We start from the raw sequence: 72,089 nt of genomic DNA on the forward strand, positions 1-72,089 counted from the left end.
AGTTGTTAAGAAGTAGTTACACATTGTAATATATAGATACATCACACTATACACGTGAGAGAATGAGTTGTAACAAATAAATCCTGATTCTCTAAGCCTAGATATTTTTCTCTGCAGCTTCTCTCTTTCTCTGTACTCTTCTCTTCATTCTGCCTCCTCTGTACATAGATCTGCTTCTTCTTCTTCCTTCTTTTCTTTCTTTTCTTTCTCTTCCACTATGTCTAAGCTCCATTAATGGAGTTATCATGGTATCGGAGCCTACAAGGATCTTAGGCTAGAAGACAAGTGTGTGAGTTCTTGTTCAAAAAAAACTGAGTGATCAGTTAGGTCGAAATTATCAATAAAGATGTACACAGCTGAAGTTACATCACTGAAAACTGGCGATATGAACTTGAACACAACACATGCAACTGCTGAACCAACCAGCTATGGATCTTCAATCATATATCAAAATCATTCGTTGTATCTCCATCCTAATGACACTCCAGATAGCTCTCTAATCTATCTTCAACTTACTGGCTCTGAGAACTATGCAATCTGGAGTAGATCCATGCGAATTGGTCTTCTAGGTAAAAGTAAGTTTGGCTTTGTTGATGGTAGATTCCCTAAATCTCAGTTTGCACCTGAGCTATTTGATGTCTGGGAAAAATGTAATGTTGTAGTGTTATCCTGGAAATGAATACTGTTACACATGGCCTATTAAGTAGTATTGTATATGCTGGTGATGCTCATAAGTCGTGGTGTGATCTGAAAGAGAGATTCGACAAAATTAATGGTGTACATGTGTTCCAACTGCATAAGGAAATTCATAGTCTCACTCAAGGAACTATGACAGTTACATATTACTATACTAACCTAAGAGGGCTGTGGAATGAGTTTGATTCTATCATGCCATGCCCAGAGTGTTCTTATGCTGAATCAAAAAAGTTCCAAGAGCACTTTGAATACCAGAGATTACTTGAGTTTCTTATGGGATTGAATGAGTCATATTCAGCTGCTAGAGGTCAAATATTGATGCAGACTCCAATTCCCAGCCTAAACAAAGCCTACTCTCTAATAGTAGATCATGAAAGTCAAAGAAACCTGACAAGTGCAGGACATGAAAATATTATTCCTAGAATTATTTAAAGCACTACTCTATTTACCAAAAAATGTGGAGGTCCTAATCAGGGTGGCAACTTGTCCATCAACCAGGAGGTGATGGTAACTCAGGAAGAGGACACTATGATAACCAATACAAGCCACAAAAAGCTCAGAAACCACTTCTTGTGTGTGAATTATGTGGTTACAGGGGACATACTAAGGAACAATGCTTCAAAGTGAAAGGCTATCCAATTGGATGGAAGTCAAAGAAGAAGAGGAAAAACACCTGCTCCAATTCCTATGCAAATCAGGCTGAGGTTACTCAGTTTACAGGTTCACAACCTATTGCCAACGCACCTGCACCTACAACTTTTTTCATACAGGATCAGTACCATCAGATCCTGCAGATGATGGCCAAAAGAGGTGAAAATGGAGGAGAACACTCAGCTAAAGCAGCTACTGCATATAGTGATTTGTCTACTTTAGTGTCTAAATATGTAGATAAAAGTTAGATAATTGATATTGGAGCCACAAATCATATGACTTCTAAGATTGAGCTACTAAATAATTGTCACACAGTACCACCATCTGAAAGGAGACAAGTATTTTTACCTACTGGAAATGTTGTGCCAATCTCACATGTTGGTAGTATACATATTCTTGGTAATCAACCTATTAGCAATGTTCTGTTTGTCCCTGACTTCAAGTGTAACCTCCTATCTGTGTCACAACTCACCAAAGAACTCAAGTTTATGGCAGCTTTATTTCCTGACTTCTGTATTTTCTAGGATCTCTTCATGGTCAGGTCAAGGGGATTGGTAAAGAGGATCAAGGTCTCTACATTCTGAAGGAAGGTGTTTTAAAGGTAGCTCTAAATAGTGCTGCAACTCAGTTCACAGATGTAGCTCCTGCTCTTTCTGCAAGGAGCAGTGTCAACTCAATTGGTAGTTTTGTCCCAACTTCTCTATGGCATATGAGATTAGGTCATGTACCTGTAGATATAATAAAAAAATCCTTCAGTATTGATGTTTTAGACAATGAGCACTCAACTTGTACTGTTTGTCCACTTGCTAAGCAAACTAACTTCCTTTTCCTGCAAGTTCTCATGTCTCAAATGCAGTATTTGAGTTGGTTCATTATGATATTTGGGGTCCCTACAGGGTATCTACTCATAATGGGAAGAGGTATTTTGTGACTGTGGTAGATGATTAATCTAGATTTACTTGGGTATTTCTTATAGCCTCCAAGTCAGATGCCATTGTGGTGTTAAGAGATTTTTTTCACATAGGTTCACAATTTATTCTCCACAACTGTTAAGACTCTAAGAACTGATAAAGGGAGTGAGTTTTTTAGTGCTACATTTCAGACTATGCTATCTACCCTTGGAATTGTCATGCCCCGAGAGGGTACCCTAGACGTGGCCGGCACTCGAAGGCTATTTCTGACCTCCGAGCGAACCACCTGGTCCAGTCACACATTCATTCAATCACATTCACTTATCAAAAAACTCAATTAATGAAATACTGATCATATATGGGGGCCGAAGGCCAAACATTTACAACCCAACAAAACAATATAATAAGACTCCTCAAAATAACAGTTCGACCTCCCACACTCCAGTCTATGAAGTCTCTATCAAATTCTAAGAGGTGTCAATGACAAGTCCATGGCTACCAATAATCAAAACAAGGAAACGACAACAAAATTATACAAGAAAGCTCAACATCCTCCGAAAACTAGGAGGACTCACCAACTAGCTAGGAGTGTATGCGGATCTTCAACAGAGCGCCGGTCGATGATCTCTAGTACCTGTCTCTGTATCATAAAACGATGCAGGTCAAATGACGTCAGTACATGGAATATACGAGTATGTAAAATGGTTGAATGCAACGAACATCAAGGAAGAATCAAATCAACTCGGGATCTCAACTCAAAAGAAATGACAACTTAATCAAGTGTCATAAGTCTAAACAAGAATATGATTTAGACGGGACCAATCACATACAATTCAACTCAATCTGACTCAGAGTACTATCAAGACCTGTTTGGGAGTTTCTCTTACCCGACAACCATCACTTATGAACCAGTGAAAGTACAACAAACCGACGTTGTTGCCGCATCCGTTCATACTTTGCCAAGGTATGAACGAATCAACCAATCATGGATCTAATCCAACCAGGTCCTATAATGTCAGGACAAACATCTTGGGGAAGCATCCGCCTTTAACGGTTCCATCCCCCTACGTTTGGTGACGCAGTTATTGGGTTCGAGTATGGACTATACTTTTGCCCAATTCGGTGCTCGATACTCCTCTCAAAACTCAATGCTCATAAAACTCTATCCAATCAACTCAATCAAATCATATCGACAAGTCTCATTACAATCTTGTCAACTCATCAACTCTATCACAATCAAATCTCTTCCAATCATACTATCCGATAAATCTCAATCATATCTTCAAAAGAAATTTAAATGCACATTTATAGCAACATATAGATATAATCAATCATTTCCTCCATCCATTTAAGAATAATCTTTGAGACTCATCACAACTTTAAGACTTCAAATTGACATTTTATAATCGGCAACATTTTTAAGAAAATAACATCCTTTATCAAAATCTACACAAAAAAAGGATCAATAAAACATATTTAACAACTCATCTTCAGCAACTCATACTCACATAAAGGCTCATTTTAGGGACTTCTTATCTCAACAACATCAACACATATAGAATCAAATAAATAGGGGACGAAACTCATTCAAATGTAAGTCATACCAAGAAACACCATTTTTTCATGAACATCTAACCTCAAGGCAAGAGTAGGGCACAAGAGTGGACTCATACCATGTTTTAGATAGCCTTACATACCTTAGTGAAGAGTTGAAGAAAACCTTGTGGTTGGGTCTTCAATGGAGAACTCAAACCTTGAAGCTCTTGGAACTCTTCTTGTTGGAGAGGGATTTGGAGAGAAAGAAGAAGAGAGAGAGAGAGAGGAACTCCTAGGGCTTTTTAGAGAGAGAGAGTGGCTGCAAAATATGATCCCAAAATAGTCTAGGGTGCTACATATATAATTTGGGACAATTCCCAAATTGCTCTTCCTCCAAAGTTCTGAAAAATAGGCCAAAACGCCCTTGGCGCGATAGTGGTGCGTCGCGCCCTTATAGCGCCAAGGCCAATTACGCCTAAAAACCTGCACAACTTTTAGTGGCATGTTTCGAGCGCGATAGTGGCGCGTCGCGCCCTTATAGCGCCAAGGCCAAAGTTTCTGGGTTCTGGAAATTTGGCTTGAAAACCCTGCACACCTCGTAGTGGCGCGCCGCGCCAGGGATTAAACTACTAAGGCTTGTTCCTGGCGCGATAGTGGTGCGTCGCACCACTGCGGCGCCAAGCCGAGATTTCCAGTAGTTGAACCCTAGGCCTGAAATTCCTGCTGTGCTAGTCCGTCTTAGGATCGTCATATCTTTTAACTCCGAACTCCAAAATTTACATTCTTGGTGGAGTTGGAAAGAAGACTCGACGACCTTTAATTTAATAGGTGATGGGCCACCCAGATTGTTGTCTTTCAAAAGATAGGGTCGTCAGAAGTCGAACCCTTATACGAACTCATCCTAAAACTTAGCCACAACGAACCTTTTTGGACTTGGCTTGGTCCTAGGGGTCCTTCGTGACCCCACATCACCTCCAACACTCCTCAATTACTCGGGGACTCATCTTAACTCAAGCACACACTTCTAACTAATTGGGTTCGACCCTGCACGTATACAAGAAGGGTCCGAATTCTAGGGAAAAATTTTGAGGGGTGTTACAGGAATCTCCCCCTTGGGATCATTCATCCTCGAATGACGAATAACCAAGAATGGACTCGGGGTACAAATCACAATCAGAATTCAGTCAATCAACCAATCAATTTCTCAAACAAATTACCAATCAAACTCATAATATGCAAACAAATTCAAGTCAAGGGAATGGACATTACCTTCAACATTCTCATCGGTAGGCACGAATAGATGTGGATGTTTAGATTTCATGGCTTCCTCCGCTTCCCATGTGGCTTCCTCAACAAGTTGGTTTCTCTACAGGACTTTGACTGAGGCGATCTCTTTATTTCTCAACTTGCGAATTTGGCAATCGAGAATTTGGACCGGAACCTCCTCATAGGATAAGTTATCCTTAACTTCAATACTATCAATGGGGAATACTAACGAAGGATCGCCTAAGCACTTCTTCAACATCAAAACGTGGAATACTGGATGAATAGAAGTTAACTCCGAGGGTAACTCCAACTCATAAGCAACACTCCAAATCCGTCTTAAAATCTAGTAAGGACCAATATATCGAGGACTAAGCTTCCCCTTCTTTCCAAACCTCATGACGCCCTTCATGGGTGACACTTTCAAGTACACCCAATCCTCCACCTCAAACTCTAAGTCCCTCCTCCTCACGTCGGTGTAAGATTTTTGGAGGCTTTGGGCTGTCTTTAGCCTCTCTCAAATGACTCGCACCTTCTCCATGGCTTGATGAACAAAATCGGGTCCAATCAACTCGCTCTCACCAACTTCAAACCACCCAATGGGCGATCTACACCTCCTCCCATACAAGGCTTCATAAGGAGCCATTTGAATGCTTGCATGATAGCTATTGTTATGTACAAACTCTATGAGAGGTAAGTGATCATCCCAATTTCCTTTGAAGTCAAGCACACATGCCCTCAACATATCTTCCAATATCTGAATGGTGCGCTCTGCCTGGCCATCTGTCTGGGGATGGAAGGTCGTACTCAAATTCACCTTCGAACCTAATCCCATCTGAAAGGATTTCCAAAATTGGGAAGTGAATTGAGCTCCTCTGTCTGAGATGATAGACAAAGGGACCCCATGCAATCTGACGATCTCCTGTATGTACAACTTTGCATAATCCTCTACGGTGTCAGTAGTCTTAACTGCTAAGAAGTGAGCTGATTTCGTCATTCTATCCACAATCACCCAATTCGAATTATGTTGTTTTAGTAACCTCGGTAGACCTGTAATAAAGTCCATGTTGATCACTTCCCACTTTCATTCTGGAATTTCTATATTTTGAGCTAAACCACATGGCCTTTAATGCTCAACCTTCACTTGTTGACAATTCGGGCACTTAGAAATGAATTCTGTAATATCTCTCTTCATCCCACTCCACCAATAGATTTCCCTCAAGTCATGGTACATTTTTGTGGAGCCCGGATAAATAGAGTATCTAGAACTATGTGCTTCGACCATAATCCTCTCTCGAATATCATCGACATCCGGCACACACAATCTATTTTGGTACCTCAACACACCATCTCCCTCTTTGGTAAAAACCATTACCTCTTGTTTGTGAACAACTCCCTTCAATTGGAGAAGGATGGGATCTTGGTCTTGCTTCTCCTTTACCTCTGCCACAAGTGAGGATGTAGACCCATCCTGAACAGTAACTCCGCCTTCATTGTTCTCTTCTAGATGAACTCCCAATCGGGCTAATCTGTGTACCTCCTTCGCCAATTCTCTCTTTCCTTCCTCCACGTGGGCAGTGTTACCCATGGACAACCTACTAAGGGCATCAGCAACAACATTAGCTTTACCTGGATGGTAGAGGATGCTCATATCATAGTCTTTGAGTAGCTCAAGCCATCTCATTTGCCTCAGGTTGAGTTCCTTCTGGCTAAAGACGTATTGCAAGCTCTTGTGATCGGTGAATACATCAATATGCACTCCATACAGGTAGTGGCGCCTGATTTTAAGCGCAAACACCACAACTTCCAGCTCAAGGTCATGAGTTAGGTAATTCCTCTCATGAACCTTAAGCTGTCTTGAAGCATAGGCTATCACCTTCCCCCTTTGCATCAACACACAACCCAAGCTAATTATGGATGCATCATAATAGATCACAAAACCCTCTGTACCATCGGGCAAGGTTAGAACAGGAGCAGTGGTTAGCTTGGTCTTCAATTTCTGGAAACTCTCCTCACAAGCATCGGACCATTGGAACTTAGCCTTCTTTTGAGTCAGCTTAGTCAATAGTGATGATATGGATGAGAATCCCTCTACAAACCTTCAATAATAGCCAACCAAACCCAACAAAATTCACATTTAGAGAACTTAAGATGATGGGCGTGCTCCCTCAAAGTTTGTAAGACGATTCTAAGATGATGGGCGTGCTCCCCTTCATTCTTGGAGTAGACCAAAATATCATCTATGAATACAATCACAAACATATCAAGATATGGTTTAACCACTCTGTTCATGAGATCCATAAAAGTTGTGGGGGCATTAGTTAACCCAAAGGACATGACCAAAAATTCAAAATGGTCGTAACGAGTCCGAAAAGCGGTCTTCAGAATATCACATTCCCTCACCTTTAACTGATGGTAGCCGGATCTCAGGTCTATTTTTGAGAAGCAAGTGGCACCCTGAAGTTGATCAAATAAGTCATCTATTCTGGGAAGAGGGTACTTATTCTTTATGGTGACCTTTTTCAGCTGCCTGTAGTCAATACATATTCTAAGGGACCCATCTTTCTTTCGAACAAATAGGACCGGAGCTCCCCATGGTAATACACTCGGCCTAATAAATCCCTTATCTAACAAGTTCTTCAACTGCTCCTTCAACTCCTTCAACTCAGTTGGGGCCATTCTATATGGAGGAATTGAGATAGGCTGGGTATCAGGAAGAATATCAATCCCAAAGTCAATCTCCCTATCAGGAGGGACTCCAGGCAGATCTTCAGGAAAGACATCCAGAAACTCGTTGACAATCGGAACTGACTCAAGGGATGGAGACTCAATATTGTCATCTTTCACTCGGACAAGGTGATAAATGCACCCTTTTGAGATTAGTTTTCTGGCCCTAAGGTATGAAATAAACTTATCCTTAGGCGCAACAGGACTACCCTTCCACTTCATGACAGCCTCATTCGGGAATTTGAATGTGACAATCTGAGTTCTACAATCAATAGAGGCATAACAGACATAGAGCCAGTCCATGCCAAGGATCACATCAAAATCAACCATGTCGAACTCAACCAAGTCAGCCAAGGTATCTCTGTGATGAATTGACATAGTGCAATCTCTATAGACTTTCTCAGCTATGACAGAATCACCGACAGGGGTAGTTACGTAGAAAGGCTCACGAAGACATTTAAGAATTTTATTGAATTTACTAGCCACGTAAGGAGTTACAAAAGATAGTGTGGCACCCGAATCCATCAAAACATAACAGTCAAGAGAAGAGACTCGAATCATACCCGTCACGATGTTTGGAGAGTTCTCCTGATCTTGGCGACTACCTATGGCATATAGGCGGTTTGTACCTCTACTCGTACCTGAAGTAGTGCCCCTCTGATTACCCCTAGCTGGCGGTACGGTGGTAGAGAACTGGGCTCTATTCCCCCATGCTGGACACTCCTTCTAAAAATGGTCTATTTGGCCGCATTTATAACAACTCATCCTTCCCGCTCTTCACTCTCCCAAGTGAAGCTTACCACACTTGACGCATGGTGGCTTCCCTTGCAAACCTTGACCCATGCTAGTTTAGGATTGAGAACCCTGGGGTCTGAGATTCTAGCGACTTTGTCCCTGTCGATCATACCTGTTCTGCGGCATCGGTGCACTGGCTGTAGAGGAGGCACAATTGGAAGGCCTCTTCTAGAAAAAGGACATGTTGCCCTTGTTGTGCCTCTGTTTATTCTCATGCCCCGCTGACCTTGCCTTCTTGCTCAGATGCTCCTCTCTGTCCTTTTCTTATCATCCTCCACCTGTTGGGCATACACCATCAATCTAGAAATATCCATGTCAGAGATCAACAATGCTGCCTTGCACTCCTTCTTCACATGTCTCCTCAATCCAGAAACGAACTTCCGCATCTTCGACCTCATATCTGGAATCATTTCTGAAGCATACCGGGATAACTGGATGAACTTCAGGCTGTACTCCTTAACAGTCATGCCTTCTTGTTTCAGATTTATAAACTCCTCCACTTTCGCTTCCCTCAATTCTCGGGGAAAGAAGTGGTCAAGAAAGGCTCCCTCAAATTCATCCCACCTAGTAGGTTCAGCATCCTCACCTCTACTTTTTTCCCATTGGTTATACTAAATGTTTGCCACATCTTTGAGTTGATAAGACACCAACTCAACCCCCTCAATTTCCGTAGCATGCATAGCTTTGAGAATTTTCCACATCTCATCAATAAAATTTTGGGGATCTTCATCAACCTTAGAACCCGTGAATGTCGGCGGATTCATTCTCAGAAAGTCTCTAATTCTAGTGGCAGCAGATGGCTCTTGGGAACTAGAGCTAAGAGTCGGCGAACTCTGGTTACCACTCCGGGCAGCCATTAATTGCGTGAGCATTGCAATTGCCCCTCAAAATTCTGCCTCTGATGTGGGTGCAGGTGGAGTAGCAGGCACTTGAGGTGCCTCCGCATATCTCGCGGGTTGGCCTCTAGCCCTTGCTGGGCGTACCTCTGGTTGAGGCATCTCGGTGTTATCAATATTTCTCTGGCTAACCGTACGTTTAGGAGGCATTATCTGTAACGTATAACGCACGAATTAGAAAGGAGTTTTATAGAGTTTAACTCTACTGCATGAATTCCAGAGTATGAAAGAAGTGAAACAATTTCCTAATGTCTTATAGCCTCCTGATTATAAGTGTGGTGCACAACACAACCATAAGCAAGACTCTACTAGACACGGCTTCATAGACTCCCTAGGATACTTGAACTCTAGGCTCTGATACCATGTTTGTTATGCCTTGGGAGGGTACCCTAGGCATGGTCGGCACTCGAAGGCCATTTCTGACCTCCGATCGAACCACCTGGTCTAGTCACACATTCATTCAATCACATTCACTTAGCGGAAAACTCAATTAATGAAATACTAATCATATATGGGGGCTGAAGGCCAAACATTTATAACCCAACAAAATAATATAATAAGACTCCTCAAAATAATAGTTCGACCTCCCACACTCCAGTCTATGAAGTCTCTATCAAAGTCTAAGAGGTGCCAATGACAAGTCCATGGCTACCAACAATCAAAACAAGGAAACGACAACAAAACTATACAAGAAAGCTCAACATCCTCCGGAAACTAGGAGGACTCACCAACTAGCTGGGAGTGTATGCGGATCTTCAACGGAGCGCCGGTCGATAATCTCTAGTACCTGTCTCTGCATCATGAAACGATGCATGCCAAATGGCGTCAGTACATGGAATGTACGAGTATGTAAAATGGCCGAATGCAACGAACATCAAGGAAGAATCAAATCAACTCGGGATCTCAACTCAAAAGAAATGACAACTCAATGAAGTGTCATAAGTCTAAACAAGAATATGATTTAGACGGGACCAATCACATACAATTCAACTCAATCTGACTTAGAGTACTAGCAAGACTTGTTTGGGAGTTTCTCTTACCCGACAACCATCACTTATGAGCCAGTGAAAGTACAACAAACCGACATTGTTGCCGCGTCTATTCATACTTTGCCAAGGTATGAACGAATCAACCAATCATAGATCCAATCCAACCAGGTCCTATAATGTCAGGACAAACATCTCGGGGAAGCATTCGACTTTAACGGTTCCATCCCTCCTACGTTTGGCGACGCAGTTATTGGGTTCGAGTATGGACTATACTTTTGCCCAATTCGGTGCTCGATACTCCTCTCAAGACTCAATGCTCATAAAACTCCATCGAATCAACTCAATCAAATCATATCGACAAGTTTCATTACAACCTTGTCAACTCATCAACTCTATCACAATCAAATCTCTTCCAATCATACTATCCGATAAATCTCAATCATATCTTCAAAAGAAATTTAAATGCACATTTATAGCAACATATAGATATAATCAATCATTTCCTCCATACATTTGAGAAGAATCTTTGAGACTCATCACAACTTTAACAACTCATCTTCAGCAACTCATACTCACATAAAGGCTCATTTTAGGGACTTCTTATCTCAACAACATCAACACATATAGAATCAAATAAATAGGGGACGAAACTCATTCAAATTTAAGTCATACCAAGAAACTCCATTTTTTCATGAACATCTAACCTCAAGGCAAGAGTAGGGCACATGGGTGGACTCATCCCATGTTTTAGATAGCCTTACATACCTTAGTGAAGACTTGAAGAAAACCTTGTGGTTGGGTCTTCAATGGAGAACTCAAACCGTGAAGCTCTTGGAACTCTTCTTGTTGGAGAGGGATTTGGAGAGAAAGAAGAAGAGAGAGAGAGATGAACTCCTAGGGATTTTTAAAGAGAGAGAGAGTGGCTACAAAATATGATCCCAAAATAGTCTAGGGTGATACATATATAATTTGGGACAATTCCCAAATTGCCCTTCCTCCAAAGTTCTGAAAAATAGGCCAAAATTCCCTTGGCACGATAGTGGCGCATCGCGCCCTTACAGCGCCAAGGCCAATTACGCCTAAAAACCTGCACAACTTTTAGTGGCGCGCTGCACCAAGGACCAAACTACTGAGGCATGTTTCGGGCGCGATAGTGGTGCGTCGCGCCCTTATAGCGCCAAGGCCAAAGTTTTTGGGTTTTAGAAATTTGGCTTGAAAACCCTGCACACCTCGTAGTGGCGCGCCGCGCCAGGGGCCAAACTACTGAGGCTTGTTCCTGGCGCGATAGTGGCGCGTCGCGCCACTGCGGCGCCAAGCCCAGATTTCCAGTAGTTGAACCCTAGACCTGAAATTCCTGCTGTGCTAGTCCGTCTTAGGATCATCATATCTTTCAACTCCGAACTCCAAAATTTACATTCTTGGTGGCATTGGAAAGAAGACTCGATGACCTTTAATTTAATAGGTCATGGGCCATCCAGATTGTCGTATTTCAAAAGATAGGGTCGTTAGAAGTCGAACCCTTATACGAACTCATCCTAAAACTTAGCCACAACGAACCTTTTTGGACTTGGCTTGGTCCTAGGGGTCCTCCGTGCCCCACATCACCTCCAACACTCCTCAATTACTTGGGGACTCATCTTAACTCAAGCACACACTTCTAACTAATTGGGTTCGACCCTGCACGTATACAAGAAGGGTCCGAATCCTAGGGAAAACTTTTGAGGGGTGTTACAGGAATCCTCCATCAGAGTACTTATGTATATATCCCTCAACAGAATGGTGTTACTGAGAGGAAGCATAGAAATATCTTAGAGATGGCCAGGGCACTCAAGTTTCAATCTTCTGTTCCCTTAAGATTCTGGGGTGAGTGTGTCACCACTGCAGTATATCTTCTCAACAGGATTCCCTCACAACTGCTATATTATAAGACTCCATTTGAGCTACTTCATTTACATCCTCCCTCCTTAGCTCACATTAAGGTCTTTGGATGCCTTTGCTATGCTACATGTCCAAAAATTCTTGACAAATTTTCTCCTAGAGCTATACCAGTTGTTCTTAGGGGCTACTCCTCTTCTTAGAAAGGCTACCTTTTGTATGATCTCCACTCTAAGTCCTTCTTTGTTAATATACATGTTGTGTTCAAAGAAGATATCTTTCCTTTCAAGGATGTGCAAGTCTCTTCTGATCCCATATTTTTAGTCCTCACACTTATAAACTCTTCTCCTACACCTCCTGCACACCTCAACTCAGTTCCCACTCAACCCCAAACTTTTTCTTCTCCTGCAGAACCTCTTGATCATCTCCAGTCTCAACTTCTATCTCCTTTTGTTGACTCCCCTGACATATCCTTACCTCTACCTGCTCCTGTCCCTTCCATGAAATCCTCTAGAGCTAGTAAACTTCCATCTTGGCTTCAAGGCTTTATTACCAATCCTAGAGGCAACTCTTGTTCTTTTTCTATTGCTAATCACATATCTTATGCTCATATCTCTCTATCTTACAACACTTGTCTTGCTGCATACTTAGCCATCACAGAACCAATTTCTTATAAAGTTGTCTTTCTTGATCCTCAGTGGGTTCAAGCCATGCAGTTGGAGATTGATGCATTGGAAGCTAATCATACCTGGTCCTTGGTTGATTTACCACCTGACAAGAGACCTATTGGCTGTAAGTGGGTCTACAAGGTCAAATATAAGTCCACAGGTGAGGTGGAAAGACTAAAAGCTAGGCTAGTTGTCAAAGGATTTAACCAACAAGAAGGCTTAGACTATAGTGAAACTTTCAGTCCAGTAGTAAAAATGGTTACTGTGAGAACTATTGTGGCTCTCGATGCCTCTAAAGGGTGGTTTATCCATCAAATGGATGTCCACAATGCCTTTCTCAATGGGGATTTATTGGAGGAGGTGTACATGTCTATTCCAGATGGCTTTGCTAGACAGGGGGAAACCAGTACTAAGGTCTGCAAACTTCATAAGTCTTTGTATGGACTCAAACAAGCCCCTAGGCAGTGGAACTTGAAGCTGACTGAGTCCTTATTGAAGTTGGGATTTCATCAAAGTCATCATGACTACTCATTGTTCACTAGGCAAGTTGACAGTGATATACTTATTGTTCTAGTCTATGTGGACAACTTGTTGGTTACTGGTAGCAACACAAGTATTGTAGATGATACAAAAAAGGATCTACAAAAGCAATTCAAAATGAAAGATCTAGGTGAGCTTAAGTTTTTTCAAGGTATTGAGTGTGCTAGATCCAGTCAAGGAATTCATATGTCTTAGAGGAAATATGCCTTGGAACTGATTGTTGAATGTGGTCTAGGAGGAGCCAAGCCTGCAGGAACACCATTGGAACATAATAAGAAGCTAACATCAGTGAAGTATGATGAGTACATTCCACATGAAAGTAGAATTGAGGATCAGATACTACAGCAACCTGAAAGGTACCAAAGACTTGTGGGAAGACTCCTGTACTTCACCATGACCTGACCTGATATAGCCTTTCCAGTCCAGGTACTGATTCAGTACATGCATAATCCTAAAGAATCACACATAGAGGCAGCACTCAGAGTTGTTAGATATCTCAAGGAAGCTCTAGGACTTGGGTTGTTGATGCCATCTAAATATACAAATACACTCACTACTTACTGTGACTTAGACTGGGGAGCTTGTCTAGAAACAAGAAGATCTGTCACTGAATACCTGGTGATGTTTGATGGAGCACTAATCTCTTGAAAATCAAAAAAACAAGAGACAGTGTCCAAAATCTTAGCAGAAGCTGAGTTTAGAAGCATGGCCAATTGTGCAGCTGAGATCACTTGGCTAGTTAGTTTGTTCAAAGAGCTGGGAGTGCACATTGAATTACCTGTTAGTATGATCTGTGACAGTAAGGTCGCAATCCAAATTGCTGCAAATCCTATCTTTCATGAAAGGACCAAACATATTGACATAGATTGTCATTTTGTAAGAGAAAGAATATGCCAAGGAATGCTGAAAACTGAGTTTATACATACAAAGGATCAGTTAGCTGATATACTTACAAAAAATCTAGGGAAAGCTCAACATCAACAACTGTTGAACAATCTTGGAGTTATGAATCTATTCAAACCATGAGCTTGAGGAGGAGTGTTAACTATAGCTTAGAGTTAGCAAGCTATCATGGTTAAGATTTAGTTAGAGGTTGGTAGAAGTTTGTTATAAGTTGTTAAGAAGTAGTTACACATTGTAATATATAGATACATCACACTATACATGTGAGAGAATGAGTTGTAACAAATAAATCTTGATTCTCTAAGCCTAGATATTTTTCTCTGCAGCTTCTCTCTTTCTCTGTACTCTTCTCTTCATTCTGCCTCCTCTGTACATAGCTCTGCTTCTTCTTCTTCCTTCTTTTCTTTCTTTTCTTTCTCTTCCACTATGTCTAAGCTCCATTAATGGAATTATCTGTAATTGACCTTCTCCATTACTTTGCCTTTTTGCTCATTAATTTATAAAATCCACCCATCGGCCATGCATACTTATTTATAAAAAAATATTTTCTTTTTTATAAAAAGAATAAGATATGCCTAGTAAAAAAATCTAACTAATTGCATCATTAAACTTCTTTTGGTTGATGATTTGGTTAATCCATCTTTTAGCCTTATTATGTTGATTTAAAACGTAACCCACTTAGAAGGACACTCATAATATCTATCCAGTTATCCATATCTAGGAAAGCAATTATTAAATTTTAAATTTGTAATTTAGCATTAAAACTCTTTAACTACCTATTATTCAAGTCTCTTTAGGATAGATTCAAATTCAATTATATTCATCTCATTAGATTAAGCATAAAAATCAAGTTCTTACCATTTTCTAACAGATGCTTATCTATTAAAATCCATTATCTTCCTATTAGAATACTTCAGATATTATATTTGGTGAAAAAAAATTATAAAAACAATCTATTTGCTCTATAGAAAAATTAAATAAATAAAACTTCTTTCTTATTAATTTGCTCTAAAAAAAAATCACCAATGCCTTTTTTTTTTTTTGCAGTATGAAAAATTGACAAGTTTTGTCAATTATGTGAAGATAATACCTGATGAAAAGTAGAGTTAAATCCAGAGATTTCTAGTTAAATCATATATTAGAAGCTTATTGCTTCAGTTGCCAAGGAAAAAGGTTGGGTATATATTAAAATAAAATTATTATAGTTTTATCTTTGAAAATTCTAGTTAGATTGTAATGTTTTTTGGTATTTAATTGCTATCATGTTTTTCGTACCTTGACTTTGTTGAAATGTATTATAATTTTTCTCATGAGTTTGGTTTATAGTTTTTTTTAATGTTTAAGAATAAGATCGAAGTCAAATAAACCAAAAAACATATTTTTAAAATTAATTAATGGCAGACCTTTAAAACCAATAGGGACAAATATTGTCTAATTACTAACGTTACTACTAAATCAATTTCACTAACAAGTTCGATAATATCTAACACAGAGTAGTAGAAAAAATACAAACAAAAAGCATCATTTTATGTGGATGATTGAATTTTACGTAAAACTTGATAAAAACTTCAAAAACTATTATTTCTGAACTCGTAATTTGATACAATGAATTCATGATTTTTAAAAATTTAAAAGGTTAAATTCATCAAGTTAAATATTGAATTCGCCGTTAATTATTAATACAACACACAAAATAAAAGAAAATCACAAGTCAATTATTGCAAGGGAAGTAATTAACGGATTCGATGTTTTCACTAATTGGATACAATCAGAGGAGAACAAAATCGAATCGAAAATCGCACTAAACCACAAATTGACTAAAATTGAGAAAAAAACTCTACTAATCATGATTTGGTTTGGTTTTTTAAAAAAATCGATTATACTTGGGTTGAGTTGGTTTTAACTTAATGAAATCAACGCGAAACCAAACCAACCCAACATTACATATATAAAATTTAAAATTTATTCTATACATAAAAATATTTACTTTGATATAATTTATAAATATTTCTTATGTTTTGTCATAGTTTTTATCTTTTAACATATTATTTTAAAGTTTGACTTAGAATTTTGAATGGTCCATTAATAAAGATTATACTTCATAGATATTAGTAACTCTAATAATAAGCTCAAATCAAAATCAAATCAATACTAATGCTAACAAAAAAAAACAGTTCAACACTAAGAATGACAAAAATGCTGAATATAACTAAAATACATAATCTAATTTTAATTTTCCTTTAATATTTAGTCATGTAATTGATACTTATTTTAGCATGATTTAATACTTAAAAATTATGATCATTTTCATTATGACTTATTTATTTGTAATATTATTTTATACGATTTTATTATTATTTTTTGTTGAATATTTCAATGTCATGACTCATATCATATTTTGTGTTATTTTCTTAAGAAACATCTTAGATAGTTGTATTTTGATAGGACTAAAGAAATATTTAAAACATGAATTAATTATATGTTTGTACGAATATGTTATCGGAAAAATCCGAAAACCTGAGAACTTCGAAAAAAATTCAAAGTTGAAAAACCCAAATTTTAATAATTTGATTTGATTTATGAATTTAAAAATCCGACACAAATAATTTGATATGATATTTTTGAAAAATCGAAATCAATTCGATGAACCGGTCCATGTACACCCCTAGATACATCAAATCTTTAGTCTCCCTTCCTATTATAGGAATAATTTTTAATGTTCTAAGAAAAATATAGTTAAAAATTATCCGTGGAGAGACTTCTATCTTGGGTAGATTCTTAATGGACCCTTAAAGATATTAAGTAATTTTAATCCTTTAATTTTGATAAAAATGAACACTCTTGGCTTCCATCGATAGAAAATTTAATAAATTGTTATATTATTGGAAAGACAGAGAAAAGGCTTATCAAATCCATATATTGCAATACCAAAACCTGTATGAACTTACCAAATAAAGCATTTTATCTTTATTTTAATAAAATAAGTACTTTAGAGCCTGTTTAGATTGACTTAAAAGTTGGTCAAATCTACTTTCAAGTTATTCTTAGCTTTTGAGAGTGTTTGATAAAATTAAAAATAACTTAAAATAAGTTTAAAATGACTTTAAAAAAGTTAAAATCAAAAGTAGGACTCCCTACTTTTTATTTTTTGATTTAAAAGTCATTTTAATTTGACTTTTTATTTTTTGACTTAAAAACTACTTTTTTTTAGTCAATCCAAATGTGCTCTTAATCTATGAAGTGAAAAAAAAATTAAAAATATTTGCCTTTATGCCTAACTTTCAATGATTTTCTCTGTCTTGATTCTTTCTGTTTTCCTTTTTGGGGTTTGTTATTTTTGGTTCAAGACCTTATTAACGAGTAGTTATTGATGTGCTAGAAATTCCTTAAATTAGACAAATCTTAGTTCATTTAAATCCAATTAATTTTGGATGTAATTGTTTTTCCTTATATGATGTATCTAATTTGTTTGGTAAAATTGAGACGTGCCCATCTTCTTCTTTTTTTCAGTTTTCATATTACATGCACGTGAAAATTAGATGTTATTATGATTTCATCTTTAGTTGTTTACTCCTCTAATATGTTTTGTAATTCATTTTCTTATACTTATTTTTAATTAATTTTTAAAAGTTATGATACACAGTATATATGTTGACAAATTCAATATTGATTTATGTGGAAAGAAAACTTGTCTCCATACATATTACTGAATTTCTTTCAGCGTTAAAAGAATATCCCTAAAAAAGCCTATATGAAATCAATTATGAATCTTTTTTTGTTTTATTTTGTGAAAATCGTATTTGACTTGATGCTCTTTAATTTAGTAATAGAATGAATTGATATGAAATTGAGTAGAGTATTGAAACATACAATGAAGAAATAATTAATTTGTTGTTTTTTAATTACGGATAAGGATCTAAAATGCCCCTCAACTATTTGAACTGGTACAAAACTATTCTTCATCCATCTTTCGATATCTAAATATTTTTGACGTCAACCTTTTGACTCAAAAATACTTTTATTTTTAACGGCTCACATTTATAACGTGGATGAAGGACAATATTGTACTAAATCTTATAGTTTAAGGAAATTTTAGACCTTTTTTCCGTTAAAATAATTTGAAATTACTTAATATATGGGCTCATACGATTGCCTGATTTTTCATTCCATAGTAAATTAAAAATAAAAAAAAAGAGTAGTCCTCTACTCTCTACAACCCCCCCCCCCCAACCCAACCCCACTTTCTCTCTTTAACACTTTTTTTTTCTTATTGGATTTTATCCACCATTTTAAGTTTTAATTTTTTTTCAACTTATGACAAAACAACAGAGAAAAAATGAGGAAAGTAACAACGTCATTCATATATAATTAGTTCAATAGAAGATGATTTAATTAAGTAACTATGTAAGTATACTGCTTTTTTTTGTGTGTGTACCCAAAATTCAAAATAAAAGAATGAAAATAACATTTTCTCATATTCACACCCCCACCCCCACCATGATAATAATACAAATTAAAATAATATGAATATGTAAATTCATTTCAAATTTGAGTCCCTCATATCCTAATTAAGAATAAAAAATTAAAAAAGAAAAACAAAATGTACAAGACAATTGAATAATCGATAGAAAAATTTATATTAATAAAAAAAAATCTTATTTTAGATACAATTAGATAGGGCGAGTATGAATTTTAGTTGGATCCCCAGTTATGGGTTGGGTTATAAAAAATTGGGGGTTGATTTTAAATAGGCCAATACGAAGATATAATGAAATTACTATTTTTTAATATTATTTTTTCAGGTGTATCGGGTTAGAATATGAATTATATGTGTATTTTATTATTTATTTAAGAAGGGTTTAAACTTAGACCAATCAAATTAATAAATAACATAATAGATTACTATTTAATGATTTTACTTTAGGAAAGTTGTTAAAAATAAAGACAAATATTAGTTAAAAGATTAATATTGAAGGTATTTTTAAACCAAAAACTTAATGTTAGAGTTATTTGAGAGACGAAAGGTTGATGGAGAATAGTTTTATATCCCATTCAAATAATTGAGGGATATTTTAGAGAGTGTTTACACTACCAACAACAACAACAACCCAGTGAAATCCCATAACGTGGGGTCTGGGAATGGTAAAGTGTACGCAGACCTTACTCCTACCAAGGTAGGAAGGCTGTTTTCGAGAGATTCTCGGCTCAATAAAAGCATAAAAAGAGGTCAGATAAGACTAAGAAGTTCAAAGCGATATGGGAAAGCAAATAACAAAAGTGACACAGATAAAATAGAGTAATCAAAGTACAGAAAATAATAGATAATAACAGAAGTCAGAGCACAAGAAATTATACTGCGTTAATGCGCCTACTAATACGGAAGAATAACAAGACTATGTACTAGCATTCTACCCCTAATATGGGTCCTCCAAACCTTCCTATCTAAGGTCATGTCCTCGATAAGCTGTAACTGCGTCATGTACTGTCTAATCACCTCTCCCCAATATTTCTTCGGCCTACCCCTACCTCTTCTGAAATCATTCATGGCCAACCTCTCACACCTACGCATTGGGGGATCTCTGTCTTTCCTCTTCACATGCCCAAACCATCTCAGTCACATTTTCCGCATCTTGTCTTCCACCGAGGCCACTCCTACCTTGTCTCGAATAGCCTCATTTCTAATTCTGTCGCTCCTGGTATGCCCACATATCCATCTCAACATTCTCATCTCAGCAACTTTCATCTTTTGAACGTGAGAGACCTTAACTGGACAACACTCCGCCCAATATAACATAGCCGGTCTAACCACCACTTTGTAGAACTTTTCTTTAAGTTGTGGTGGCACTTTCTTGTCACATAGCACACCAGCAACGAGCCTCCATTTCATCCACCCTACCCCAATACGATGTGTGACATCATTGTCAATCTCCCCGTTACCTTACATGATAGACTCAAGTGTTTACACTACCATTAAGATTATTTATATGAAAGTCCTTGAGGTTTCGTGGAGCTAAGGGAACTCATTGATATTTTTTACAGGGAAAAGACTTATAAATACTCCTAACCTATGAGAAATGGCTCACAAATACTCTTCTTCCTCCTTTTGGTCTAAAAATACCTTCAATCTATTTTTTTGTCTCAAGAATACCCCTATTATATTGAAAATGACACAGAAATACCCTCCCTCCACCTTTTGGTCTAAAAATACTCTCAACCTTTGTTTTGGTTCAAGAACTCCCCTCTTCCATCTTTTAGTCTAAAAATACCATTAACCCAAATTTAATTGAATTGAATTCTTTTAAAAATTAATTAATTATTTTACTTGTCCTAAAGATAATTTTTTATTTATTCAAATTCTTAATATTAGCTCATCCCAAAACAACAACAATAACAATCGAGTGAAATCCCACAACGTGGGGTCTGGAGAGGGTAAAGTGTACGCAGACCTTACTCCTACCAAGGTAGCCTACCAAGGTAGGACGGCTGTTTTTGAGAGACTCTCGGCTCAATAGAAGCATAACAAGAGGTCAGATAAGGTTAAGAAGTTCAAAACGATATGGGAAAGCAAATAACGAAAGCGACACAGATAAAATAGAGTAATCGAAGTACAGAAAGTAATAGATAATAATAGAAATCAGAGCACAAGAAATTACAGTGCGTTAATGCGCCTACTAATACGGAAGAATAACGAGACTATGTACTAGCCTTCTACCCTAATACGAGTCCTCCACACCCTCCTATCTAAGGTTATGTCCTCGGTAAGCTGTAACTGCGTCATGTCCTGTATAATCATATCTCCCCAATATTTCTTCGGCCTACCCCTACCTCTTCTGAAACCATCCTTGGCCAACCTCTCACACATCCGCACTGGGGGATCTGTCTCTCCTCTTCACATGCCCAAACCATCTCAAAATCAACAACAACAACAATAACGACCCAGTAAAATTTCACAATGTGGGATCTGAGGAGAGTAGAGTGTACGCAGACCTGACTCCTACCAAGGTAGGACGGCTGTTTTCGGGAGACCCTCGGCTCAATAAAGACATAATAAAAAGGTCAGATACGGTTAAGAAATTCAAAGAGTTATGAGATAACAGATAACGAAAATGTCACAAAATAAATGTTTTATGTTATCAAACTTTTTAGTAAGAGAGATTAAAGGGAAAATGATAAAATTTGGCTAATTAATATATTTATAGACTTAACCATTTATCCTCAACACTAAAGAAAATAATTATTTATTGATTCAAATTATAAGTAGAAGATTTTCTAATAAGATGTCTATTTGCTAATTTTTTTAGTCGAGTAAAAATTATATTGGAGATTACACATTCTAATCTATATTTCATAGACTTAACTATTTATCCTCAATACTAAAAAGAAATATGTAATTATTTATTGATTCAAATTTTAAGTAGAAGTTCTCTAATCGATTTTAATCTTTTAGTTGAGTAAAAAATTACTATTTACATAAAAATTGATTTAGTTCAAATAATAAATTACAGATTTTTATATGATAAATGTTTAAACGATATTAAAATCATAAATATTAGATATACAAATATAAAGATATAACAAAGTTGATATAATTTTTAGACTAAAAAGTGGAAGGAGGGATATTCTTGAATCAATAACAAATGTTGAGAGTATTTAAACACCAAAGGGTGGAGAAATGGTATTTTTGAGCCATTTCCCGTTGATTAGGGGTATTCTTGAGCCAAAAAAATAAACTAATAGTATTTTTTGACCAAAAGGTGAAAAAGGGGTATTTATGAGTTTTTTCCCTTTTTATATATATAAATATAAATTTAGAGAATACAATTAATAGTTGAGTACCAAAAATCGAGATATAGCACTGTTTTCCAAAATATTATATTTTTAACTATGTATAGGATTCTTGCTAAATAAATTTAATTTAGATTTTAAAAAATTATATTTGACAAGTGACACTCATCGATCTAAATGTGTGCTTGAGAAAATGGAGAGAAGTATAATGAAGAGGAATCAAATTCTAAAAATTCTGTGAATAACCTTAGTTGGGTGGTTAACCATGTTTCATTGTGAAATATAAAAAATTAATTTTTATTTCAAAATGAAATACTATTTGAAAATTGGAGTCATATTTGATCATTGATATAATTTATAGTTATTAACTTTGACTTTTTATGAATAATTTGTAGTGAACAAAAAAAAGTCAAAATACATTTTGTTATTTTTTAAACTTGTGAAAACTCTGTTGAATTCTGAACTTTTATAGTTAAATGTATCTTTCGATTTCCCAAAATTCAACTCTGGAAAAAAATTAAAAATTTTCATGATTAAACACCTCGGAATTTACATGTGATATAACTAAACAAAGCTATGGTAAGTGATGAAATCAAATCAATATCTATAGTATGTGTCCTACAAAGTGTTTTCCAAAAATTTATATTTTTAATTAGGGTTAGGATTCTTGCTAAATAAATTTAATCTAGACCTTTAAAAATTATATTTAACAAGTGACATTCATCATCTAAATGTGTGCTTGAGAAAAGGATAGAAGTATAATGCAAAGGAGTCAAATCCTAAAAATTCTGTGAATATCTTTAGGTAGGTGGTTGATCATGTTTCATTGTGAAATTTGACAAAATAATTTTTATTTTAAAGTAAAAAATACTATTTGAAAATTGAAATTGTTAATTTTGACTTTTTGTAAGTAATTTGTAGTGAAAAAAAAGAAGTGAAAGCACTTTTTTTTTTCAAATTTATGAAAACTCTGTTGAATTTTAAACTTTTATGATCAAACGTGTTTTTCGATTTTTCAAAATTCAACTCTAAAAAAAGCAAAATATTTCATGGTCAAACGCCTCTGGATTTACATGTGATAGGACTAAATAAAGCTATGGTAAATGATGCAATCAAATCAATATCTATAGTAAGTAACATAAGTAATTAAATTTTTTGCGGCTTATATAAAGCTAGCCATACTTTTCATTTTGAAACATCACAAATATAATTCCACTACTCCTATTTTTCTTCATCTTATGGATTTGGGTATGGGCACAAGAGACTCCAACTGGTGGGTATTTACACTACCAGCTTTCCTTGGTTGTAAAAGTACTCTTGTTATTGATGAATATATTATCCTTTCTATTCTTTTAGCCTTTATTTCAATCACTCTAATCACTTGGGCTTCTACTCCCGGTGGTGTAGCTTGGAAAAACAAAACTAGTGTTCCAGGGAGAATTCCTGGACCACGTGGCTTTTCGATTATCGGAAGCCTTTTCACTCTGAGTCCTGATGGCTTAGCTCATCGCTCTCTAGCCACCACGGCTTGGAGTCATAAAAAAGCTAAAAAGCTTATGGCTTTTAGCCTTGGTTCAACCCCTTTAGTTGTATCTTCTGATCCTCAAATAGCTAAAGAGATTCTCACTTCACCTCATTTTGCTGACCGTCCGATTAAACAGTCGGCTAAAAGCCTCATGTTTAGCCGAGCCATTGGGTTCGCTCCTAACAGAATGTATTGGCGTCTCGTCCGTCGTATCGCTTCTTCATATCTCTTCTCCCCGAACCGACTCGCGGCTCATGAGACGAGCCGTCAGCTTGACTGTTCCGTTATGTTACGGAATATAGTAAGTGAACAATTGGAAAACGGGAAAGTCGTTTTGAGAGAACATTTGCAATTTGCTGCGCTGAATAATATAATGGCTAGTGTGTTTGGGAAACGTTATAATAATGATGTCGATAGTAAATTAGAGCTCGGAGAATTGCAAGATATGGTGAAGGAAGGATTTGAATTATTAGGTGCATTTAATTGGTGTGATTATCTTCCGTGGTTGAGCTTTTTCTATGATCCTTCGGACATTGTCCGAAGGTGTGAAGCTCTTGTGCCGCGTGTACGAAAGTTTGTCATTGCCATTATTGACGAACACAGGCGCTGCCGCAACACTTGTGCATCCAAAATGGTGATGACTGATAATGGTGATTTTGTTGATGTTTTATTATCTCTTGATGGAGAAGAAAAGCTGGCCGAAGATGACATGATCGCCGTTCTTTGGGTAAGTATATAATTACTTTTTGTTTCAGAAGTGTTTTTTATTTTCTTAAATTCCATATTAAATTAAAATATGACAAATAAATTGAAATGGAAAAGGTATTTATTTTGATAACATGACCAACTCGTGTAAAATCATTTTTAGTAGCACAACTTGATTCTTATAATTAACTCTTTCCCTAGCTACGAAAAAAAAATTCAGAGCTAAATAGAAAATTTCCATGCTAATCTCATTTTTCTATGAATTAGCCATGGATGATATAACAGTCCAATCAAGTAGGAGCTATTTAGCGATTGATTAGTTAGGAATTAGCGATAAATTTCATAATTAATATCATGTTTTCTAGTAGTGTTTTTAATTTAGTTATTTTTTTTTTGTAAATTCAGGAAATGATTTTTAGAGGTACGGACACCATGGCGCTTTTAACGGAGTGGGTGATGGCGGAACTTGTTTTGCACCCCGATGTGCAAATCAAGTTACGACAAGAAGTTGATAATGTGACGATGGGAAAAGTTGCGACTGATGCGGACGCTGCTGGGATGCCTTACTTACAAGCAGTGATAAAAGAGACGCTAAGAGTACATCCACCGGGCCCACTTCTCTCGTGGGCTCGGATTTCCACATCGGATGTTCGGCTCAGCAATGGCATGGTTGTTCCTTCCCATACAACGGCAATGGTTAACATGTGGGCTATTACTCATGACTCTGATGTGTGGGAAAACCCGCTAGAGTTTAAGCCAGAGAGGTTTGTTGTGTCTGAAGGTGGTGTGAATGTGGACGTGAGGGGTTGTGACCTACGTTTAGCACCGTTTGGGGCAGGAAGGAGAGTATGCCCCGGGAAGAATTTAGGGTTGGTCACCGTAATGTTATGGGTGGCTAAGTTGGTGCAGCATTTCGAGTTTGTGGAGGATGGGCCCCACCCGGTTGACTTGGGAGAAGTTTTAAAATTGTCATGTGAAATGAAGAATCCACTCACTGTTGTGGCCATGCAGAGGAATGTTTCGTTTTAGGATTTTGTGAGTGTTTTTTGTTTTTATTTTTGATATTTTTCTACATTTCTGGGCTTTATAGTTGAATTTTTACAAGTTAAATTTGTGGAATCCAATTTTGAACCTATGTAGAAAGTCCTGACTTTGTGTTTTCTTGTTTAGGAAAACAAAAAACTTATATTGTGTTTTCTGGCTAGTAAATAATCTATAATGATATTCTTGTTTATTCATATTTAACTAGAGTTTGATTATAAATTTTAAAAATTTATATTTAAATATGTGTTTGGCCGTAAATTGATCAAATTTTGGAAATCTGGTCTTCAAATATTGAGGTGGAAGTATACATTTATTTCCCTTAATAGAGAGACTATATATATGAAAAATCATGCAAAGGTTGACCTTTTTATTTTGCAAAAAATATAAAATGCTGACATTAATTACTATCCCAAACCTTAGACTAAAGTAGATTAGGAAATATATTTATTTAAATTTATTTTTACTAGCATGGTGAGAATATGTATAGATTTGTTTTATATCCATTTTGGAGTTACATTTTCTAGTTGAAGGAAGGTTTGACAAATTAAGACATATCAAAGGTCGATGAAGATATATGCATATCAAAAAAAAAAATATGCATGAAATTCTATAGTTAGTCATCCATGAAGAAACAAAACTCAGAGCTTGTATTAATTTATACAAGTTGTTTTATTACATTTGTTATGACAAAAGAATTTCCTAATTTGGTCTACGAATTTTATCAACATTAATACTTCTAGCAATCTAGCCATTTGTTTATTATATAGCTTTTTCGTTTTTCTTTGTATAAATAAAGGTTATAGAAACTATGCCAAACAAACGGTTAGAAGTATAAATGGCATAGTTTAACTCGATTCGTATAAATGGTACCGAGTCATATTATGCCAAACAAGTTAAAAATCTTCTTACTTTAAATAATAAACATTTTTCCATAAATATGCTTGAAGGAGCTACTATCAAATATTTCCTCCGCCAAACAAATATTATTACATATTTATGAAAATATTTGTAAATATAATTATATAAATATTGTAATATATTTAAATTATAAGTTTTTAAAAAATTCATGCCTAATCAAGTTAATTAGGACACATAATTAAAATATTATAGGTCAGGCTTGATCAAGTGGTTGAATGCTTCTGCCATCTATCGGTAGGTTAAGGTTTCAAGTCACACTAAAGTATATATGAGAACACTATTAATTCTTTCACGACAGACCTGAAAAAAGAAAAGGACACAAAATATAAGGTATTCAGGGTTGTTTTAGTTGCTAATTAGGAAGAAAATTATTCATGTGTTTAAAAAAAAACTAGCATACTCAATATGTTGTTTGACAATTTTCAAGTTGTTTCGTATTAAATTCAGCTCATCAAATGCTTCATTCATCTCAATTCATGTGACATCCTTTTTTTTTTTTTTAATTTGGCTCCAAAAAGTTACATTTTCTTATTTAATAGGTATTTAATGACATCATCCTCATTTCATCTTTTATTGGGTCCCACTTACTATTTTATTGCGACAAAAATCAACTAAAAGTAATCATTAAAATGACACTAATAAGGATAATTTAATAAATATAACAAAAATTTTATTTATTTCTTAAATTTCATGCTTGATCAAACAATAACGCATAAATTAAATTGAAGAGTATTATATATATTTAATTATCATCTCAAAATCATAACAAATCTTTGCGCGCATTTTTCATACCTATATTAACCAACAATAAAACGACCCCTAAATATATTAATCCTAGGGCCTCTAAAACAATGTTATAAGTCATGTGTAAGAATGAAGTCATAATGTCATATACTTTCTCCCTTTTATTTTATGTAGCATTTTTTAAATAATTTATTTTAAAAAGAATATCATCTTGCATAAATATTAATGAATTATTTTAGATCATAAATTTTATTTTATAAATCTTTTTCTTTTTCTTGAATATCGTATCAAATAAAAAAATTCCACATAAAATAGAATGGAGAAAGCACTATAATTTCAGAAGGATAGACTAGGAGGCCGTTTGAATTGACTTATAAATTATTTATAAATTGTTTTCAGCTTTTTTGAGCGTTTGAATATCCAACTTAAAGTCATTCTATGCTTAAAACAAGCCCCAAAAAATAATTAAATCTATTTAAATTAACTTATCTAAAATAGCTTATAAGCTAAAAATAACTTATAAGCTAAAAAATAATTGGATTACTCTAACTTATTTTTTAACTTATAAATTATTTCTAACTTATAAGGTGCTTAAATAAATTAATTCAAACAAAACATACACTGAACCAACTTTTTTTGTGTAAAGATAGTTGCAAGTAGTTATAGCCAACTCATCAGCTGGTTCCAGTACATAGTCAACAAAACATACAGTGACAGTGTAGTGGAGAGAAGAAAACCTGTATTTAGTACCCCGCCCACAGCCACCACTAAGATGAAATGTGTGCCATTTAGGGCCCCTTCTATCTGTCATAAAATTTGGTTAGTGACAAAAAAAGATTATGGTAACGCGTACAACGTGTTCCCAAGGCATAGGGGGGCAAATGTAAGTCATCCTCCCTCTCCCCACACAGTTAATATTTAAGAAAAAAATATTTAAAAAAATTAATTTAAAATAATTTATAGATATTTATTAGGTTAAAAATTATTTCATTAAAAATAAAAAAAAAATTAAAATTAAATTGTTTTTAGTTATAAAAAAACATAATTTTAAAAAAAAAATTAAAAAAAATATCACATAAAATAAACATACAGAAAAATAGCAACACTCACTTCTGATTGCACATATTGTACCGTACCATTCTTCACGTGCATGCACCCCCTTACCCACTTTACTTTGGACTGCTTTTCATCACTTTTGGGGGTCACTCCACGTACTACTAACCCCCGAGCACTCCCCTTCACATGAAGGGCAGAGTTTATTATTCTTTGATTTTTTTAAGATGCTGTTTAGTGTACGTATTAAAATTTCAATCAAATTTAAATAGTATATTGCAGGGGTTTGAGAGTGACGCTCTCACTAATGGTCCTCGGACACGGCCTCTATCAGTAACTGTTCCATAGCCTCGGCCTCTAATTCAGCTCCTATCTCTATTCTTACTGCATTGGGGACTGTCTCCCCTTTGACAATAAATGTGGCTTTGATTCTAGGCATCTGACAAAATAATACGCGACACTCAGCACTAGTGATAAGAATTCGACAGGATAAGAAAGAATGAATAAAGGAAGTTTTCTAACAGGCTTCATAGCCTCTCGAAGATAAAAACAGACGTCTCCGTATCGATCCTCAAAATTCTACTTAGACTTGACTTGTACACGTGAGACCCATAAACTTGGAGCTCTGATAACATTTTGTCCCGACCGAATTCGGGTGTGATGACACCTGTCCTTTTCCACCAGACAAGTCAGCCTAAAATTCAATATTTACGGAAATTAAAGTGGAAATAGTTAAATAGCTAATAAATAAACAAAAGCGGAAGTCTTTCAAACTTAAATAACCCCCAAAGATTGGTTGTCACATATACAAGCCACTAAAATATAATTGGAATGTAAATACAAGTCTCAAGTATGTCTTTGACTCTCAAATAGAGTAAAGCATAATATATAGAAATAAGAGGGTCTGCCGGATGTCAATATCTACCTCTCTCAATCTTTTAGAAGCTTCAGATGATCAGAAAGATGAATAATCAAAGTCCAAGCTCAAAACCTATAGAAGTATAGAAGCAAGTGGTGAGTACCAAGCAACACGGTACCTAGCAAGTCAACTAATAAATTAAACTAAGTAAATCGAATAGGATAAACGAACTCATTTCCAACCCAACTGAACCTCCATAACTACAACCTGCACAGAATTTATACCCAACCTAACAGTTCATACTAAACTGCTCAATGTCACAAATCATAACATACAAATAATCAAAAGTCAAGTACAAGTTTCAAGTCAACCACACAAGTTATGCAGGAATATATATGCACACTCAATGATTATACATGTGCGCAACCGCCGACAAAGATCTCAACATTATAATCTCACCGAAAGTGACATCGGTACAACTCACTCCCGTCGGCAATAACCTCGGCGTCACGCTCTCACTAGAAATGACCTTGGCTTTACAATCTCTCACCGGAAATGACCTTGGCATCACAATTTTCCGTGGAAAATGACCTCAACATCACAATCTTTCGCCAGAAATGACATCGACATCACAATCTCCCGCCGAAAATGACCTCAGCCTCACAATCATGTCCATCTCATACAATGTTCCAGAACAAATGCAATCAGCATGCTCACACAAGTAATGAGAAAAATAACAAATTCAAACAATCTGCAATCATAAAGAGACTATCGAAGTATTTCAACAAATACACATAATATCAAGATCACAACATATCACACTTGAATCACTACATTATCACATATTACCTTTTATTAACCCCGCCTATCAATTAAGATTAGTTCACAAAATATTTCAACCTGTAACTTCATCCTCATTACTCCGTAACATATACAAGAAAGAAAATTCGAAATTCTATAAGATTCACAAATTTTTAGAACATTGTATGAGATCAATCAATGTGAGCCTTCCCCTTTTGAATATACTCTGAAATTCCACAATCTAGTCAAATAATGAATCACAATAAAAAATTGAGTCCAACGACAACAAAAACATGAAATTCGGGAAAAAGGTCAAAACGACTCAAAAATTTAATTCCGAAAATGTGGGCTAAATCTGGAATTTTTTGGATGAAAATGTTCTTAAAAATATTAGGAATCTATTGGTGAAAACCAATCCAAAATGGAGTTAAAATCAATTTAAAATTACTATTTTACCAAATTTCAAGTTCTTGAACAAAACCCCCAAATTTTCAAAATTAAAACACTATTTTTTGAGATATACTTGATGGATAATCAAGATTATAGCATAAAATCACTTACCCAATAGTTTTCCACAAAAATCCTCGTTCAAAATCGCCTTCCGAGTTCTCAGAATCCCAAAAATGGTGAAAATTGCTTATTTTCCGTCTTTGGAAAATGTCTGTTGTTCAGGTCCAATTAGACCTTCGATATTGCAGACAACTTACTCCGCGAGCATGAAGAGTCAGGCTCTAACCCTTCGGGAACGCGGTACACCACTCGCAAACCCAAAGGTCAAGGGTCAAGGCCCTTCCCAAATGCGGTCAAGCTTCCGCGAACGCGAAAAAGCTTGCACCAGACCTCAGATATCCCGTGCACACAAACCTTATAATCCACCATGCTAATTTTGACGGTCCGGACCCAATGAAATCATCACAATTCGAATTTTAGGTTTCCTTGATCCGAAATTCAAAAAATTGCAACTAAACTAACTTTATGCCTCAAATGACCAAAACGCCCTTGGAGCTTCCAAAAAATACACAAGAACTCTCCCTAAGGCTAATATCATCCCCTGAATTCAACGGAATCGTTGGAATTCAATATCGAGCATTCAATCACCAAATGTTAACCCAGTCAATTCTATGGCCAAAAACTCAAAGATTTCCAACTCAACACTTCAATTCCACGATATAACCCTGAATCTGATTTCGTCAACTCTTCTAGATCACATTCAACTTTCTATAGCTGATGGAATCGATGGAATTCTATTCCGAGACCTAAAAACTCCATATGACCTCAAATACTACTCTTTAAGCAACTTAAACCTCTAAAACTCAAAGCTTACCAAAAATCTCAACTTTTCAAGGAATTTCACGGAACTGACTTTGGATACTGATCAAATATGATTCGGAACAACTATCAGGAGGGGTACAACGGTCATTTTGCGAAAATTACCAAAAATGATCTTAAGAATCATTACAGGTAATTGTGATGATTTTTCCACGAGACATAAAAAATTTCTTGCAACTATTATTATAGGAAATGAGTTACGAAGTTTCCTAGAAGCCATAAGAGATGAACGGGGGAGGAAAGCAATGCAATAAGAGATACGGATGTTTGAAGATAATTGAACGTTAAAAATAAAGACATCCAATTCTTTTTTATGTGGATGACTTGCTTATTTTTGGAAATGGGCACGGCTAACGCAAAATACAAATCGATGACAATGATTGTATGTGAATTGAAATGGTTGAAACATGATTATCTGATCCTGTTTTTACTGTGATAGTCAAGTAGCATTGCATATGTATATATTGCTTGAAATTCGATCTTTCATGAACAAATTGAATATGTTGACATGGATTGTTACTATGTCCGTGATGAACTACTTGGCGGAAGTCTCTCTCCGATCTATGTTCCTACTCATTAGCGCGCAGTTGGTTGATATCCTTACGAAGGCGTAGAAAAAGTCGCAATATGAACACTTATTTTATAAATTGACCATTCGAAATCTTCATGCACCAACTTAGGGTGGGGGTAGGGCAATTAAAATGTGTATATGGTAAATATGAAAATTGTAAACCTAATTAGTTAGAAATTCGATAGCCAAATAGGTTTTGATTAGATTAATTTCTTGTCAATAAATAGATGATATTACTAATGAAAAAAGGGGACGCGAAAATTTTCCCATCCGTTGATTTTTCTTATGTATTTCTTATTCTTGATTTTTACGCATAAAAGCTTAGATAATGAGTGCTACATATATTACCACTAAGAATTATAATGTGATTGAAATAGAGAAAAAATATATACAAGTCAAACACCAGAGGTGTTAAAATGGGCTGGCCCAATTCAACTCAATCTTAAAGAATTAGCGAGTTAAATGGATTAGAACGGTCTAACCCTTTTAATTAAAATTCTATAAAATAACAATTCAATCCAGTCCTAAGCGGACTATAAATTGGGATGGATTGACCCTTCAATCAAAATATGGACCTCTAAAATAGACTATTGAACATTGATAAATATAACATCAATAAGATAAAATTTCACATATCCATGAGTTACATACACTTTAGTGGTATACTTATAAAACAACAGGCAAAATACAACACAAAATAATCAACTTTGAAATACTTTTTTGTTTTCAATTCTACTTCAAACAAAAATACGTTCTCTATTTACTTTTAATTATGAAAGTTAAAAAGTATTATCAAGTTATTGCATATAAAAAAATGTAAAAAGCAATTGTGGAAGTACAAAGACAATATCTTCAGGATGGCTTCAGTAATGCAGAAGTGTTGATGAGACTGGACTCTTAAGTCATATCTTTCATACTAATAGCATAAGAAACAGAGTTATGGGTAGTCGCATTCTTTGAACAAAATTCATCTTGGGTTACGAGAACAAGCAAGAGGGAGTAGTAAATCACTAGAGTCCAATTCCATTTGCATGCCTTTGGGTCCCATGCACACTGTGGGTCTATTAGATAGTAAAAAATTATATTATTTATATATTTAAAATTTATTTTTATGTATATATAATAAATGTTGAATTACTTTGGCTAATTAGTATTTTTATATCTTCAAAATTTAAGTTGATTGGTGAAAATTTTGATTCCGCCATTACATGTACAATCCTACAAGGTTGTTTGGCTATTCTTAGGAGGAGATAAAATATTTTGTTATGAGTTGACCGGATAAAGATGGATGAAAGGTCAGATCGACTTGAGTTCAAGTGGCAAAACACCTTTGATCCATCATAAGGCCTATTCTACTCTTAGTGAATTCATTATACCTACTCCAGAGTACTATAGCATGTCGAGAATAAGAGGGACATATTGAACATAATCACTTTCTTGATTGAGAGTTGTGTTGTCTTACCTTTTGATCGATACATAGTTGAGGAGGCCGATCATGAACGCTATAGGTGTGGGAGCGATCCTAGTCAGAGAAGGCTAAGACAGCGCCTCACATATGGGTAGCAAAAAGGCCGACTCGAAATATTTGATCTTAGGTGCATTTTTCTTTGAAATATTATTGTTTATCTATTAATTAATATATTTTCTTAGAATGTTCTCTATAAATATATACCTATCACGATAGAATACAAAATTAGTGGATTTATGTAGATATATACAAGCAATCCCATAATTATTTTTAATCTAATATGAATTAAAGATTAAACAATTGAATTTATAAATAGAATCAAAAGTGAGTAAGTTATAATAATCACAATTAACCTCCTGATCCTGAAAGTATGATCTTAAGTGAATTGATGTAAAATAAGTAGTGTAAATGGAAATCTTATTGAGAGTTCCTGACTAAGATGATGAGTAATGTGACTTAAGAACAAAACATGTGAGCTTTGTTATAATTTTGAGAATTTAAGCAATAATAATCGGGAAAATTAGACAAGGTACAAGTAGGGAAAGAGGATGTATATTTATAGCCTAATTCTAAAGTCATATTTTTTGTAAGGGTCCGTGCATGTGAGACGAAATTATGATATGAAATTATATAAGATAAATTTAAAGTTTTGTTTGAACATATAATTTTAATTTTTAAGTTTTAATTTGTGCTTATAAACATATAAAAATTCATAAGTTATAAAAACTATCAAAGATATCTCAATTTTTTTTTATAATCTTACCAAATAAGCAAAAACTCATAATAAAAGTATAATACATTATCACAACGATATTCTAAAGAAAAATACAATATTTATTAATAAATTTAATTCAATAAAAAATTAAAATTGAACATGAGTTGTAGTGTACTATTTTTTAAAAAATTAAACATGATCAACATCATCAATAACTATATCATCATGCTCATATTCGGTGAATATTTTATTGCTTCTTTGGTATTCTCGCAAAACATTGTGTAAATATAAAATGGTGATTTTTTTAAAAACAAAATATAAACTTATGGATTCATTTTTATATTTGAAAAATTTTTATAAAATCATGATATGAACTTCTCAAATTAAATTTTTTTAAAAAATTTAGAATTTTATCTTCACGAAATAAAATTACATATCCAAATACTGATTTCATCTATCTCCCAAATAGGGAGCAAGCAGTTTGGGTGAATTAACTGTTTGTTTGCGGAAAGCACAGTATATATGAAGCTGGAAATTCTATTGATTAGCACAAATTTCGAGAAGAGAAACATTGCCACGTGAATTTGTGCAATTATTAATTACTGTCTCTGCAATTCCTTCCTCTTTGCTTTTTAATTAGTTAACCATTCCATCATCACTTACGTCAATATATATAATCTTCAAACTACCATAAATTATTTCTCTATTTTAGAGCCCGTTTAAATGAGTTTAAAAAAAGTAATTTTTATGTATGAAGTGCTTTTAGAAATTTGTAGTGCTGAAAGTTATTTTTATAAATAAGCAGTTGAGTATTTGGATAAAAGTGCTTATATTGAAAATAAGTATTTGAATTTTAGAGTTAAAAAAATAAAAAGAATAGTTTGGAAATTTAGTTAAAATATAAGGGATATAAAAGTAATTTCTATGGTTAAAAAAATGGCTTAAGCACTTAGAAAAAAAAGTTAGAAATCCTAACTTTTCATTTTTGACTGACTTTAAGAACTTTATGGCTTAAAGTTAGCATTAGGCAAACACTTTCAAAAGCTAAAAAGGAGTTTATAAGTTAGTTTGACCAACTTAAAACCCATCCAAACGGACTCTTAATTTGTTGTGTTTAAACAAAAGAATTAAATGAATCAAAAACACACATAAATTATTTTAATTTTTTAGTTTTATATATATGAAATATTAAGAGTATAAGTTTTCTATATGAACTATTACTCAATAATTAGTAAAATGTATCTTAATTTATTTTTAATGATCTATGTACTACATTAATTTTTTTATTTAAATTTTTTTGTCACGTGGCACTCCACTTGAAAAAATAATTCCACATGGAAAATATTCTAAATAAACTAATATTAAGTTAATTTATTGTGTTTAAAATAATGACTCTTTCTCTTTTTAATATTTTTTTAACATTATAAAATTAAAGAATATTTTGATATATTTTACGTATCTTCTTAGTTTAAGATCATAAAATTCAAATTTTTTTTTATTTTTTAAAATTCTGTTTCAAATCAAAATCAAATAAATAAATCAAAACAGGAAAATATTTGGCAACTATTACAAGTTTTACCTTTATTCCTTATTTTTTTTTATATCTTTTAATATCCAACCTCTACTTAAATACTTTAATTTGCAACATAAGCTAAAAAAAAGTTGCAATATAAAAGGAAAATTAGCTAGGTGGTGAAGAAAAAACAAAGAGTGAAGCAAGGTTGTAAAATTGAGTTGGAAGTGTGTTTTAACTTGATGTGTTGGGGAACTAGTCATTTTATGCATATGTATACCTTATTTTAAAAGTCTACATTATAACTTTATTAAGTTTTTATTTATTTTGAACTTACTGAATCAATACTATGAAAATATGTATAAAGTTGCATGAAAGGTAAATCTAAGATACTATTTGTATGTATTTAAATATCTTTGTGTGAGAAAGTAATATCTAATCTTCTTATTTGACATTTCACTTTTTTACGAGATTTATGTAGAGGTGGAGCTAGTAGTTGCATGCAGATTGATTGAACTCAGTAAATTTTGCTTAAAGAATGTATTTATATTAATAAATTAATAAATATAAATAAATATTAAATTTAAAACTCAATTATTATCATATAAAATCATCATCATAAAATTCAGAAATAATAAAACTAATATTCTAACTTCTCCTCAGGATTCATGTAGTGTGTAGGGATTCATTTTTTGTAAGCGAAGGTATATGAAAATTTGAATTGTACCCAATGTTCCATTTTAATTGTGACAAAAGAACTTTAGTATCATGATTTGATTGTCACTTTTGTTAAATTGGTGATCATTGGTGATTAAGTGCTTGTAAATAGGAAGTTATTAGTGATCCATATACAATAGATTTATTGTTCATATAACAATGATAATTATAAATATTGTATTTGAATTTGTGCTTTTTGACCACGTGTTGTTAATGAACTTGAATGCTTGAATAGATTTATGTCGGAGGATATTGTTGGTGTTTGATTTTTTTTGACGATAAGTAAATATTTAAGTTAAAAAGAAATTGATAAGCTAATATTTTATCAATTTATTTATAATTTTTTTGCTTAAACTTTTGTTATATTTCTTGATAAAACAGTATACTAGTACTAGTAATTTTGTCGTGTTTTACAGGATTTATTCGAGAAGAAACTATGAAAAAAAACAAGCAAAAAAGGAATCAAAGTGATAGAAAAGAAAATATTAGTTAGGTTAAATCTAAGACACCCCCCGATTCCTCTTAATGAATTAAACTCGAGGAAGGAAATTACTATTTAGTTGAAATTAGTTAACAAAGGCTTGGATTGTTTGAAAGATTAATTCAATCTAATCTATAATTAATTGAGGCTAGACACAATATCTTTCAAACTTAATGTACCAAAAATGAAACGTTCTTAATGTAATTTGGTTTAGATTTAAGAGAATAATCTAAGTTAAACTAGCTAATATATTGGGAAATAATTAGTAGATAGTTAGCGATCTAATAGTTGTTGAGAGACACTATTGATTGATCTATGATTAATTAGTTAGATTTAGGCTATTTATTTGGATTAGACTTCAAAATATATAGTTGAATGTTTATAACAACATATTCAGTGAAATTTTACAAGTGAAGTTTGAATTATGTAGAGTGTACGTAGATTGTATATCTATCTCGTGAAGGTAGAGAGATTATTTACAAAAGACCTTTGGCTCAAGTGCAACAAATCTAAGTACAAAGAAGAAGAAAATAGTGAAAAAACATAGCAACTAACAAGGAAAACAGTTGAAATCCTACAAGAAAGAAACAAGGACAATAAAATAGCGCGATAATCAAAAACAATAACCAACATACAATGATGGATATCAAAAGCAAAAACTACAATAAAGCTAGTACAAACACCAATAAACATAAACCCTTCTAAAACAAGACAACACTCAATTTTATTTTATTTTGGTTTTCCACCCGATATTCGGTACCCACATTGAAGCCCAACTAAATTTAAATTCATGCCGAAAAGTCCCACATTAGAGAGTGAAGCGCTCCCTAACAAACGCGACTCAGTACCCAAGGGGATTCAAACTCGAGCCGTTTAGTTAAGGATGAAGAGGTACTTACCACACCACTATAACCCTTGTTGGTAACAGTCAATTATTATTACTAAACTTATTTGACTTAGCTTATCTAAAGCAACTTATAAGCCGAAAAAATAAACTGGGTAGACCAATTTTTTTGGCTTATAAGCTGCTTTAGATAAGTTAAGCCAAACAGATTCAATTATTTTTTGGGGCTTATTTTAAGCACAAAATGTCTTTGTTAATGCTCTGTGTAGTGGTTTTGATGATTTGAAAAACTCAGAGAATAGGTAGAGGACCTGGTCCCTTTGAGGACACTTTGTTGATAACAACAACAGACAAATAGTACAAAATAGATCCTGCCAAGTCTGCAGGTCTGTGTGTACGCGATCGAGTCCCTGCGTAGAGGGTCAGTTGTCTAACTAATACAAATCGTCCAATGCATTGTATATCATTGATATATATATATATATATATATATATATATATATATATATATATATATATATATATTCTTTACAACCTTGAAGAAGACCAATGATTTGATAGAGTTATTAGTGTTTTGTTCTTGTTTTAGAGTTGTAATTTCTTGGTATCAATCTTGTAAGGTCTACTCCTAATCTATAAAGGAAGTTAGATCAGTTTTTGTTTCTATTTTTTTTGTTCATTTGTCTGGCAGAAATGCAAGGTAAGGCTGCGTACAACAGACCCTTGTGGTCGGGCCCTTTCCCAGACCCTGCGCATAGCGGGAGCTTAAGTGCACCGGGCTGCCCTTTTTGTCGAAATAACTAGAGTCATTTATGGAGACCACCTGAACTCTAAATCATCTAAGAGGTTAGTGATTTAGGAAGTAATAGAGTTATTGCTTCAAATCTGTAACAGAGTTTTTACAAGGAGAGGAGAGAGATTGTGAGTACAATTCCTAGATTACAATAGCTTGTAATCTGAATCTTTGGCTCAGTTGTTCTAGTGAAGTTTTTAGCTGAAATCATGTGGGACAGATCATGGTTTTTCTCTCTTGAGCAAGGAGTTTCCACATAAAAATCTTGTGTCTGTTTTATTTTTTTGTTCTTTAAGTTTCTGCACTAATTCCTAATAAGGGACCCAGTCCCAACTGTTTTGATGGAAGCATACATTCTAACAATTCGTATCAGAGCATGTTTTTTCTATCTAGTTAACACCAAGAGAAGGTCTTGTGAAGATGAATGATTCGTTCAGATACCCCGAAGAACAAAATATCAATAGACCTCTAGTGTTCAAGGAACATTACTTCTTATTGTGGAAAGCAAAAATGGAAGCTTTCATTCAATCTAAAGACTATGAACTCTGGAAAAGAATTACTGATGGTCCTGAATGTCCAATAAAGAGAGACAGTGAAGGTAATGATGTGAAAAATGAGAAGAGCGAATATGAAGCTGATGAATTTAGATTACTTGAAAAGAATGCAGAAGCTAAGTACATACTTATCTATGGTCTTGGAACAGATGAGTATGATCAAGTATTCAACTGTACCTCTGCAAAGCAAATCTGGGATATTCTCATAGAGACATATGAAGTAAAAGATGACAGAATTGATTTTGGTTCAATAGTTGCTCTTATGGCTCAATCAGAAGGTAAGGAAGAAGCTAAAGAAGAGGTAATACTTCTTGATCTTAAACAAACATGCATACTTATTATGTGTAAAAGTTGAGAAGTCTTGCCACTATAGTGATAGATTCAATTATTGAGCTATCAAACGATAAGGATAAAGTTTTTAACTGCTCAGATACTTCTCAAGATGAGAATCTGTCTCTAGTTATGAAAATATCTGATCTAGAAGAACAGATAATGGTTTTGGTGGTAGAAAATGCAAATCTTACTCTTGATATTAAAAAGTTGAACAAAAATCACTCTAATGGAAAAGATATAATCAGTAGTGTACAACTTGAGATACAAGGAAATCTTATTGATGTTGAGGTAAATTTGGCTATGATTTTTGATAAAAATATACATCTTGAAAAGGATCTAGCTCTGATAAAAGAAGAACTATTTAAATCACTAAAATGGACTGGTCACCCAAAGATTTTTGAAAATGCTACTGATCAGAATAACAATGGTAGAAGAAGTCTAAAAATCTTAGAATCAGTCCCTCTTGCAATTTTAGTGGAAAGTGTGATTTAGAATCTGAAATTGGTTGTGTCTTCACTGTGGTCGTGATGGACATTTGAAGAAGGACTGTCTAGCATTGAAAAGGTCTCTAGACAGGGTCTCTTATCATGATGAATAGAAAGTGATGCAGAGAAAGAAACCTGGTTCTAACTCTGAACTTAATTATAAGATGAGAAAATATACTTTGCCTCATTGGTCAAAAAAAACTCTTGTTGCACCTTTGTCTGATTACAGGGAACTCAGATTGAAATGGGTTCCTAAATCTAACAAATGACCTGTTCTGCAGGAAAGTGGGGGGAGTAAAAAATAGTGCCGGTTCATGGATAGTGGTTACTCAAAGTACATTACTGGCAAGATCGAAAATTTTCTCTCACTTAAGGCACTTCAAGGTGGAGGTATTTCTTTTGGTAATGGCAAGAAAGGTTACATTCTAGGAGTGGAAAGAATTGAAAAATCTCTAAAAAACTCTATTGAGAATGTTTACTACGTGAACATCATGAAATATAGTCTTCTAAGTGTCTCTCAAATATGTGATAAAGGTATGAAGTTATATTTCGATCAGAGATATGTATTGTTACAAATCTAAAATCAGGAGAAGTGATTCTGACTGCTCGTAGATGCAAACACATGTATGTAGCTGATCTAGATAGTGCTCAAAGGAGTGATCTTACTTGCTTGAGTGCTCAAATTGAGAGTACTAATTTGTGGCACAGAAGATTAGATCATGTAAACTCGTCTCTATTTAACAAACTAGTATCCAAGGACCTGGTCCATGGGCTGCCCAAAGTTAAGTTTTCAGAGAACAAAGTATGTGATTTCTGTGGTAAAGAAAAGAAAATCAAATCCTCTTTCAAATTCAAGAAACAAGTGAGTACCAAAAGACCTCTAGAATTAATTCATATGGACTTGTGTGGTCCTGTGAAAATTCAAAGTAGAGGAGGAAAGAAATATATTCTGGTGATAGTGGATGACTATTCTCGATACACCTGGACGATGTTTCTAAGGTCTAAGAAAGAAACATATGATGTATTGTTGATATTTGTCAATATGATTCAGAAAAAGTTGAAATGCAAGATTGCTGGAATCAGGTCTAGTCATGGGTCAGAGTTTGAAAATGCAAGATTTAACCTCTGTGCTGAAAATGGGATACATCACAACTTCTTAGCTCCAAGAACTCCTCAACAAAATGGTGTAGTTGAAAGGAAGAACAGAACCTTGGTTGACATTGCTAGAACCATGCTCATTGATTCATATCTTCCTAAAAACTTCTGAGCAGAAGATATTAACATAGCCTACTATGTGACTAATAGATGTTTAATAAGGTCGATTCTGAATAAAACTCTCTATGAGCTTCTCAATAAAAAGAAGCCCAAATTGAGCTATTTAAGAGCATTTGATTGCAAATGCTTTGTATTGAATAATGGAAAGGATGATCTCAAAAAGTTTGATCCTAGAAGTAATAAAACAGTTTTTATATTCCTCCTCTAGCAAGGATTACAAGGTCTATAACAAAAGAACTCTGTGCATTGAAGATATTTTTCATGTGATTTTTGATGAAAATGGTGAAATCAAAGATCCTGCGAGCAGAGATGACGATGAACTGGAAGAACTGTTATAAATTCAGAGAGATAACTTCAATAAAGTCACCACCAGTGACGTGAACCCTGTTACTAATATGGCTGAACCTGGGCAAAATAAAGGAATAAATGAGGATATTGAACCTGAAGAGGGACCTGGCCTCATTGATAACTCTCTAGTGAATGACATTGTTCAAACTAAAAATGAGGATCTGGAATATGAGAATGAAGAAGTTGAGCAACCTACTCAACCCTCAACATCCAGAATGGTGTGGAAACAAAAGAAGTCTCATCCTTTTGATAATCTAATTTCTCCATTGGATTCAGGAATACAAACTACATCCAAGACAAGAAATCTAATGGCATTCTCAATATTTATTTCAAATATTGAGCCAAAGAACATCAAGCAAGCCTTGAAGGATACTGATTGGGTGAAATCCATGCAAGAAGCAAGGTATGACATCTAGTTCCTCGACCTTCTAATAGAACTATAATTGGAACAAGGTGGGTGTTTAGTAACAAACCAGATGAAAATAGAGTCATTAAAAGAAATAAGTCAAGATTGGTAGTGTAGGGATATAATCAAGAAGAAAGAATAGATTATGATGAGACATTTTCTCATGTGGCAAGGATGAAAGCCATCAGAATTCTTATTGCCTTTGCAGCCTTTATGGAGTTTAAACTATTTCAAATTGATGTAAAAAGTGCCTTCCTAAATGGGTTTCTAAAAAAAGAAGTCTTTGTGAAATAACCTATTGAATTTGAGGATGTTCATCATTCAAATCATGTTTTCAAATTGGACAAAGCTTTATATGGACTAAAATAGGCTCCTATGGCATGATATGAAAGACTATGAATATTTCTTCTTGTAAATGACTTCAAAAGAGGAAGGATTGATAACACATTATTCTTGAAGTCTAGAGGCAAGGAATTGCTTATTGTTCAAGTAGATGTTGATGACATTATCTTTAGAGATACTTTTGAATCTCTTTGTTAAAAAATTTTAAACCTTATGGGAAGTGAGTTTGAAATGAGCATGGTGGAAGAGTTAAGTTTCTTTCTGGGATTGCAGATCAAGCAAATACTAACTGGAACGTCTATTTGTCAAGATAAGTACATTAAGGAACTACTAAAAAGGTTTCATATGATGGATGCAAAGCCTATTGATACTCCCATGGGAACCAATCTAAAATAGATGTTGCTGGAACTGATCCTGCAATTAATGAAACTATGTATAGAGAGATAATTGGGTCCCTACTATATTTAACTGTTACTAGGCCTTATATTATGTTCAGTGTTGGTATGTTTGCAAGGTTCCAAGCTTGTCCAAAGAAATCACATCTTAAAGCTGCTAAGAGAATTCTAAGATATCTAAGAAGACTGGGGACCTGGTCTTATTTTACCCATCAGGAGACTTGTCACGACCTGAACTAGGGCCAAGATGCAATACAATGATCCGAATTTGAGGGACCCCAACCATAAGCCATCTTAGAATACATTACATTTATAAGGTAAAGAATACGATAAATACAAGCAGAAGTAATAATCTCAAAGGGTATGGGACTAGGGATAAAATCAACCAATCAATGCTTGCATGGACTATACCATATTATCATCTAGACATGCCTTTAGTTTAACCCTTGACGAGGGCTTACAACAAGCTCTTAGATTACCCTAACAATAGAAGAAAGTGAAGACAATAGTAATCATAAATAAAAGTCTTATCCTCGGTAGAATGAGGACTCATCAAGCATCGTCCGACCCTACATTATGAGGCAATGTAGGTAAAATATGCATTTGTACGTTTGAATATACTAAGTATGTAAGGTATGCATGAACAAGTAAAAGAATGTAATAAACATGCCATAAGATGCATGACCAATCATAAGGAACATGAGTAAAGCTTAAAAGTAATTTAAATCATAAAAAACTCTTGGTTAATGCATATCATAAAACTTTATCATAAACTCATAACCTGATATCTCATAACTTTAACTCCAAATTGTATGGGATAGAACCATTAACCAATAACTAAGACCATGCGAGCTATTATATGGAATCCGATGACTCCTAAATTGAGACAGGCCAATTACTTTTGCATCAAAATAGGGGAAACTACCTTGCCAGGGCATACTCCAAAAGTGGCTCAACTCAACTCAACTGTGCTATATGTGGATACACTAGATAGGTCATAAAGGCAAATTACGTGAGCAACGTAGTTTGGGATTTTAGGTTGCTACTAGGATTTTCTTGGATAAATAACTATGTTACTAGACTGAATCCCACCTAGAATCCCTCTTAGTGCTTAGTCAATATCCCAACAAAAACTTATAAACATGATCATAACATAGTAGGGAAAGATAGTGACTGCCTATCAATCCATCTTTAAAACATATTAGGAGTAGCTCATCTACTTGGTGATTCATAAGAATCCATAACTTCGGTGAGAATTGTCCTTATCACCATTTTAAAACATCTTTAATCTTAACTCTGATCATCATCATAACTCTAACTTTAGAATTATAAATATGAACTTTAACTCATATAAAACTTTTATTGAAAATTATTTAACTCATGATCAACTAATAAACTCATCTTAACTTCATAATCATAGCTTAAAAATATAACTGTATACATGGGCATCTATAATTCAACTTGCAATCATGCAATTCATATGAGAACATGCATATACAAATCATTGATAACATTTAAAAATGAAATCAAAATGGCCCAATGCAATTCATCAAAATTAGGGTTCATAACCAATTGAAAATTGAATGAAAACTTGAGGAATCTTTAGAACTTCATGGGTGAAAAGAGCCCATGAATCAATCCCCACATACCTTTCTTGAATTCACTAAGAATTGAAGAAGAAATCTTGTAAAAATATAAAAACCCTAGCTTTAGCTTGAAGAGGAAACCTTGAGAGACTTTGTTCTTGCCTTAAAATTTTTTAGGAGAATGAATTGAATAGGAGGGGAATTTGAAGGATTGAATATTTATAGACTTTGAACTTGGCCATAAAAGTGTCAAGGTGCATTGAACTAAACTTGGAAAATGGCACAATTGCCCTTCATTAAAATCTGGAAATTTAGCCCGACGAATCCATTTCTATGGGTTGTCAAAGTGTGGACGAACAACTCGTCCGGCAGGTTTGAGAAAAGTATAAAAAATTAAGTCTCTCAAGTTTGGGAACGGGCAAGGTTTACGGCCCATCATCTTGTCTACAGTTCGTCCTGTTGGCTTGTCCTGCATGTCCCAAAACCCCTTAATTTACAAGTCTCTAAAGTTTTGTGACGGGTGGTTCTTACGACCCGTCATAGCTTCTACGAGCTGTCCTATCAAGTCGTAGACTTGACCTTGAGAGACTTCTGGAACTTAGCCTTAGAGCTCTTTCTACGAGTTGTGTCTACGGATCGTCTAAGTGAGAATGGTTTATCAACATGAGTCGTAAGACCTCCAGTTTAGGTTGTTCATGGCTACCAATAATGTCACGACCCAACCCCATAGGCCGTGACTGGTGTCCGGACTGGACACCCGTACACATATTTGTTGTCTATATCCAATTCACAACTAAAGATGATATGGAACTTAAGGAAATAGGATGTCATATCAAATCTATCCTATATTTATATATTTATGCTACCTGTCTCCTGAGGAGTTAAAACATCAAAGGTAAGGTGGTACGTAAGCTGACAAGGCTGCCACTACACATCACATTCCAAAATATATATGTATATACGCAAGCCGACTAGGATGCCACTATGAATAGAAACATTCCAAAATATATATCATACTAGTACAGCTGGATAACATCTATATACCACCCACATATATGTCTACAAACCTCTAAGAATATCAACAGTAATATATGACAGGACAGGACCCCGCCATACCTATGGATAAATAAATATATACATCAAAATATCTGTATCGAAATTTTAGGCTCCGAGATAATGGAGCACTTCCAAAATAGCTGAATATGTGGTTCTAACTGGAAGAAAATGGGCTGATTTTGTCAGCCTATCTACAATAACCCATATGGAATCATACTTCCGTGAAGTACGAGGTAAGCCTGTAATAAAATCCATATTAATTGCTTCTCATTTCCAAGTCAGGATCTCCATCTCCTGTAATAGTCCGCCAGGTTTTTGATGCTCAATCTTAATATGTTGGCAATTTGGGCACTGGGCTGCAAACTCTACTATGTCTTTCTTCATGCCATTCCACCAGTATAAACATCTAAGGTCATGATACATCTTTGTCGACCTTGGATGAACACAATATCGGGCATAGTGTGCCTCTCCCATAACCTACTGTTGTAGCTCTACAATCTCAGGTACACATAATCTGCCCCTATATCTTAGCACTCTATCAGGTGTGATCTCGAATAGGGTCTTTTCATTTTGAAGGGTTGCATCCCAATACTGTGCCAAAATAGGGTCTTCATACTGGCATTGTTTCACCTCTTCCATGATAGAGGATTCAACAACTCCTCGAATAGAAACTCCACCATTACTAGAATCAGCCCAGAAAATACCTTAGCATCGCTATACTAGTCTTTATGCAGACCCTATGTTTTCTCTTACCTCCTTCAATTGATATCAGGGCTCAACTATGGCTTTTGCCCTCAATACTAATTATATCTCAATAGTTTTGCCTCAACCATCTTATATTTTTCTTTAATGTATTCGAAATATTGCAATCACATTGCTATTACTGACTTTTTATTATTTTTATCAAGTAATCACTTGATCTCACCATTAACATACCAATATTCGTAGATTGCATAACTATTCTTGTACAATTTGTACAAAGTACGTTCAATTCTAATCATAGTCTTTCCTTCTCTTGGCTTATTCTTCTCTACATATTTCATTGTACTAACACGCACTTGCAGTCTATTTTGTCATACCTGTTTCGCTTCATTTACTTACCATTCAATTTTTTTTTTCATATTCTAGGAGAGATTTTCTATCCTTTCTTCTTTGTTACTTGTATGTCACAATATCATTAGAAAATAACTCGGTTGCCAACATCTTAACCTCTAATCCAGTATAGCCTTGCTATCCATTACAATATCTTTAAGTTACTCATTACTATTCTCTTATCGTATTAATCCCTTTTTATATGCACCTATCCTTTGATGTCATACTGTTCAAGGTCTTTACCAATAATTCTCAGCACTGTCTTAGATATCATCTTGGCTTCTATCCGTTTATTGCTGGCTTTTAGATCTTGATAACTCATTCCAGCATGGGATCTCACTTGAAGTTTAAGTGTCACATTAACGTGTTGTAGTATCGGTTGATTTTATCTTATGCTTGTATTTCTCTTATCCATTTCCCCCCTTTAGGGTGTACCCATGTCATTATCTGCTTATATTCTACTCTATGCCCCCAGTTCAAATTTTCAAATGTATATGATTTTTTTCCAATACATATGATATATTGCACCATATCCATATCTTTCTTTATATCATCTATAACTTAGATTATCCATGTACGAAACATTAACACAATCATGAAGGGATAAGAACTCCTGATGTATATCTTGTCTGATGGTTGGTACTCGAGTAATATAATTAACGTGGCAATTTATCCAAAACCACATTCCATTCATTCCAATCCCTAATTAGTTAGTGCTTATAATCGTTTCAAATTCTTCATTCGGTAGCATTTATATTCTAGTGATAAGTGTTTCAAGCTTTCTTATAACACTATCTTTATTCCAACGGATATCACTTGTTACTCTAATAGGTTCACAATGCATCAGTTGTTTCGTAAATCTACAATCTTTGTCCTTTAAGAATCTCACTATTTTTTCTAAGGTGAAGTCATATATATATATAATACTCATTTATACTTCATGTGCTTTCGCCCTTGTCGTGTATCCAATGCTAACTTCTAATCTTACTCAAAATCATATCAAATTCAATTTAATAGCGGTCTTGTCTTATCTCCTTTCTGTCGTACTACACCTTCAGTTCATAGCTATCTATTTTCCTTTTTGTCCTATACTTATACTTAATTAATTACGTCTATCTTGGGTGCTTCCTTTAGTACTCCTTTCATTTCTATAACAATCCTTATGGTATTCACATTACATTATGTTCGTATACCGTCCTATGACGTAGCACTTCTTAACCTTATTCCCCTTTCTAGTCAATCTTATCCTTAATATCTCACAGACTGTCTTATCAATTCATTTATATCTGTCACAATTCTTTTTTCTATATACTCTTATCTTAATCACACTATTACTTCTTTTAATTATAACTCATCACAATTTATCCCATCTTATCAATTTAGTCGGTGCCTTAATATATCACTCTATCAAGATCTACCATTTTTTTTCTAAATCATCTCTTAGTATCACAAGCCCTTACGAATCATCTTAGCATTTCGTCAACAACATATGAAATATATAATCCTAAATAGCCCACAAGTTTATGTTTTCCTTTCGCAATTTCCATCTCCAACTAGTTGGTTAAGAACTAATGAAATGTTATCCATAAGCATTTCCAACGACCACCAGAAGAAAACTAGAATCTGATAAGCACCATGAGACTTCTTAGTACTTGATTTATATGGTTTACCTCTAGGTTTATTCCTGAGCCATGAAAAACTTATCTAATTCATCAATTGCTTGCTGCATGCTTTGTATTTTCAACAAAAGTAAAACTTTTGTCACTACCCAACCCTGTAGGCCATGACTGGTGTCCGGACTGGACATCCATACACATATTTGTTGTCTATATCTAATTCACAACTAAAGATGATATGGGACATAAGGAAATAGGATGTCATATCAAATCTGTCCTATATTTATATATTTATGCGACCTGTCTCCTGAGGAGTTATAACATCAAAGGTAAGATGGTACGTAAGCCGATAAGGCTGCCACTACACATCATATTCCAAAATATATATGTATATATGCAAGCCGACTAGGCTGCCACTATGAATAGGAACATTCCAAAATATATATCATACTAGTACAGCTGGATAAGATCTATATACCACCCACATATATGTCTACAGACCTCTAAGAATATCAACAGTAACATATGATGGGACAGGACCCCGCCATACCCATGGATAAATAAATATATACATCAAAATATCTATATCGAAATTCTAGGCTTCGGGACAATGGAGCACTTCCAAAATAGCTAAGTGGAAATCCTAAGCTGGCGGATCCCCGAAATTAATATTTGTATCTGTGGGCATGAAATGCAGCCCCCCGAAGATAGGGGGTCAGTACGACATATGTACTGAGTATATAAAGCATAAAATACCATAAAGGAGATCACATTTGAAATAGGCAATTAGGAGACAAGTATAATACCGATAATCAAGAAATCACTGTACATGTGCCTTATGAAATAAAATCATGCATGATCATATCATATATCATATCCGGCCCATTATGGACTCGATGAATCTGTCATATACATGTATATTATATTCAGCCCATCATGGGTCTCGGCACTATCATCATATCACCATGTCATCATATCATATCATCATATATATATATATATATATACCGTACCCGGCCCTCTAGTGAGGGACTCGGTGAATAATGCAGTGAAACTGTGCATGAATACATACCCCGCTCGGGACTCGGTGAAAAATACATTAAGGCATGCACGAGCAGAGTAGTGAGAAACCATATGCATTTAAATCATCATTTAGGACTCTAAAGAATAATTAAAATGAACCATCATTTTAAAAATCAAGACAATAGTTATTTCAAGTAACCTTCGATTGCCATTATGAATTATACCAAGCATGAATTATCTCAAAATATAAATTATACCAAAATAGGACGGCTGGAATCATACACATGTATCAAAACATAATGATATAATTTGTAGGAATTAAGAACAATAGCCATCCTAGTGTCTCTAAGAATAGGAGTTTCTTTGGAATTTATACATTCGTCGTCCATTGATTTCATATGGATCATGCCAAAAGAAAGAAGGGATAGGCTTTACATACCTTTAGCATTTATCTGTACAGAACATGTATATGCTGCCCCATAGGATCTCAACCTATATTAATACGTTAAGAACTATGATTAGGCTATGGAAAGGCATACAACGTACTTCGTCGTTAGTAGGTTATTTCTGAAAATTTGGACAGCACCTCCCCTGAACTTCATCACCATCTTTAGAGTATATAAATACAAAACTGGGTTTTAGAGCCTAAATGAAAGTTTTAGCTATATGAAATATCTTTCCAAAACATCTTTAGTCAATCAAAACGGAGCTTTATACAAGGAGTTATGCTATATTTACTAACAGCAGTCCCATCCCAAAAATGGGTTGGCCAAATTAACTCCAAAACAGCCGAAACAATGCATACATTCTGCACCATTTACTTAACAACAATAACCACCTTATTCACAAGTTATATACCAATAAATTCCTGCACAACCACTTCAAAAGTGACCTTAAATAAGCCCACAACCAACACATGTCGACAATAATATTAGCGGATAGATTTCTGTCTCCAATTAGCTCTTGTAGTTAATTTAATTTAACTCATACAAATATGTTATTCTTCTTCAACCAAATTTTACACATCCTTTATAGTTTACACCTTAAACATATCATGCACAAAAACAACATCTAACAGCCCCAACATAACTTCACTACACAATAGAGTATTTGAACTCAAAAGACCTTACACCAAAAACATGTAAAACCTCTTCTCAATTCCGTCTTTAAAAACACCAAAAATGAGAAATAAACCTTCCTTTAACATATTTTATTCCCTTATTAGACTAATACAACAATATCCTAAATCATTCTTCTCAAAACAAACCAAAGATCAAAGAAATTCTCAAAATTTAGAAACCAAAATGTTTGGACGGCCTTCCAAAAATTTCAGATTTATGTTTCCAACATCTATAGCATGATTCCAATGAATTCCATGGAAGAATCAAGTTAAAACAATAAATAATCAACTTACCTTAACCTTGGAGAGATTTATGAAGTTCAAAGAGTGTTGGGACGTTATTGGATAGGTTTTGAGATAAGGGAGAAGAGGGAGAAAATTCTAGAAATTTGTCAAGTGCAAATGCTGAAATTTCCTTATCCTTGTCCCTTTTAATTGGGCTCTTTTGGGTCGGTTTTGGGCTAATTTTTGGACCAAAAATAGTTTATTATGTGGACAACATATTAGGATTTTGTCCAAAAAAATTATTGGAGTTTGGTAGCCCAAAATCCCCATCCATTCCACCAACAATGGGCTGCCAGAAAAATTTTAGAATTGGATTTTCCCACAATTCACTTATATTGGCCCAACAATAAGTCATTACTTAGCTTAATAGTACCATATAACCAACCCATTAAATTTACACCATGTCCAAATCTTAATACCTCTTACTTCAACTTACTATTAAATTTATACCATGTTCAAATCTTAATACCTATTACTTCAACTTACTACTCCTCTTAGAATTAAAAACAATCACATGCCACCTTAAAATTTCAAACCATTGTCACACTCTCAATCCATTCCCAACCAATACATTCACCTACAAGTCATGATTTCTCATACATGTATGAATATTCCGCACTGAGTACAATATACTAAAACGTTAGCAAATGAAAAAAAATACGGGGTATTACAAATAATGACTCCCTCCACGACTCATTTCTATGGGTCGTGTAAACTCCTACGACTCGTAGAGACAGTCGTAAACTTGGGTTCAGTTCAAGATTTGGGAATTTTCTCCTTGGTTCCAACTTTTTGACTTACGGAGTCTTACAATATCTTTCCCTTGAAAACATTCATCCTTAAATGAGATTAACTTATCATAGGAAGGACGCGAAAAGGGTACTAGCAACTCAACATGAACATGATGACATCTTATAATGCATGGAACTTGAAACTTCAACTTAACACAAAATCATAACTTTTAAAATCAATTTTTTCATGAACATGCATGCATATGAATGACATAGGAGAAATCGCTTCTAGAATGGAAGCTTCTCCTTTACTTTTTAGAGCGTATCGCTATTTTGAAATGAAAAAAAGGTTTATGGATGAAGTAATCGAAATGATAAGTGGTTACGATTACCTCTGTGAAGCAGCCTAGCATCACTTTAGATAGGAGCAGAATGGTTTGCCGTAAATAAACAGATGAGTTCGATTCAAGCATCCAAACAGCGAAATAGGCGCAAGGAAAGAGCAATAGACTGAATATGTAAGAGTTCAATTAGCTTGAATAGAAATAACTTACTACTTTAGGCTTGAGTAGAGGGAAAGAGGTACGGTTATCATTTAATCATAACCGCTTCCGCCTCCCAAGTAGTACTTTCTACTCTTTGATTCTTCCATAACGCTTTGACAGACAAAAAATCTTTGTTTCTTAACTTCTCAACTTGTCGGTCTAAGATTTTCACCGAAACTTCTTCATAAGTCAATTTTTTAACACTTACATCTTTCAAGGGTACAATGGAGTTTGGATCACCCACGAACTTCCTCAACATAGACACATGAAACACCGAGTGAACCATGGCTAACTCAAACGACAAATCTAACTCATAGGACACTTTGCCAACACATCTCAATACCTTGTAAGGTCCAACAAATCTAGGACTCAATTTTCCTTTCTTGCCAAAATATATTACACCCTTCATGGTTGAAATCTTCAAATAGACTCAATCATCCATTTCAAATTCAAGCTCTCTTTTTCTAACATAGGAATAAGAGTTTTCAAGACTTTGAGCCATCTTCAACCTCTCCCTTATGAGACTTACCTTCTCCATAGCATCGATAACCAAATTTGGACCAATTAAGGCTATCTCACCTACTTCAAACTATCCCACCGGGCGTCTACATCTCCTCCCATACAATATTTCGAAAGAAGCCATTTGGATGCTAGAGTGATAACTATTATTATAGGCAAACTCAATCAATGGCAAATATTCATCCCAACTTCCTTTAAAATCAATAAAACATTCCCTTAACATATCCTCTAAATTTTAGATCGTTCTTTCAACTTGACCGTCGGTTTGAGGATGAAAAATGATACTTAACTTAACCTTTGTACCAAGACCCTTTTGAAATGACTTCCAAAAATATGAAGTGAATTGTGTACCTCGATCTGATATGATAGACAAGGGCATACCATGAAGTCTCACCAACTCACGTACATACAACTTAACATTATCTTCGATGCCATAGGAAGTCTTAACCGGTAGAAAATGAGCCGACTTGGTCATTCGATCTACAACAACCCAAATGGAATCATGTTGCTTCTTAGTACGAGGTAAACCCATTATGAAATCCATATTCACATCTTCCCACTTCCAAGTAGGAATCTCAATATATTGGGATAGACCTCCCGGTCTTTGATGCTCGACTTTGACTTATTGACAATTTGGACATATAGCTACAAACTCCGCTATATCCTTCTTCATACCATTCCACCACTACACTTCTCTCAAGTCACGATACATCTTGGTGGAACCCTAATAAATCGAATATTAGGAACTATGGGCTCATTCAATATAAACTCTCTCAACCCATCAACATTGGGTACACACATCCGACCTTGGTAACGTAGCACACCATGACATCCGCTACAAGAGACAATTTCGAACCATTATGAACAAGAACACCTCCATCATTAGAATCAACCAAAGGCACACCTAAACGTGCCAACATATGAACATACTTAATCAATTCTTTCTTATCTTCCTTCAATATGTGCCACACTACTCATGGACAACCTACTTAGTGCATTGGCAACCACATTTACCTTGCCCGGATGATACAACACATTCATATCATAATCTTTCAACAACTTAAGCCATATTATTTGCTGAAGGTGCAAAGTTTTTTGCTTAAACACATATTCTAAACTCTTGTAGTTGGTGAATACATTCACATGGACACCATAAAGCTTCAAATTTTCAAAGAAAACACAACCACTGCTAGTTCAAGATCATGATTTGGATAGTTTTGTTCATGCACCTTAAGTTGCATAAAAGCATAGCTATTACCTTACCATGTTGCATCAATATACAACCAAGAACAACCCTTGAAGCATCACAATATACCACGAAGCTATCAGACCCTTCAGACAAGGTCAAGATTGGAGCGATAGTAAGACGATCCTTCAACTCTTGAAAACTCTTTTCACATGCTTCCGACCATTGAAATTTCACCTTCTTTTGAGTCAACTTGGTCAAAGGTGAAGAGATCGATGAAAACCCTTCCACAAATATCCTATAGTATCCGGCTAGGCCCAAGAAACTCATAATATCTGAAGGAGATAATGGTCTAGGCCACCTCCCTTAACCAAAACTCACATTTGTTGAACTTTGCAAATAGTTGCTTGTCTCTTACAGTTTGCAACACAATCCTCAAGTGACTTGCATGCTCCTCCTCATTTCGAGAGTAAAACAAAATTTTATCGATGAATACAATCACGAACATATCTAGGTATTGATTAAACACCCTATTCATTAAGTCCATGAAAGCTGCAGGAGCATTTGTCAAATGAAACGACATGACTAGAAACTCATAATGGTCATACTTCATCCGTACTTTGTTAGATATATCATTTTGGGAATGTCACACTCCCTCACCCTCAATTGGTGATAATCGGAATGAAGATCTATTTTGGAGAAGTAACTTTCCCCTTGCAATTAATCAAAAAAGTCATCTATTCTCGGAAATGCATACTTATTCTTAATGGTTACCTTATTTAATTGTTGATAATTACATTTCATTTATATGATTATATGACTATTATTTTTAATAACAACTTTGGATGATATTATTGTCAATTTGCCTAATTATGGTTGTAAGACAAGTTGAAAATAAATCAATTTCAATACTTGATGACTTTGAATTTTTGATAACTTGACTCAGTTATTGAGTGAAAAAATAAACAAAAAGAAGTGACACCTGAAAATCCCACTAGAATGAAAAATTCAAGAAAGCTTGTGAAGTCCCCGTATTTGCAAGAGTTTGACTCTAGTGCTACTGTTTCTGTACCAAGTCAAATTTTTCAGATAAAGCATCCTTTTGATACTGAAATCAGTGTAGAAGTTGACACTACTCTAATGAATTCATTCATATCTTGGCTAAGTGAAAGACCTTCAAAGAAGAGGCTAGTAAAACACCTTTTTATTGATTTTTCTCTATGAAATGTATTCTTATTTACTTTTTGTATTGTTCAGAAGGAAACACCCTTACCTAGTTGCAACTCAGGATATTAAGTCGCCACTAGAATTGGGTGTTGCTTTGATTAAGGAGAAGGAATGGTTCTATAATCTGGCGCACTATAGACGATAATGGGCAGATGTAGTTTATATTTTATATATTCTTGTTTCGTAAATAACACTACATTTAACTTTTATATCAGATGATTTACTAATTTTAAATTATAATTACAGTATGTTGACGTAATTTTGTATTACTTACGGAAGAAGGATAAGTATGGCCCAAATCATAATGTGAGGTTCACCACCACAAATTGTTGCTTTAAAATAAAACTGGACCATGTATTCTTCAAGTTGGTTGCAAATAAACATCAAAAGGCAAGTTTGAATGTGAAAGCAATTGTCCCCATCGATTGTTATATAGTTGGATCGCGTTTGATAGTCAGTGTTTAGTGGGACTTAGTAGATTTGGTGTTGTTTCCTGTCAACCTTAAAAAAAATAATCATTGAATTTTAATTGTGTTTGGCATTTCTTAGAGACTGCTCAACATTTATGACTCTTTTTCTAAAAGAGGGGAAAATTTTAAAGTGAACAATGTTGTGCAAATGTGTGTTGTTATTTTGCCTCTCTATTTGGACATAATCAAATTTTATGTCAAGCGGTCTGATTTACTTAGCACTACTGTCTACGTCATCAAAAAGTCGACTGATCCTCTTAACATTAATAAGATCAGGGATCACCTCCCAAAACAAAAAGAAGATTCATTGTAAGTTTTATATAATTTGTGGTTTTTTTTGTACTATACTTTTATTTTTATTTTTAAAATTATTTCAGAGATTGTGGTGTTTACGTTGCTGCATTTGTCGAGTATGCTAGTGAAAATCGACAGATTCCATATCAGTCTTTTGATATTGAATATCACCTGAAGAGGTTTGGAGCATTACTATGGAGCTATGCAATGAAGAAATAAGAAAATGGGGCTATAAGTGATGAAGAGAAGGCATGGAAGGTTTATAAGAGGAAAGGATGTCAAGCTGATGAATAGTTAACATCTAAACAGTGGCGTTATAAGTAGTAGAAAAACTATATCTTTTTTAAGCACATTTACAAAATGATGCTATAAGTAGTAGGTAAACTCTTTTTTGAAGCACATGCCATAGTGAATGTTGATGTTTTTGTTGTTGTTTTGTGTGAATATGATGTGGTGGTTTTAACAAACATATAAGGTGAAAGTTCAATATATGATGTGGTACTTTTACGAAACAACCTTTTTATATCTATAAATGTATTCATAGCATTAATCCTTTTTTATATAGTTGTAATACAGGCGATATTGTAAGCTGTGTGAGGGATATACGTATAATACCATTCTAATACACCCATGCATGTGGGTGTGTCAGTTAATACACTTTTGTTAAGTCAAAGCTATTTATACTACCAATTTAACACACGTGTATTAAATCAGAGTACAATAAAATTGTGTAAAATGTGCCTTTCATATGCCTTCCAGACCACCATTCATACTTACAAATGTATCGGATAGATTTGCCCAAGTCATACGTAGCCAGTACAAGCCTATATTTATAACCCAAAATAAGTTTAATACAATTTTAATACACTGGTGTTAATAACACAGATTACAATCTATATACAATACAGATTTAATACTTTTGTGTTTCCATTTTTTAAAATAATCCATATGTATAAAATGTGTCTTTCATATGCCTTCCAGAATACCATTTTCATATTCTACATAATCCAAAACAAGTTTAATATAATTTTAACACACTGGTGTAAATAAGACAGATTACAATCTACATACAACACAAATTTATTACTTTTGTGTTTTTCTTTTATTTTTGTAATCCACATGTATTAATTATGAGGACAATACCAACTGTATAAAATGTGCCTTTCATATGCCTTCCAGAACACCATTTTCATATTCTAAATGTATTGAATAAGTGTGTCAAAGTCATACGTAGCCAGCACAGACTTATATTTATAACCAAAACAAGTTTAATATATTGGTGTTAATAACATAGATTACAATCTATATACAATAGAAATTTAGTACTTTTGTGTTTTCCTTTCTTTTGTAACCCACATGTATTGAATAGATATACCCAAATCATACGTAACCACCACAGACTTGTATTTATAACCCAAAATAAGTTTAATATATTTTTAATACACTGGTGTTAACAACATAGATTACAATCTTTATACAATACAAATTTAATACTTTTGAGTTCCTCCTTTTTTTTATTATCCCAAATGTATTGAATAGGTGTTCCCAAGTCATATGTAGCCACCACAGACTTAATACCTTTTTTAATACAACTTTATATCACTTGGGAGTAGCCTGAAATGCTTTTAAAACTGTTGTTAATACACATTTAATATGATATTTTAATATAAATTTAACACACTTTGAGGGGGGGAAGATAGCCTGAATGCTTTTAAGAACTGTTGTTAATACACATTTAATATGATTATAACACAAGAATTTGTTATACAGAACCAAAATATATTACAAACTATATTTAATACACAAATCTATCCATTAAACTAGTGAGCATTAAACTATATTTAATACACATTTAATACCATGTTGTAACACAAATCTATTAAACTAATTATAATACAAGATGACACAACCTACCTTGTATATCGATATCAAACAACAAAAAGAGGTATATGAATTTGTGGCAGTTTTTAATATATTTAGTCAATATTCAAAAGTATATGAACTATCAATGTTTTCAATCAACAAAAACAGAATAAAACTTTTCCAACAGAAGTTTGGAAATTCAACAGTATTTTCTGAAAAAGATATGCACCATGGATGGCTAAGTAAATCTATAAAGTGTGCCTTATTTTTTATTTCGAATATTTTTACAACTCTTTCGATTGTGACCTGCTTGCTCACAATGACTGCATGGATTTTTAGATCGCTTGCACTTTTTGTCCTCACCTGTTTTAATTCTTATTTTTCTTGGTCTTCCAGCTGCTCTTTTTTTAATTGGAAGCAGCACTATCTCAGCTGATACATGCAACGGCATATCCTAAGTGCTTGAATCAAGGAGATTTTGTAGTTGAAGCTGGTATGTTTGCAATAAGTTTGCTTTTGTGTAGTATGTGGAGAAGTAGGGTTCATAGTCAAGATACTTTTTATTTATAACTGTTAAAGCATGCGGGCATAGTAGTTCATCCAATTGAAATCTTCCGCAAGTGCATTTTCTATCCTGAATATTAACTGTGAAGTTTTTCATACCATGAATCACTGTATACAAGTACTCAGTTATTTTTCGTACCTATAATTAGTAAAAATAGTTTTAAATAGTTAAAAAATATTTAGACAATTGTAATATATTTAGATAGTTACATAACCTCATTTTGTCTTCTTCCTCTTTGTTATGTTTCAAGATTTCATGGTATTTTTTACAAAGGTGGAAATCTAAAAATGTTACCTTTGACTGATTGTTGTTATTTCATTTCTCAACTAGAAAGCGCATGAAATCGAGCAATGGCAAAACTGGCAGCTCCCTAACTTCTTTATTTACTGAATTTATTTTTTCTGCGATATTGAAAGACATTGTCCAAGTTCTATTCATCGGGGCATACACACGTGACCACTTACTGTACCCAATATCAAACAAGTAGTCCTTAACTTGTTTATCTATCCTTTCAACCCTTTTCATACTTTTATTAAACTCGAATTGAGTGTAAGCCATTACCATTGTATAGAAAAATTCACTTATCTTATGCTGATTTTTTTTGAAATTCTTCGTTATGTTTTTCCACAAATGCCAGATGCAAGCAAAATGAGGAACTCCTTCATAAATTGTTGAAGTTGCTTTGATTATTTTATCATGTCTATCTGAAACTACACTCATCATTGGTCTCTGACCATATGCCTTCTTGAATTGTTGAAAAAACTATGGCCACGATGCATCATTCCCTGAATCCATAACCGCATAAGCAAGTGGCAGTATACTACGGAAATCAATTGATAAATTAATACAAGCGAACACAATTTTAACAAACAACTGAAAGCACGAAAAAATTAAACTATTGCATCTAAAGTCCTAGCCGTTAGCATTGTCCCTTTGTATGCAGATTTAAGAAAACATCCGTCAACAACGACAACAGGCCTACAATACTCTCAGCCTTTTATCGACACATGCAATGCCATAAATACATAAAGAAAATGTCCATCATTTGACTTGAGCAATTTTACATGTGAACCAGAATATGTTTTTTTCAACATATAAAGGTAACTAGGTAGTCTATGATATGAATCAGCAGGATTACCCATCACTAGTTCTAAGGCCTTTTCCTTAGCTCGCCAAGCCTGCATATAGGTTAGTGACACACCACAATCATCCAACATGTCACATTGTATGTTCCGTGGTGTGTAATCAATTTTAGTTTCTGCAACCTTTTACATTATAATGGTTGCAATCACAGATGTTGTTACATGTCTTTCATAAATAGAATTGGCTCCTAGTAGACACACGTGTTCGCTGAGATATTCTCCAACTTTGAAAATTTCAGATTTGTTCAAACTTGATGCTCGTAAACCTCAATCACAATTCTCGCTCTTGCATTCTATTGTATAACTATAAAAAATAAACTAAAGTGAGTCCACAATCCAAACATCAAAAAAATAGAAACAACAAATTTCAAAACAATCAAGCATAATACTAACTATTTATAAAATCAAAATGGAATACCATTCTATTAAATGACTTTTAATACAGAAAACTAATGCTTACTTGTTTGCATTTGATCGGATGACCTTGAATTGAAATTTATGCAAAATGAAATAACGCTTCATTGAACTAACTAAAATAGACTTGATCTTCTTCAATTAGTTTCTGATAGGGGTTAGTTATGATTTCAGATTCAGCATATGAATACTCCTGAATTTCCATACATGATCCCATTCCAACTTCTTGTATCGCATCATTAATTTTAATCATTGAATTAAAATTGTATGTATTAAGAATTTGAGAGGTTGAGACAGAATCAGATGCACACAAATGTGGAATCAAGCTTGACTCATTCCCTTAGACCTTAAGCTCCATTGTTGTGATGCACAAAGGATATTTAGTGATATCCCGATTATCCTTTTTCAACTCAGCATACACTTATATCTCCATATTATTTCATATTACCATTGGTGCTGATCAATCATCCAATTTGTAGTTGATGCTGACTTTTATAATAAAAGTGTCAATTGATAAGTGAGTTGCAATTACCAACACAAAAGTCTCGTAGCTTGATTCAGAATTTATAAGAATTGCATCTACATTGTAATAAACATATCGATTGCTACTATCCCATTTTTCATTGTGGTAAAGCATAACAGTTATTGTGTCCATTTTATAACTAATTATGCCTGCAAATTCATACAATAAACTAACATGAATTGTGAAAACTCGTACATTGAATTTAAGGGAGAAAAGGAACAAAATAGTGAAGAAATTCAATTTTAAAACAAAAATTCAAACCAAATCAAGTATTTCTATTTTTCAAATTCAATTTCAAAATAAAAACTCAAACTAAATCGAGCAAACGAAATTGAGAACGAACTTGACTGTTCAGCAGGTTGAAATTGAGGAAATTACAATGAATTTTTGATTTTCAAAATCAATTTTAAAACAAAAACACAAACTAAATCGAGCAAACAAAATCGAGAACGAACTTAATTGTTCAACACATTGAAATTGAGGAAATTACAATGAATTTCTGATTTTCAAATTCAATTTTAAAACAAAACTCAAACTAAATCGAGTATGAACTCGACTGTTCAGCAGATTGAAATAGAGGAAATTAAAATGAATTTATGATTTTCAAATTCATTTTTTGAGACAAAACTTCAAAAAAATTGAGCAAACGAAATAGAGAAAGAACTTGATTGTTCAGCAAATCGAAATTGAGCAAATTACCATGAATTTTTATTTTTCAAATCCAATTTTAAAATAAAAATTCAAATGAACTAAGGTAACTTACCTTAATAGATCTGTATCACGAAATCAAATTGAAGATTTTGAGTTGAAACACAAACAAAACTGCTAGTTATGGCGATGAATCGGTGCTAGTAGTTGGAGAATTCATTGAATAGAGGGAGAGAAATTAACAGAAGAGAGAGAAATAAAGAAAAGGGTTTAAACGGAAAAGAGAGAAATAAATAGAATGGTTTATTTATTACATTTTTGCTATTTCAGGTAACAAAACTAATATTTTTTTTGGTAAGAGTATATCTTATGCCATTTGTCGGAATTAATTCAAAATATTATATTATGTATGTAAATAGGCCTTTCTTTAATGAAAAAGGGCATTTTAAGCCCAATGGGTGAATGAGGAGCATTTTTGTACGGAAAAATTACTTAATTGAGTGCTTTTTAAAAATTAATTACCGATTTTAGCGATATTTTTTATTTATTACAATTTATAGCAATACATAGCAATATTATGATAAATATACATTTGTATTAAAAGTGAATTATGCATATAATATAAATGTATTATAAGTGTTTTAAAATATATATTATGTTTGTGTAGTAAGAAACTGACATAATGTATTATAAGTTTATTAAAGTATGTGAAAAATGTATTATCCATCTATAAAACTTGTATTATATATGTTTTATAAATAGTTCTCTGCAATATGTATTAAAACTGTATTATAAATGTATTATAAGTGTTCAGTGAATTTTTTTTTATTGCTATAGATGGTAAATATTTTCTTAATATTGTATATTTATATAAGTTTCCCTTTTTGTACTATTAGGCCCTTTTAACAGAATTTTAATTAAATAATTTTTTTAAAACACGTGGCGGTCATCTATTGGATACAATTTAATTATTTAAAATTAATTATAAATCAAAATTTATTTAACAAAATTTTGATTAAATAATTTGAATAATTTTTTTTAAACACGTGGCGGCCATCTATTGGATACAATTTAATTATTTAAAATTAATTATAAATCAAAATTTATTTAACAGAATTTTAATTAAATAATTTGAATAATATTTTTAAAGACGTGGCGGCCATCTATTAGTTACAATTTAATTATTTAAAATTAATTATAAATCAAAATTTATTTAATAAAATTTTAATTACGGAAAAGGGCCCAAAATGCTCTCGAACTATTGGAAATGGTACAAAAGGGCCTCTCTTTAATCTATTGGGCCTAAAATATCCTTTTTCGTTAAAGAAAATGTCAGTTTTGAACCTAAAGGTGGATGTCAAGGGTATTTTAAGCCTAATAAGGGACATTTTTGTACCATTTTCAATAGTTCAGGGGTACTTTAGGCCTTTTTCCATTTCAAAAAATCTATCTTCATGTTTGGCGTCATAATACTAACTTTCTTTGTGATTTGTAAATTACACTTACTTTCTTTATTTTGACTTTTTTAAAAATTCATTATTATTAATATATAGACTATTTTCAATAGTATATGAGAAATCGGACCGTTTTTCCTTATTGTAATTAAGCACATATATTTTAGATTGACACATACATATGACTTTGACGCGTTGATTGGGTCTTAATAGACAGACACAAATTCTAGAATGAAAAGTTTAATATTTTAAATTATCGTTTAAAAATAGATGCTAAATGAAATTTAACCATATCAACTCTTACACAATTAAATGGATAGTATATATTCACAATATACACATATTTTTTGTCACGATCCAAACCACAACAAGTCACCCAATGAGTCCCCCCACGATAATCACACGGTAACGTATGAGATAGAAAGTATAACAGAAGATGTGAATAACAACCCTAATGCTGTTTGCACAAATCCAGTAAGATCATCACAACCCTAATGCTGTTTGCACAAATCCAGTAAGATCATCGACTCGCTCTCCCAGCCTACCACAAGAGCAAATCGTAAGAAATCGCTGGTAGTGCATACATACATACATGACAACATAGCAATATACGTATAGACATGTTATACGACTGAAGAAACTGAACTAATATCATGAATACATGTAATAAAAATAGACATTTTAATGAACTACATGTTTAAGTAGAGATATACTTGCTCACAAGTTCACATGTCCAGCATGTGAGCAAGTAAAAAGGCATAGGTACCACAATTCAACAATTTGGAAAAGAGGAATCTGCAGACAGTTTCCTGGTATTCTACCAAAACTTATATGTAGGGATGAAATATGAGAGAATAGCAGTCTAGCATAGCTGGTCATTGCAACCAACCATGATAACAGCCCACCAAGCAAAAAATGACAATGAATATGCAGACTGGAAACAAAACAGAAACTCTTAATTTGGAATACGAACGAAAGGAAGTATGAGTTATCACAAAACAGAAAACCAAATCCATAAGTTAGGATTTAGTCCTCTAATAGCATTGTAGAAAGACAAAACGCATTGAACACGAATGCCTTGTGACACAAATGAAACCGTTGCTAGATCGGTTTGCTGTAAACGGTGATATCAGTTGAGCTATCATGTTGCTGTAAACATTTGTTCCACATAATATAAATCAAACCTATCAAGCTGAATTGGGAATAAGCGAGTTATAGTGCTCTCCAAGCCCAAAAGCATGCTTGTGGTAAGATAGCATTATACTGGCAGCTGAAGAGCCAGAGCCACTGCTGGATTTGTATTCCTTTCCCATCTCCACATCAGGAAATGACCCTGAGAATATCATTATATGTTTCTTTAAGATGTGAGTTAAAGCACCAAGCTCAAGTTGTCCTCCCCATGCAGCAGTTGACTCCACTTCTGTACAGTAATTCTCGAACCTTCCCACAAGAGAATCATCCGATTCTCCCTCTTCTGCATTCTCAGAGAGGAAAAAAGGGAGAAAATCAGTTGCATGTTTCCTCATGTAAGCTGCCACCATCTGTCGCAGTGCAAGATATGAATAAGGAGATGAACCACCAGTGTGGACAGCTAACTGATTCTCCACAGCTCGGTAAAGACAGTGTCCATCAGGCTTTATTTCGTTAACAGTCAATCCAAGGGGCTCAAGCTTTCTTTCTAACTTTTCATTCTCAATAACCCGATCACTTACGATATTACTCTGCTCTTCTTGTATTCTCTGCTCTCTGGCTGCCTCTTGTTGAGCTCTTTTCTCACGTCTCTTCACACTCTTGCTGGGTTTTGAATGGTCAGTCTGATTACTGACAGAAACCCCAGCAATGGCCTTCACCAATGTGTCAAGATTCCCTTTTTCCTTCCCATTATCATTATTACTACCACCACTGTAGCCTAAAGAAGCAAGTTCCCTAGCATGCCCTTCTTTGAGCTTTGCAGAAAGTTTAGATACTTCTTCATCCACTTGTTTTTTCTTAGCTTTCTGTTCAGCTTTGCTGCCTTTAGCTGCTGCCTTTTTCATAGCAATTTCTTTGTCCTGTAGCTGAGAGATTTCTTTCCTGCATACATCCATATGACATGTCAACAAAAAATTAAGCTCCCAAATAAGTAAAAACTAATTTGAAGTGACAAATTATGCAAGTGCTTCACAATCAATAACTGAAAACCATGTTACAAGCCATCTGTGATATTGGTAAACATGATTACTTATCACAGATCAAAAATTGAAAGCCTGTGCATGATCCAAGAAGCCTGTTATAAGCCATTAGCCATCTTCTCATATAGACTTCCAATCTTAACTATTAGTGCTCGTAATATTCATTTCTACAATTAGAAAAACTTCCAATTCTTTCTAGGTGGATCAGCATTATAGAAGGTTAGTTTCCATAAGCTCATATTTTAATCAATAACAGCAATTGCTAACAAAGTCGATAGCATTTCTGAATAAATGCGCTGGGGATACAAGTAGAGCATGACTGGTCTTACAAGCAGAACAATGTAATAATCATGTGGAAGGTTATATAGAGAATATTAAAAATACAACTAGGGGAGAGCAAAAACAAAGGCAACATGTCCCCTAAGGGCCTTATAAGTACCTATGCCTAGAAAGCATCTCTTCGCGGGTTTCTGGTATCTTCTGAGGCGTACTTTCTGAGGCCGCCTCAGGCAACTGATCTTCTGCTTTAGGTGTATCCTCCATATTGAAACCCTGAAACAATATGAACAGCAAATAAGCATTGCAATATAAATGGCAAGATTTTACAAGTCAATCATAATGAATAAAAGGTCGACACATCAAACTCAAAAGAAAACAAATAGATAAATTATTAAAGAAAATAAATAGATAGGTTATAATAATAATTAAACAATGCTTAGATAACAGTAGTTCACAATTAGTTGAATTTGTGCTGATTTTCCCAAAAAAATCAAGATACCAGTAAATATTTAGACTGATTTGTATCCAGTAATCAAGTTCTCTTTTATTTTGAGACGTCAGAGAACTACCAGGGAAAGCAGCAAATTTTGTATCTATCACCCAGAAATGGATGATGGAGTTTCAAGTAGCCAAATTTCAAGTGTTCAGGTACACACTTATGTGACAAAAAGAGTTCCATTTCTCAATTTTCACAAAGATCAAAATCCATGTAATAAACAAGTTTCTTTATCTCAAAGGAAGAAAACAAAAGAGCTTCTTTTCTTTATTCACACCAACCAACAACACCTAATCAGATGATCAATGGCCAGTGAAAATTTAAAATTCAACACTGAAATGCAATACACCTTGACTTGTTTCGCAGGATTTAAAGCATGTCATTAATATGATTGAGTTGCACCATGACTTGATCATTATCCAATCTTAAATCCATACGACAATATAATACATGAGAAAACCGCTTAACTTTGCCACAATATACAACTCTGTGCCTAAATCTATACACTTCACCCAAAAGCAGCTTAAAACAGTAGAATTGGCAATAAACCTTCGCCTTCCACATAAGTCCTTTTTTCTACAGCCATCTTCATAATCCTCATTTTCCTACTCTATTCCAATTCATTTTTAAAAATAAATCAGAAAAGTCATTCATAAAACACCAAGAAGGTGTCAACTATATAACAGTAGCAAATTGCATGTGCTTAAATCCCACGAAATCAAGCAAGCTCTCAACAAGCTGGAATTTTTCCTATATACCAAAAATACAAAACTAAGTAGAGCTACACTCAACAGGTATTCAATTACTTCAAAGAGTCTTATTTCTTTGTTTCCTATTGACAATAAGACCACAATAGAGTGGTCATCCAAGACTTCTTGCTACTATGGTATGAAATACTAGTTTCCAAGTTAAAGATGCCACCTTTCTTTGGGTCCTATACTGTAATATGAATTTACTGTTGTCTCGTATACAAACATTTCCACATCATGATGTCCCTTTTGCCTTGAGAACAACATTTCTAAGAAAGATTCCACCTCACCGATAATCATAAAGATAAATAACCTAAGATCAATCACAGTGCTACCCTACTTCACTGTGATTGCTTCCTCTTACCTGTCTTCCTCTTTCATATCGCAATTCTGTATCGTCACTACCCCAAAAGGCTTAGTTAAAAATCCTAAATCTCCTGATACTAAGCCCCCAACTTCAATTGGAATCAAAATCCTTTAATTCACTAATCAGTAACTGGAAAAGGGATTTTAACTCCAATTGAACCAGGGGCTTACCCCCATAAACCTCAGATTTGACTGAAAAAAGTTGCACATTCAATTAAATTAATAAATGAAACAAAAAAAAAGAAATAAAAGCTGCAAAAAAAACAAATACAACAACATACTCAAGTGTAATCCACAAGTGGGTTCTTAACTATCTCACGGTAGAGAGATATTTTTGAGAGATTCTAAGTGTAACAAATCAAAGTATTTACAGAAAAAGGAATATGACAGTGAAGAATATATATGTGAATTAACAAGGAAAACAGTTCACAAAATTCAGAGAAAACAAACAAAAGGGGAGGAGGAGGAGCAAGCGTAAAGGAGAAAGAAGAAGAAATTACCTCGCAAATTTTGAAATGGAACCCTAGGCGACACCAGATGAAGACAATTTTGGAACCCTAGGCGACACCAGATGAAGACAATTTTGGAACCCTAGCCAGTCGATGGAGATGATAAACTTGGGAGTCCACAGAATGTCCGAAGATGGAGTTTTTTTTTTAACAAAAAAGGAAAAATTACAAATGTGTTTTAAAAAATATTTATCATTTTTTAAACATATTTTTATTTTATTACTATTTTTAATAATCAATAACAATATTTTAATTAAATAAGATATTATATACACTTTTTTATTTGGAAAAAAAAAGGGTGTCATTATCTCTCTCTTTCACTTAGGGTTTTTTCTACATTTTTCTGGCTCATCATTCTTCCCTTATTCCTTCATCTTTTTGTTTATTTCAGACGGGACTCGTAGATTTTAGGTGCATAATTGTAATGGAAGGTCAGAAATCTCCTAGAAGAAGCCTACGAATTTGAATTGTTGATTCAACCAGCGGTGGTGAAGTGAACGTCGACCCTACTTTTAGTTTGAGAATTTCTGCAAATCAATCTCCAGAAAAAGCTGGTGGTGAGGTTGATCAAAATTTTCAAGCAATGCATGTTAAGAAAAAGGGCGGTAGAAGTAAGAAAAAACTACTGAGTTAAGTTCTAAATCTAAATCGAAAAGAAAATGAGTTGATGTTGCATCGACATCTAAAAAAATTGTTGACACTGATGATGATTTTGAGGATTTACCTCCTCAATTTCAGTGAAAGAAAGTGAGACTTACAGTTGCTCAGGAGAAGAATCTAAAAGGTCGAAATCGATTGTGCAAAAATACGATTCTGTCGGAGAGTCTATATCTGGTATGTCATTCTACCAACACATTATTTAACTGATAGCATTTTCAATTTGTTTATGTATATTTTCTTAGTTTGCTGTTGTTTTGAACTTGTGTGATAGATGTTGAAGAAAAGAATTGTGTATTTGATACTTTTATTATAGTCTAAATTTATTTGCTCAAGTTTATTATACTTCATTGATCTATAGACACACACATTAAAGTTGAATTAGAAGAGAATTAGAGACAAATAAAACTGGTAACTAATGAAAAAAGTTTTCAGTGATCTGTACACCACAAAAATGAATTAAACTTTGAACTAAAATATATTACACAAACATTAAAGTTGAATTAGAGATGAATGAAAACTGTAGTTACTTGAAAAAAGTCTTCAGTGATCTGTACACCACAAAAATGAACTTTGAACTAAAATATATTACACACACATTAAAGTTGAATTAGAAAAAAAAATTGGAGACGAATGAAACTTGTAGCTAATGAAAAAAGTCTTCAGTGATCTGTACACCACAAAAATAAATTAAACTTTGAACTAAAATGTGTATTACACATACATTAAAGTTGAATTAGAAGAGAATTAGAGACAGATCTGTAAAGAACAAAAGTGAATTTTTTTGTGTATTTGATACTTTCATTATATTCTATTTAATTTAATATGTTATTTACTTTTCTTATGAGGTGAAATTAGTGTTCTTTAGCCTCTTCTGTTAAGTCATTTTAAATTGTTTCAGATACTGTTGGCTTATGTGTTTTTTTCATTGTTTTGGTGTATTATGAACTTTACATTTAACCTTTTGCTTGCTATGAATAAAACTACTTCGTTATGTGATTGATTTATGTTGTTCTGAATCTTACATTGGAAAAGTTGTGAATCAGAAATCTTTAAACATGTTGTTCTGATTTTGTTATAGTTTAATGATTGAGTATTGGATTGTAGTTTGTCTTGAGTTCATGGTTCTTTTAAATATTATACTCGTCTAAGCTTGATTTATCTACTGTTTGATAATTCCACAATATGTGATCATTTTCTTAGTTTGAGCTCTTTTCATGTTTACTTTGGTCTCCTATACTTTGTGTCCTTTCCCTGCATATTTCTTATTCATCTGTTAGTCATAGCCTATTTATTTTCTCCTTGCTTGGCAGTTATGTTAAGATTTTCTTTTCAATAGTTTCTTTTTAGTTTCTATTAATGATCAACTGCTTGATTACTCTTTTAAAAATTGTAGCTTCATGTTATAATGCTTTGTTGGAACATTTCATATGCCTTTAAACTTTCTTGTCCTTTTAATTGAGCTTAGTATATTGCTGCTAATTTTAATTGAACTTACTATATTGCTGCTGATTTTGAGTCCTATTTGAGGGTTCATGTTAAGCTATAATTATCTATAGTGATAGATAATTCCACAATATGTGATCATTTTCTTAGTTTGAGCTCTTTTCATGTTTACTTTGGTCTCCTATACTTTGTGTCCTTTCCCTGCATATTTCTTATTCATCTGTTAGTCATAGCCTATTTATTTTCTCCTTGCTTGGCAGTTATGTTAAGATTTTCTTTTCAATAGTTTCTTTTTAGTTTCTATTAATGATCAACTGCTTGATTACTCTTTTAAAAATTGTAGCTTCATGTTATAATGCTTTGTTGGAACATTTCATATGCCTTTAAACTTTCTTGCCCTTTTAATTGAGCTTAGTATATTGCTGCTAATTTTAATTGAACTTACTATATTGCTGCTGATTTTGAGTCCTATTTGAGGGTTCATGTTAAGCTATAATTATCTATAGTGATAGATAATTATCTATAGTGATAGATAATTCCACAATATGTGATCATTTTCTTAGTTTGAGCTCTTTTCATGTTTACTTTGGTCTCCTATACTTTGTGTCCTTTCCCTGCATATTTCTTATTCATCTGTTAGTCATAGCCTATTTATTTTCTCCTTGCTTGGCAGTTATGTTAAGATTTTCTTTTCAATAGTTTCTTTTTAGTTTCTATTAATGATCAACTGCTTGATTACTCTTTTAAAAATTATAGCTTCATGTTATAATGCTTTGTTGGAACATTTCATATGCCTTTAAACTTTCTTGTCCTTTTAATTGAGCTTAGTATATTGCTGCTAATTTTAATTGAACTTACTATATTGCTGCTGATTTTGAGTCCTATTTGAGGGTTCATGTTAAGCTATAATTATCTATAGTGATAGATTGATATTATTTATATGCAGAATCATAAATTCTGGAGATATCCAGATGTTTTGTATTCTTTAAGTAGATGGTCGTCATATACTAATCATGACGTGATTGAGAAAATAAATTTTTCTTTATTTGAAAAAAAGTGTGAGTTGTTTAGGAATGCTTGTTTTGGTTACTTTCTTGACCTTTTGAAAGTAACTACACAACTCCAACTTATTCATTGCCTTATGAACAAGGAGTTAAAACACACACCAGATGATGTGTTTGCTATTGAATTCAATGAGAAGAGGTTGTTTTTCGGGCTTAGGAAATTTGAGTTAATTACAAGCTTAAATTTGTTAGTGATGGTTGCTCTGCTAATATTTCAGGTTCTCCTTGTCGGTTGTTGAGCAATTCTTTCTCTGAACAAATCATTGTTCAAAAGAATCATCTACACGAGTTATTTTTAGCAAAAAATTTTATAAATGATGATTCCGCTGTTTTACTAATTGTTTTATTTTTTATTAATGATTTTTGTTCTCATATGAGAACAATGAACATCAAATTAGTAATAGAGATTTCTACCTTGTGGAAAGTGGACAATTCAATTCTTACTCGTGGGGTTTAGATGTCTACAAGAAGTTGCTTGATAGTGTGAGGAACAAGCTTAACTCAACCAATCAGTACTATAGAATAGGTGGATTGTCTCTTGCCCTTCAAATTTGGATATTTGAGTGTTGTTCTAGAGTCGATGAAGATTTAGCTATTCGAATTTCTGATTCTATTCCAAGAATTTTGAGGTGGAAAACAGTTGCTGAAAGTCCTTGGCAAAAGCATATTGAAAATGACATCTTCATGCCTACGAAACACAAGGTATCTATACAAAGTTAATACAATTTATGATACATATATATATTAGTTCAACTCAAGTTAATACATCTATTTGTTTTTGTATTTTAATTTCAGTTTGAGAATATAGTGGAAAGTGAATATGAGGTATATAAATTCAGGCTTTCTGAACCACGTGATTACTATTCTAAAATCTTGAAATTGGAGCCGAAAGGATCAAAGCATAGTCTAGATATGTTGACCAGGGAGGTTATAGAGTTGAGAAAAGAACTCGTAAAGGTATAAGCTAACTTGGCTTTAGGCTTATCTTTTTCAAAACTGTTATTCTAATATTTGTATTATATTTGATTATATACTAGGCAAATGAAAATCACAAAGCTCTTGAAGAGAAGATAGACTTACAATCTATTCAAATGAAAGAATTTGTGATGAATTCAAACAAACAATTATTGAATGATATTTCTTTATTGTTTGCTAAGAGAGACTTCAACAGTTCTTTTACTCAAAAAGCCAGGGAATCATCTAACAAAGAGGCTGGCGAGACTTTTTGGGTGGATTAGACTTCAATGGAAGTTCTTTTATGTTTTAATACATCTATAATATCTTGTTTTACTTGCTGGCAGGGAGTTAACTAGTAGTTTATTTACTGTTTAGAATTTTACTTATCTAAGTTGTAGTTTAAGCTTGATTTTTTATTCACATATTTTTCTTGTAATATATTTTAATTACACACACAATATTTTTTCATTGTGTCGATGCATCAATACATATATCAAGAGGGCATGACGCTCAAGTTGTGAAATCAAATCAATATAAAAAATCTCAAGTACTTAAAACTTCAGTTAAATTTGCTGTTGTTGGGAATTCTGAAAGCAAAATTGGTAATGAATGGTTTAATACAAATGTAATACACATTTGATATACTTTCATTCAACTTTTTTTTAAAGTGCTCATGTTATTTACATATGAAGATATTGCAAAAATTACTATTGAACAAGTTTTATCCAAGGCTGCTGCTGATATAAATTGTGTTAGTTTTATTTTTAAAGTTCAAATAAACTTCTTTCCAATGTGATCTCTAATTACTCTACCTGCTCCTTCCTTACTGCATTACTAAAATTTTATTTTGTATATAGGTGAAGAGGTTTCTGATCTTAATTGCAACACCCCTAAAACATTGTAAGTGGTGTTTCAATTCTCGACAAAAATAATACTGCTTTTGAAGAGGGTCGGTAATGTAGCCTATGATTGAAGTTGCCCCCAGAATTAGCAGTTATTCATCCCGTGTTTCACATCTCTATGCTTAAGTGTTTGAGAGATCCTTCACTTGTTGTCCCAACTGAGAGCATTGGGGTGAAAGAAAGTTTGAGTTATAAAGAGATTCCAGTCCAGATTCTTGATCGTCAAGTTTGTAAATTAAGAACTAAGGAAGTGGCATCTATCAAAATCCTATGGCGAAATCAATTTGTTGAAGAGGCAACATGGGAAGCTGAAGAAGATATGAAGGCTAAATATCCTCATCTATTTGTGCCTTTTGAGGATGAGGTTTAAGGTAATATTCCTTACTTTTATCTTTGAGTCGATGTGTATTCTTGAGTTTGAGTCATTGACTATTTCAGTATGTGTTGTTTGAACATTTGAGTATCGGAGTTTTTGAGAAATTGATGTCTTGATGATATTCGTTATTCATATCCCTTAGTTTCATTTTCATTCGAGGATGAATAATCCCAAGAGGGAGATATTGTAACACCCCCTAAAACGTTGTATGTGGTGTTTCAATTTTTGACGAAAATGATACTGCTTATGTATTTTGGCATAACTTTTCATAGAATAGTCTAAATTTGATGATTTAAATTTTTAAA

General features: G+C 33.9%; 2 protein-coding genes and 1 long non-coding RNA gene across 4 annotated transcripts; 1 reads left to right on the forward strand and 2 right to left on the reverse strand.

Moving 5' to 3' along the window:
- Nucleotides 1–23,331: 23,331 nt before the first annotated feature.
- On the forward strand, nucleotides 23,332–25,513 carry LOC129891586 (cytochrome P450 78A7-like). The gene is made up of 3 exons (XM_055966998.1): nucleotides 23,332–23,364; nucleotides 23,408–24,487; nucleotides 24,871–25,513. Exons 1-3 carry the CDS (start codon nucleotides 23,332–23,334, stop codon nucleotides 25,492–25,494), a joined length of 1,737 nt encoding a protein of 578 aa, XP_055822973.1. The 3' UTR covers nucleotides 25,495–25,513.
- Nucleotides 25,514–42,798: 17,285 nt separating this feature from the next.
- Nucleotides 42,799–50,334, reverse strand: LOC129887216 (uncharacterized). Its single transcript, XR_008766309.1, has 3 exons — nucleotides 50,241–50,334; nucleotides 49,266–49,318; nucleotides 42,799–43,022 (listed from the first exon to the last, which is right to left on the reverse strand). It is a non-coding gene; the product is annotated as an uncharacterized LOC129887216 (long non-coding RNA).
- An 11,804-nt stretch (nucleotides 50,335–62,138) lies between these two features.
- Nucleotides 62,139–66,517, reverse strand: LOC129902120 (OVARIAN TUMOR DOMAIN-containing deubiquitinating enzyme 5). 2 transcript variants are annotated; one of them, XM_055977181.1, is made up of 4 exons: nucleotides 66,374–66,517; nucleotides 64,423–64,535; nucleotides 62,997–63,885; nucleotides 62,139–62,353 (listed from the first exon to the last, which is right to left on the reverse strand). In XM_055977181.1, the coding sequence occupies exons 2-3, from the start codon at nucleotides 64,524–64,526 to the stop codon at nucleotides 63,000–63,002; spliced, it is 990 nt and encodes a 329-aa protein (XP_055833156.1). In that variant the 5' UTR covers nucleotides 64,527–64,535; nucleotides 66,374–66,517; the 3' UTR covers nucleotides 62,139–62,353; nucleotides 62,997–62,999. The 2 variants fall into 2 exon arrangements, with proteins under 2 accessions (XP_055833156.1, XP_055833148.1); XM_055977173.1 differs by lacking the exon at nucleotides 62,139–62,353 and having other exon boundaries at nucleotides 62,748–63,885.
- Between the last annotated feature and the right edge of the window lie 5,572 nt (nucleotides 66,518–72,089).

Source organism: Solanum dulcamara, chromosome 1, assembly GCF_947179165.1.
Source record: "Solanum dulcamara chromosome 1, daSolDulc1.2, whole genome shotgun sequence".
Classification (NCBI taxonomy): domain Eukaryota; kingdom Viridiplantae; phylum Streptophyta; class Magnoliopsida; order Solanales; family Solanaceae; genus Solanum; species Solanum dulcamara.

Excerpts from the sequence above, each read along its gene's own strand:
- LOC129891586 (XM_055966998.1), top strand. The coding sequence starts at position 23,332 with ATGGTAAATGATGCAATCAAATCAATATCTATA. Across the intron at positions 23,365-23,407 it reads CAATCAAATCAATATCTATA|CTAGCCATACTTTTCATTTT; the intron begins GTAAGTAACATA and ends GCTTATATAAAG. Across the intron at positions 24,488-24,870 it reads ACATGATCGCCGTTCTTTGG|GAAATGATTTTTAGAGGTAC; the intron begins GTAAGTATATAA and ends TTGTAAATTCAG.
- LOC129902120 (XM_055977181.1), bottom strand. The coding sequence starts at position 64,526 with ATGGAGGATACACCTAAAGCAGAAGATCAGTTGCCTGAGGCGGCCTCA. Across the intron at positions 63,886-64,422 it reads GAGATGCTTTCTAGGCATAG|GAAAGAAATCTCTCAGCTAC; the intron begins GTACTTATAAGG and ends GGATGTATGCAG.